Below are 71,437 nucleotides of genomic sequence, written 5' to 3' on the forward strand. Positions count from 1 at the left end.
AAAGATTTTCAGAATCTCCTTGATGAGTTTCATGAAAGTGGTCGTTGGCCTAATGGTTGTAACTCATCCTTCATTACTTTGATTCCTAAGAAGGATTGTCCTGCAAATTTATCTGATTATAGGCCAATCTCACTTGTTGGTTGTGCTTATAAAATTGTGTCTAAATTGCTTGCTAATCGTATTAAAAAGGTGCTGCCCTCAGTAATTAATGAAGCGCAAAGTGCCTTTTTGGAAGGTAGAGGGTTGTTGGACAGTGTTGTTGTGGCAAACGAATGGGTCCACGATGCAAAAAGCAGGAAGAAAGGCTCAATGGCTTTTAAGGTTGACTTTGAAAAGGCCTACGACTCAGTCAGTTGGGACTTTCTTTATTACATGATGCAGCGTATGAACTTTGACATTAAATGGATTTCTTGGATCAAAGGGAGCATAGAATCGGCCAGAGTATCAGTTCTGATTAATGGCAGCCCAAGTGGGAAATTCAGCATGGGGAAAGGTATCAGACAAGGTGCATTGCACCATTCTTGTTCTTGATTATTGCTGAGGGACTTAATGGTTTAATGAGACAGGTAGTCGATCTCCATAAATTTAGAGGGTATCGTTTTGGGCGTCAAGCAAATGAGGAGGTTTCCATTCTTCAATTTGCTGATGACACCTTATTTATAGGGGATGCTTCTAGGGAGAATGCGTTTACACTGAAATGTATACTTCACTGTTTTGAGTTGGCTTCGGGGTTGAAAGTCAACTTTTCTAAGAGTAGTATGATTGGTATTGTGGTTGAGGAGAGGGACTTACAGGTTCTATCTGCAATTTTGAATTGCAAATTGATGAAGCTACCCTTTCTTTATTTGGGATTGCAAGTTGGTGGCAACCCCCGAAGGATTGATTTCTGGAATTCCATTCTTACTAAAATCAGGAAGAGATTATCAAAGTGGAGGAGCAGATCTCTTTCCTTCGGTGGTCGCATTTGTCTGATTAATAGTACGCTTTCTTCCATTCCCCTCTTTTACCTCTCTTTTTATAAACTCCCAGTGGGTGTTGAAAATGAATGTAACCGGTTAATGAGAAATTTTTTGTGGGGTGGCTTTGAGGGAGAGCAGTCCAAAATAGCGTGGGTTAAGTGGGATACTGTATGTAGATCTAAAGATTTGGGTGGTTTAGGGATAAAACGCTGGGGGGATTTCAATAAAGCATTGCTTGCTAAATGGAGGTGGAGAGTGTGTTCCGGAGATCAAAGCTTATGGGTTCACATTGTCCGCTCTAAATATAACGTGCTTAATGGGATGCCCAGTGATGTTCCTTTGTCTTCTCCTTCTACTTGGTGGAAAGACCTTTTAAAGACTTGCTTTGAGCCCCCAGCTGGTAATTGGTTTGGTGAGTCTATTGCGAGGGAAATTGGTGATGGCTCTTCGATTCGATTCTGGCAGGATTCCTGGGTTGGTAATGGCCCTCTCGCAGTGCAGTTTGATAGGCTCTTCAGGCTTTCTACCCAACAGCTCTGTATGATATCAGATATGGGACTTTGGGAGGACAATAAGTGGGTTTGGAGCTTGTCTTGGCGCAGGGATCTGCGGGAATGGGAGCAAGCCTGGGTTTCTAAAATCTTAATTGCTGTCAACCAGGTCCCTTTGCGCCGTGATTCTGTGGATAAATGGATTTGGAAGGATGATGTTTGTGGTGGCTACTCGGTTAGATCAGCATATTCTCTAATCACCGGGACAACAAGTTTTGATCAGACTCCGGCATTTAAGCATCTATGGAAAATATCTGCCCCTTCAACAATGAAAGCTTTTATTTGGAAGTTGCTTTGGGGAAGGATTCAAACTAAACAAAACCTTATTCGGAGGGGGATCCAATTAAATGATTCTGATTCAGCATGCCCTTTTTGTGATGACTCACTGGAGGATGTAGAACACCTCATGTTTTGCTGCAGGAAAATTTCACCTATTTGGTACTCAGTTTTCCACTGGCTTGGATTCAATTCTGTTTTACCTTGTGATCCTCAATTGCATTTTCTGCAATTTGTCCATGGCAGTTGGAATATGAAGCAGTGTCGGGCTTGGTGGGCTATTTGGGGGGTCAGTGGTTTGGTCCGTGTGGTGTGTGAGAAATAGGTTGGTGTTCTCCAATGAGGTTCCTGATTGGAACAATTTGTTAGGTATTATCTAGTGGAAGGCTTGGCTCTGGCTGTCATCTATGGTAAAGGATTTCAGAAGTTCATTATTTGAATGGCTTATGGACCCATGTTCTTGTATTACCCAACTTTAGTGGGATTGGATTTGTGAATTGTCAATTGGTTGGTCTGCAATCTGTCTTCTGGATCCGTCATTGCCGTAGTGAGAAAGTGACTTGTTTGCTTTGAATTATTTAGGAGCCGGCTGTTTGCTTATTTTCTGCTTTGAATTGGAGGCTACTTGGAATGGACTTCTAATTTATTATTGGTTGGAGGCTATGCAATTGGCATGGCTGGTATTTGGTTTTGGGGTGGTTTTAGGTTGGGGTTTATTACTTTTTTTGTAAACTTCCTTGGATTTTCCTCTTGACTTTATAAAATGGGTTCTCTTTTTCCTTTCTTGGTTTTCCCAAGGGGGTTTTATCCAAGTAAGGTTTTAATGAGGCCCCTTTTATATTGTCTAATCTCAAGGAAGTGGGGGTGGGTAGTATTCGTCTTTGTAGGGCTGTTGTCTTGTATTTTTTCTTTTATCTAGCTTGTTGTTTTCTTTTCTGTTTTTCTTGTATTGGGTTGGAGTACCCCTTGTACTCCCATTCAATATAATCTCATTGCTTATCAAAAAAAAATAATAATGTCACTCATGAAAAGAATACATATATAGCTTCTATAATTGAAAAATATATATAATAATTGCATGTCAATCTTTCTTAGTGCAAATTTGAATACATATTGTTATTGAAAGTGCAAATTCCCTTCAACTAATGGAAATATGTCATCTTTATCTTCACCGATTCCTTTTCCCAAATTCAATTAATACTATCAGTTATAAATAAGGATCAGATTCATTTTTTATGAGTCATTAATCATTCATCCCATTATTTAAAATTAGTAAGACCTTCCATATTCTTCAATGCTTAATCTTCAAGTATAAATACACCTCATCTATTTGAGTTTTATGCAACTTTCATTCAACCCCCATCTTGGGTGCTACATGTATTTCTTTTGTTATTTGTTTTCATATCTTGCTTTGGTAAGGTCCTATTTGTCCTTTTATGGTTTCTTCTTTGTTCTCTCACCTACTTTGATATTTTTATGCTCTAAAACCACCATTGTTTCTATCCTTTTACCCCACCTTGCTTAACCCTTCTCGGTTTCTTACTCACCTTTTCCTTGCTCACGCTGGGGTGTTTAATTTGAGGCTCTAATATATATTGTATGTATAAACAAAATTATTCAAGGATTTATGTTTTTGCACATTTTTTCTTTTACTAATTTTTTTGGTTTTTTAATTTATCTTAGTTATTCTTCATCATTCCCTTTCATTTTATACTAAAGCTTGAAGAAACATGTATTTCACATGTACTACTGTGTAATGTGTATGCTTAACTATATACATAAATAGCATTTCATGATATGGGTGGAAAAAAAAAATTCTTTTACTTTATGATTTATATTGCAGAACTACTTTTTAAATATAACTCTTTCATTCAAACTGTAACATTACATCTTTTTTCTTAGTTTAACTTTTACTTTATCTCTGGTTATTGAAAGGTTTTTTGTTTGCACCTTTTTCACCTCTTTAACTTTGTGCTCCTAATATGTGTATGCATTGAAAAAATTATTTGATCGATTTTATATTAGTAAAATTGATTTGATGAAGCATAAATAGAGGAAAATAACCAGGACCAAAGTTGAATAAAGTTAAATTTAATAAAAAAAAAATTACACTTATAATTGATAAAATTATTTATTGATGATATAAAGTAAAAAATGTCATTATAACTTATTTATGATATGAAAAAATTATTACTTTTTTTAATTACAAGAGGAAGGCTAAAAGAACACAAAAAACTACACCGCGATGTCCAAATACAACGAAGCTATAATGAACAACAAGAGAACTCGCCAAATGCGATGCGAAGAGCCTTCTCTTGACGCAAACCGGGCAAAAATTATTACTTGATTTAAAATATTTCAAATTCAATTAATTGTTTTCTATATTACTCCCTCCGTTCCTATTTATCTGTCCACTTTGAGAAAAATAATTTGTTCCTATTTAACTGTCCATTTACCATTTCAAGAGAGCATTAAATGATGTTTTTACAACTAATACCCTTATCAGATCAATAAATGAAGAAAGATAAAATGCAATCTAAAGGGTAAAAAATGAAAAACCAATACTACTTTTATGAAAACCAACAAAATTAATTGCACTTCTTAATATGTGTGTTTCTTCTCTTCCCGGACAGTTAAATAGAAACGGAGGGAGTATTATATAAAAAATCTTAAATGAAATGTCTATTAATTATTTACATCAATTATTAAATTTGAGTAATATTAATTTTCTACATCAATAAAACTCTAATTCTATTCAATGAAATGTCACACCTCAATTATTATCTATTTTATTATATTTTATAATTAAATATTTATATATTTATTTTAACTATAATAATTGTATATGATTTTTTAAAATATTACTCTCTCCGTTCCTTATTATAAGGTCATTTTTTAGTGTTTTTCTTGTTCCTAAATATAAGTCAATTTACAATATCAATGGAACATTAATTATTTTTTTCCAAAACTATCCTCATATTTAATATGAAAGAGACCATGAGGTTTTGAAATAATAACTTGGAGAGAGAAATTTATAAGAAATTAAATAAGGGTAGTCTAGGAAAATGAATAAATTCTTTTACAAATTTATTGCTTGTAACTACTTTTCTTAATCTAAGAGAATTAGGTAAAATGGACTTATATATAGGAACAGAGGGAGTATAAACAAACCCGTGCAACGCACGAGTTTTATATCTAGTTTTAATGATTATGAGCATGGTCAATTGTAGTTTTTAATGACACGGGTTTTACTCGAGAATTAATACCAACAATTCATACCTGGAGAGTGGAGAGTGACTACAATAAAAAATTAAACTTTCATCATGTTCATGAGTAACCTAGACATTCATCACAAACCCCAAAATTCTACAATAATCCCAGAAATTAACCATCAACCCGGAAATGTTAGTGTCTATTTACAGATTATTTTGGTCTTGAAACAGGGAATACATAAGAAAATAGACTTAAAAAACTATTTCACTTGATCATAAAGAATTCCCATCTAATTAATGCATGAGCCAAATTCAAAATCAAAGAAGAAAGCATCATTCTAGAGAAGAAAACGAAAACAAAATCTGGGATTAAAAAAATGAGAGAGAATTATGTGATCATAAAATCCACATATGAACAATTACTCCCCAAATAGAAATGTTGCAGTGTCAATTTGATATACTATTACCCAAAAATTTAAATGAGATTCAATCAATTAAAAAAAGAGGGAAATGAACTTTAAACCCAGAAACTCATTACAAAAAATTTCCCCCCAAATTGAAGAGCGCTCTAAGTTATAGAATGTCAGAACAAAGGAAGAACACCACCAAGTCCCTGAAACCACGCAACCCACAAACATCGCCATTGAACCAGCCCTCGCACCAACGCACCAGAGTCAAACCACCACGCCGTGAGCCGCCATCAAGCCACTGTGCCAGGCAGTTGCTAACCCAGATCAGAGCACACCATACAGATCACAACTTTAACGATTTTGGGTATTGGGTTTTTTCAGATCTGTGTGATTCAGAAGGAGAGAACGAAGATCAAAGAGATAGATATATAGTGAACACCAATATTTCATGATAGTTTAGGGACTAAAAATGTATTTAACTCTTAATAAAGTGAATATAATAAAAATAAATAATATAAAATAATAATGAAATGAGTTGGAAATTATAAAGACATGTGTTACAATATTATTGGAACACATCATCATTGGGTTATTTAATCCAATTTTAACCAAGAGTCATTTAGACAACCCGTTTTTAAATAATCAAATGAAATTTTCTTCTTTATTTTATTTTATTGAATTTTTTTTCACTTTTTAATGCAAGTCTTCCGAAATTTACAGGGTGGGTATATAACAACAAGGGCTCAAAAACACTTATTTGAAAAATATGTACACGTGTCGTGACTGTATTGGTCATTATGTTATTTTGAATAATATTTTTATGAGGGAAATTCGATTAGTGATTAAGCTTCTCAGAGCAACTCCAATGCTAAAAGGCTCTTAAACACTATTTTGCACTATTCTGGTGGGCTCGTATTGCCACATCAGACTTAAGAGCCTGAAGCAAATTTTGCTCCAACCCATGGGCTCTTAAATTACTATTACAAGGGTTCCACCCGTGTCCCACCATACAACATTAATTTATAATATTTATTTTAACCTAATTTAGAATTAAAATTTAATATTAAATCAATACTATAATTAAATTTAATTATTTCCTTTTTTTTTCCTTTTAATTTCCTTAATACTATAATTAAATATTAATGTTTGGGCTGAAAGTTAAAAAAATTTGGGCTGAAAGTGAAAAAAAAAAACCATTTGGACTGAAAGTGAGATGACCGGGTAAACCGGTCAACTCAAGCCCAAACGGGAAAAACACCGGCTATAGCCGGTCAAAACCGGTCAGGGACCGGTCCACAACGGCTTGATGACCTGCTCAACATGTCACCCCATATATAAACCTCATTTCCCCTATCTTCCTCACATTTTAACTTAGCCGCTCCTCTCTCTTTCTCTCTGATTCTTCATCTTCTTCCTCCTCTCTTATTCTCTCTTCCCTCTCCTCCACCATTTTCGCCCCCAATCGATCCAAAACCCCCATTTTCGCCCATACTGCCACCTTCTTCGCCCCCCAACTGCCAACAAAGCTTCAAACTGGACCCAACCCTACCCCAACGCCCCCAAGCAACGATTTTTCACCAAATCGGAGTCAACAAGCACATGGATCAGACATGCAAGGATCTAAAGATGAATTTTTTTATGTAATTATCAATGTGCAGTGTAAAAGTTTGATTATTTATTGTAAAATTTTGAATGTTATTGTAAAGTTTGATTTTTTATGTAAAGTTTGAATTTTTATTAATAAAGTTTTGATATTGTTTCTGTTAATGGTGCTTCTTCCCATTCTGTTGTTGATTCATCATTCAGTTCCTTTCCTCTAAAATCAGTTGATGAACAAGTGAGAGAAAAAAATAATATTTTAAGCTAAGAGCTCAAAAAGCAGAGGCTCTTGTGCAAGAGCCTCTACACTGTAGCTAAGGGCCTCTTCCTGCCAACTTAGCACTCTCCAATGCAGGAAAAAAATAAGAGCTGGCTCTTAGTAACTCCAGCTGGGCTAAGAGCCCAGCGTTGGTGTTGCTCATGGCACTAGTGAGGTAGGGGCTTAACTGTAATTTCATGACGGTTCCCTTCATTACCCCTACGTGCATTGCTAAACCTTCACTCACCCACTCACTCACTCACTGTTCTTGTGCTGCAATCCTCGTTTTCTGCCCCAAAAGCATAACAAATTCTCTCACAACATTTTCTCTCTCACTTTCTCGCGAAACAAGCACTGCAATATGGGTTAGTCAAATTAAAAGTGTGTGCACCGTCACTGTAAAGTTTTACATAGTCATCAAATTAAATTCTGCCACATAAAAACTGTTTTTGTTTTAATTCAAATAAAAATTAAAGTTATTATTACACTTACATGATATGCTGTGATTGGTTATCGGTGTATACATATACATTAAATAGAGAAAAAAATAAAGACATGCTATGCTATGCGAGGCCATTCCACTGGATATATTAATATTATTTTAATTAATAATTTTTATTTAATTAATAATTATATAAGTGGAGAGTAAAAATGACATGTTACGCTCATTTAACACGTGATCATTCTATATAATATCGGTGATGCCATACTGCAAGTTGGCCGAACCAACACCCCCAACGAAGACTAAAGCCGAGAAATTTCTTAAAATCCCATTTAAATTTTACTTCGACGAAAAATAAAAAATCAAACTTCGGATATTATACTAGACCAAAACCGTACTTAAAGCTAATCATATTCAATTTGTATAAATGGTACTTAAATGTTACCTACAGAAATCAATCAAATTTTTATCTGCATAATCCCAAAGGTTAAAGCACCAGAAAGACGGAAGGAATTCAGGCCAATCAGTTTATGTAATGTGATCATGAAAATTGTCACTAAATGTATTGCTAACCGGATGAAGTATACTCTTGGTTCAGTGGTTGATGAGTGTCAAAGTGCTTTCATTCCGGGGAGACTTATTACTGATAACGCCTTAGTTGGTTTTGAGGCTTTCCACTATATGAAGAAAAAAAAGGAAAGGGAAAAAGGGATATATGGCTCTCAAATTAGATATGGCGAAAGCTTATGATCGGATTGAGTGGGATTTCTTACATCAGGTTTTGCTATCTATGGGGTTCCCTATTGGTTTTACACAACTTATTCTCAGGTGTGTGTCTTCTGTATCCTATGCACCTCTGATTAATGGTGAACCGGCTCCTTTCTTCTCTCCTCATAGAGGTCTCAGGCAAGGGGACCCTCTTTCCCCTTACCTATTTATCTTATGTGCAGAAGTTCTTTCCAGTTTGTTGGCTGATCATGTGAGGGGTAAAAATCTCCATGGGGTGACAGTAGCAAGGGGGGCTCCTATGATTAGTCACCTATTCTTTGTAGATGATAGTTTAATTTTTGGAAGAGCAGCTGCAGAGGAGGCAGATTGTATTTTAAAGGTCATCAAACTTTATGAGCAAGCTTCAGGTCAATTAGTTAACATGGACAAGTCTGAGATTTTATTTAGCCGAAATGTGATAAGCACCGTTAAGGTTTTGATCCAAGAAAGGATGGGAGTAAAGGCTGTGGAAATCCATGACAAGTACCTTGGCTTGCCTACAATTATTGGTAGATCTAAGAAATCAATCTTTGCAAGGGTACAAGAACGTGTTTGGCGGAAATTACAGGATTGGAAGGGGAAAACATTGTCTAAGGCAGGTAAAGAAGTTCTTCTCAAATTAGTAGCCCAATCAATTCCTACTTATGTCATGAGTTGTTTTAAAATTCCGGAGGAAGTTTGCCACAAGATTGAGGGTTCCATGTCCAGCTTTTGGTGGGGACAGCAGCGAGATGAACGTAAAATTCATTGGATCAGTTGGAAGCAATTATGTAAACCAATGCATAGAGGTGGGATGGGCTTCAGAGATCTGGTTGATTTCAATCATGCATTATTAGCCAAGCAAGCATGGAGGCTATTACTGACTGGGAATTCACTGCTGTATAGAGTATTGAAAGCAAGGTATTTCCCCCGAACTTCTATACTGAATGCTCAACTTGGTTTCCAACCAAGTTATTCTTGGAGGAGTATATGGGAGACACTTGGGACTGTGCAGGAAGGATTGAAATGGAGGGTAGGAGATGGTAAAGATATTAGGATATGGCATGATGCATGGCTCCCTGGATGTGGAGATGATGTAATTCATTCTCATCAGACCATTCTACCACAAGATGCTCGGGTTTCTTCACTTATTTTGCAGGAAAGCAGGAGATGGAATGGATCACTAATAGATCAGATATTCAATCATCCAGAAGCTCAAAAAATAAAACTTATACCTTTGAGTTGGGCAGAAGGAAGAGATAGAGCTTTCTGGAGATGGAGCAGGTTTGGAGATTTTACAGTAAGATCAACATATATCCAACTGCAAAATAAAAAGATGAGCAATGAAGCAAGTTCCTCAGTTGGGACACAATTCCCTTGGAAAGCAATCTGGTCAGCAAAGATTCCAAACAAATTTAAACAATTTGCTTATAAGGCTGCAACAAACACCTTGGCATGTAGAGCTAACTTGGCAAAGAGAGGAATGCAAGTCCAACAAGAGTGTTTACTATGCCAGCAACAAGTAGAGGAAAATTTAAATCATCTTTTTCGGCATTGTAATTGGGCACGAGCTGCATGGTTCGCTCATCCTCTAGGCTTGCATTCTGATTCTGTCTCACTTGGTTTTAGTGAATTGCTTGAGCAAGGATTTCGCCAGCAAGATGAAGATTGGGTTATGGCTGTTATACAAGTGCTTCATGTTATTTGGAGGGCAAGGAATAATGCTTATTTCAATCAGGTAGTGGCTGATCCAGGAATGATGATACAACTATCTATAAATAACCATTTGGAGTGGATAGAGGCTCAAGAACGATGTGAATCAAGGGTTGATGAGCAAGCAAGGAATATCAGATGGGAAGCACCACCACAAGGAGTCATTAAATTAAATGTAGATGCTGGTTGGTCAGGTCATAACTCCACTGGATTTGGACTGGTTGCTAGATCAGATAGGGGTGAACTTATGATGGCAGCAACGAAGGTGGAGCAATATCGCCTGGATTCCTTATTAGCTGAAGCCTATACTGTTCGTTGGTGTCTTCAAATGGCATCTGAAATGGATTTGGAAAATGTGATTGTGGAGTCTGATTCATTAGCTGTAATACATGCCTTACGTACTGGTTCATGTCCGCCAGATATAGAAGCAGTGATACAAGATTGTAAAGTATTATTTTCTTTGTTCCCTGTAATATGTTTCAGTCATGCTAGAAGACAGGCTAACAGTGTGGCCCATGAACTGGCAGCTCTAGCTAGTAATTTCCCTTTCCATGTTTGGTGGCATGAGCCTCCACCTGTTGTTGCTCATGCCTTGGTTGTAGATTCCACTTACATTGATTAATGAAATTGGCTAAGAGCATCTCTAATGGGGGTTGCTTAAATCCAGTTGGCAACTTAAGCAACGTTGCTTATTTTGGAGCACCACTGGAGCAACATGACGTGGCAGTTGTGTTGCTTAAATTTAAGCAACAGTTGCTTATTTAAGCAACGGTTGCTTATTTTCTATCTCCTTACTTTTTGACTAAAAATTCATATTTTCTCTTTCATTCATGTACTTGTATAGTGTCATTACCTTGAAATAATATAAATATAAGAGGTATAATGGGACACAACTAAAAGTAAACTAAGCAACCGTGGTTTGAGCGAATTCTGCTTGGGTTGCTTAAATCCTATGTGTCAGTCTGGACCCACTGAAATAGTTTTTAAGCAACCCAACTAGCAACTATGCATTGGAGATGCTCTAAGGCCGAACCTTTACTCAAAAAAAAAAATCGAAGTTAGTTTGTGTTATTTAATGATGGTTTTTATTGTTGTGAAGAAATGAATTAGTCTATGTGAATAACGTAAGGTTGGGGCCGGGTGCAATGTTCGTTTTTTCTTCTTCATATTACAGTAAGGATCAAATTTTTTTTTTTGAACGTAAGGATCAATTTAACAAGAAGCAAAAATGCTAAGACTTTGAAATTGTCTCAGTCATCATTGACAATTTGTCATGAAATTAATGTCATTCTTACTTTTTACACAAAAAAAAAGGTCATTCTAATTTTAAAGACAAGATAAAATTAATGTCATTCTAAAAAAAAATGATAGATCTATGATTCAGAAATGGTAATGACATTTATGAGTCATAACACAAAATAGAATTTTTTTTTTTGAACTCCACAAAATAGAAACTTGAGGAAGCAACTACTGACATGATTAAATAGATGTAATTTTTCAATAAGAAAAGGTTAAAATTCATATATTTTTACAATAATCTGTCTGTAAAAAATAATAAAGTATTTATTATTAAAATTTTTTCCTACTTTTTAATGCAAATCTTCCTAAATTCTTAGGCTTTCAAAAACTCTTGCTTGAAAAATATGTAGACGTGTCATGGTTTCAGTGGCTGTCTCACTCACCACTAACGCCAAAAGTACGGTAGGGACTTTTCGGTAATTCCACGAAGATTGCCTTGAGCAATTGCGAGCGCGAGTGAACGAGGAGAATCTTTTCCCCAACGTCCATTGCACAACCTTCCCTCACTCACTCACTCACTCTGCAATTCCCGTTTTGTTGCACACACACGCATAACAAATTTTCTCTCATTTTCTCGGGAAACAAACACTGCAATATGGGTTAGTCAAGTCCAGATTCAGCAAAGAAATGAAATTAAACACTCGTTCTGAACGTACGGTATTAATAGTGCTCCAAATCGATCTCAATTTGCTGTTTCCTTCTTCTTCAATCGTCGTAGTAAAAACCAACACTGTTCATTCATCGATCTTCTTCGCTGATTTTAGTTAATTTCCATCGTCACATTGTTGTTGCAGGGACGAGTTCGTTCACTTCAGCTCTCAAGCTTAGTTGCCGTTTTCACTGTTCTCCGTGAGAGGAAGATCGACGACCATTGAGCGAGTGAGTACCAAGGTTCACTTCTGTGATTTCAATCGATTTCGTTTCGACTTTCGATTTCATTTTGTTTCATTCCGTTTCCGATTGGTTTAAGTTTCTTCTCCTCCGATATGATGCATTTAATGCTTCTGGTGCTGCGTTTCTGAGAATCGCCGCCTGTGTTTCTTCGAGTACAAATTTGTCACGTTCAGTGTTTGTTGATGATTCTGATTTCATGCCTGCGTTTCTTGCGAAATCTTCTTTTTTCATATCTTTACTGTGTGAAGAACGTCAAGTTGATTGTTTAACTACGAGTTCTTAATCGCTTGTTCTCTTGAATCGAAGTTAGTTATTGATGATTTTATTTAGTCATTGTTGTGGAGAAATGAATTTGTCTGCGTTAATGACGTTGATGGCGCAATTGTGCAGATAGTGGTGTGGAAGAATGTCACTGTGATTTCATTGCAAATTGCTGCCTGCTGATGAAGATACTGTGGTCTCTTTCTCTCTCTCTCACACACACACACAATTTTTCACACACGCGCCTTCCTTTCTGTTTGTAAATACTCACTTCAAACACGTCCTCTTGATATGTTAATTAGTACTACTATTTCCTATTAAAGTATATGTTAATTATTGATTTTTTTTTTATGTGAATTGTTGTGCAGAGGAATTTCTGTGAGATTTGATTGCCGGTGCACACAAGATATGGTATTTTTCTACTCTATCTTTAGTTCTTTACCGATTTAATGCCTCTTTTGGGAAATAAGGATTAAACTATCCAATGACTAGATCTTTATAGTTTATTGATATTTTAAAATGAGTCTTTATATTTTAATTGATTGAAAACTAGTTAAGGATTTATTTGGAAAGTTCGAAAAATTTGAGAATCAAGTTAAATTTTTCAGTAGATTCATAAAGATCTATTCATACTTCAATTCAAACTATATTACTGAGAGATAAAGAAATAAAAGAAAGAGAATTAAGAGATATTAAATAGTGATATAATATAAAAGAAGGAGATAGAAAGAAAAGTGAGTAAAAAAATAAAACTACAATGAAGAGAATGAAAAATGTAAATGTATACTCTAGATTTACATCCTTTTATATTAGAGAACTTGGTAAGTTCATACCCACGTGGCTCCACCCCTACTCCAATTTGATTCATCAAACTTCAGCCCCTATAAAAATTATACTCTAAGTTAAAGGATTGAATTCCCTGTATGCACATGTTGAATGGTAACCTGGGTGCATCAATTTCTCTCTTTCATTAAGTTTCTTCTTTGCTAAAGAAAATTGAGCCAAACACTTTGCCTAAGTAACCTAAATACTGACACATATGGGATTCGAACCCAGTATCTCAAAAAGAGAGGAATGATGACTTTCTACCAAGTCACCACGAAGTTTGTGTGACAGTATACAAATTACAGTATATATAATATGAGTGAAACATTTTTTTTTTATCATGGGCATTATGTAAGAGTTTTCTAAGAATTTTGAAGGAGCCATGGCTCCCTTATGTCCTCTTCAAGTTCCGCCCTGGGTGTATATGAAGTTTGGACCCTTTACTTTTTAGGAACTCATCACATAGTTCACTAGAAATCCTAATATTAGGTAGGCTTCTAAAATTAAGGTTGATTTAGCATTGTTGACTTCAAGCATGTTGACCCCCATTTCCAATTCCTATTTTAAAATTCTTGTTGTTTGAAAGTGGTTCCTTCAATATCAATTCCTTCCTTTGACACATTTTCTTTGATCTTCATATAACCTCTCTCTCTCTCTCTCTCTCAAGGGGTGGCCCAAATTGAGTAGGTTGTTCTTCACCTTAGGGACATTAGACACATTGGAAACTCATGCACAAACACAACCGAGATAGAGAGGAGAGAATTGAGAGAAGTAAGTCAAGTAACATTAGGCATGACTCCTCTCTCTCAACGTCTCTGTATCGCCCTTCTCTCTCATTTGCGCCGCCGAGCCCAGCTTTCACGGCGGTGGAGCGCTCAATCCTCCGCAACGGTTCTTGCTTGGCACGTCCTGGGCTGCAGAAGACGACGTCATGGCCGGTCACTGCAGGATGCAGCGGTCTCCGGCGCGGCGCTGGGAGAACAGAGAGCAGCGGCGATCGAGGTTCTCCTCCGTTGGGGTTTCGCAATGGTAGATCGGAGGGGAAGGTCGCGACTAGAAGAGCGGCGGCGGCTCTGGTATGATGGTGCACGAGGGGAGAAAGACTAGGATTATGTTTAGTGGCGGCGGCGGTGCTTCCGACGGAACGATGGGGTCCCACGGTGGTGGTTTTTTGGTTTGGTGGTGAGGGTTGGTTCCGGTGTTGGTAGCTGCTGTACCGAGCTTGCACGTTCTCAATGGCGGCTGCGGTGGTGGTTTCCGGTGAGTGGGGTTTTCTTTCACCTCCCTCTCTGATTGATTGTGGTTTGGGTTCTGTGTGGTGCGTGATATTGGAGTTTTTATTCTTCCTTTCATCTTTTCCTTCTGGCGGTGGAGATTGAGGAATGGCTATGGTGAACGGGGAGGTTCAGATCGGTGGTGGTGCGGTTCTAAGATGGCTTGATGGTTTGTTGGTAGTGGCTTGCCAGGTTTAGGTACTGTTGGAGTGGCTTCATGAAGGGGAAAGTTGTGGTTGGGTGAAGGGCTTGGTTGTTGCCTAGTGGTTCAGTGGCAGGGGAAGTTGGTAGTCATGGGGGTTTTGATTTCTTTGATGGTGAGGAGAAGGAGTTTGAGGTAACGAACTGGGTATTTTCATGGTGATTTGAAGAGAGATGATTATTTGCTATGGTGTGTAGGAGGAAAGGGAATGAAGTATTGAAGAAAGGGGGGGGGGTTGTGGTATGATGCCATGGGTAGTGAATTGGTAGTTTTGGAGGTCAGGGGATGGAAGAAGTGATGGTATATGGTGGGAGGAGGAGTTGGTTTATGGTGTTGCTGCTCTTAGGAGATGAAACGAAGTTGAATGGAGGTTTTGTGTGTGTTCTTGATGGAGATGAAGGGCTAGGGCAATGTAGAAGAGTCCTCCTTTGGAAGAAGCAGTAATGGAGTTTAAGTGGTGTGATCAAAAGTGAAGTCATGTGTTCTGGTTGCGTGTTATCTTGCTTGAGAGGCAGAGGACAAAATTTATTTCCTTATTTTTGTATGCACTTGGTTCCCTTTTAATTTTCAGCAACTTGTCCCAATCAAAGATGAAGAAAGCATTGTGCAATCCCTTTCTTGTTTAAAAAAAAACATTAGGCATGACATGGCCTTTTCTAATTACAAACTAACATACCTGCTTAACTGCCTTAACTATCAACTACCCTTAACTAACAAACTAATTACTATTTGTTCAGAGAATCCTTTCATATAGTGATGTTTTGCCCCATCAGCGAGCTCTCATCAACGGAAACAACCTTCCATTCTGGATAATTCCGCCGTACAATAGAGCTTACTGGTAATAATTCTTTTTTATACCTTGCATACTATAATTTCCTTCTTTCTTCTCTCATGCTATTTTTGTTGTTATTGCAGTATTCTGCAGACACTATTGAAGATTGTAATTCTATACCCAGCTTTGGTGTGGCCCTTTCAATTCGCTTTTATGGATGAAAACTCCCCCATGTCCATCATCGACATCATGATCGAAGTCTGGATCATCATTGATTTCATTATAAATATCATTTTGGTTGCATATTTTGATGCAAGAACTAACCTTATGGTTACTGATCACATGAGCATCGCTAGAAGGTAAATATCTACCAAATCAACATTTTATTCTATCTAACTTTATTTTTCTAAGCTTATTGAATTAAACTTGCAGGTATGTATGCAACAATTGGTTTGGATTAATTTGCGATGCTTTAGCGTTCATGTACCGCTTCCACTTCTGGGGTCATCGAAGCATCTGGGGCTTCATCTTTAAGATGATTCGATTGTGGCGTCTTTTCCTGCTCCATTCATATTTCACAAGGTCCTATATTTATTTATTATTATGACTATGATTCTAGATTTATCCAATAATATAGTACTTATTGGCTGAATTTTCTTCAGACTGGAAAAGGATGTGAAGAACAATTACTTTTTGATTAGGATCTTCAAAATTATTTGTGTAAGTCCTTGAAACCTTATCTAATTTTATTTACTTCAAACGCCTCTTCTCAGTCAGATTGCACGGAGCATATCCATTAGTGATTACACACCCTTTCTCTTCCCACTCCCCTTTTAGTGTAATGTAGTCTTGACCCAGTACACAGTCTACAGGCTTAAACACATAATAATTGTAGTCTAAGCCCTTTGTTTTTCTTCCCATTTTAGACTCTAAAAACCAACAAATATTTTTTATAAGTAAATTAAATAATAATTGTGACTTTCTCCTTGCAGATTACCTTATTAGCTCTTCATTGTGGAGGCTGCATTAGCTATGCTATTGCTGATAGGCATCCAGATCCAAAAGAGACTTGGATTGGATCAAAACATGCTGACTTCAAGAAATCAACACTCTTGGTGAAGTATGTCACCTCACTGTATTGGTCTACAGTGACATTCAATACAACGGGTTTTGGGGATTTTTCAGCAAAAACCTTCTCAGAGATGGTTTTTATCATCGTGTATCTCCTCTTCGCAAGTGGACTTTCTCTTTACATTGGAGCTTGCATCATTGAACTAATAGTCCGCAACACAATTGCGACAATGAACTTCGTAAGTTTTTTCTTCTATTGCTTAATTTATCATTTGCTCGTCGTAAGCAAGTCTAAGATTTTTCAAATGTTAGAATAAAAACAATGGTTTTCACCAACTAATGAGGATGTATTTTCGTAAACTTATTCATTTATTTAAAGCACGTGTTAAATAATATATTTTCATATAATACATAATCTAACTGTTGACTTATCCATGATTGTAGAGAGACAAAGTTACTGAAGTCTCAGATTTTGCATTGAGAAATCACCTGCCTCAAGATCTTCAAGATCTCATGTGGTCACATCTCAGTGTGGAGTTTGAGTCTCAAAATAAGAAGCATCAACTTGTGATGAGTAGCCTGCCTAGAGGAATTCGGACGAAAATTGCAGTGCATTTGTATTTAGAAGTTGTGAAGAAATCCATCCTCTTCCAGAATGTCCCACAAGTCGAAGACTTTCTTTCGTCACTGGTACAGATAACATCCTTGTGTCTTTATATATCAGTTGATTATTAGAGGATCTAAAACTCTTTAATAACAGGTGCCAGAAATGGAACCAGAGTACTTTGACCGTGACGAAGAGGTTATATCAGTTAAGGAGTGTAATTCACACATCTATATACTTGTTTCTGGGGATGTGGTAAGTATGACGGCTAAAGCAACTTTATAATGAATTTTAAAGAATCCTCAATTAATAATTACGAAATTGAGTTTCTAATTTATAAATATTAACTGTTGCAGAAACTCACGTGGGATGTGGCTATTACTCAGGTATATCACAACATTGCAACATTGCATTTCATTTCTGTTAAACCTTTAATAAATTTTAAATAGTTCTTAATTATTAGAGAATTGCTTTTTTAATGATGAATATTAACGGCTGCAGGATCCCTTTGATAATGATGGAGCTGATGTTGTTGAGATTCTAATTCCTCGGCAGCTGGTATATCATAACATTTAAATATTGCATTTTATTTTTGTTTAGGAAAATGTTAGGTAGACACTGATAGGGTCAAGAGGATGCAAAAGCCTCTTATCCGTAAAGTCTATGTCAGACGCAATAAGGGGGATTAGCTGAGTGCTTAATAATTAGATTAGTGCTTAATAAACCTTGTGGTTAGAGAGACTATAAATAGGAACCCATGGTTCATAGTTAGTTAGTTTTTCATATTGTTGGGTTGTTGTAACTGAATCAGGTAGTTAGAGAGCTTCAACTGAATCCCAATTCAGTTGAGCTTCTCAGTTTCTGTTATCTTCTTCTTCCTCAGGATTCTTCTTCAATCAAGCTTTCATATTCAGAAATTGTTCCAGTTCTACATTTTCTACTGTGAATTCTGCTATCTTGTTAGTTTTTGATTTGCCAGTGCTATCAGACACCAAGAAGAGAGAACTAATGATGTGATAAGAAGTGAGAAAAAAAAGAAATTCAAGAGATATAGACTTTGTTAATTATCTATGAACAATTACATGGATATATAGTTTAATTTCTTAACTAGAGATAAAAGAGAAAAATGAGATGAATGTGGGGTGTTTCTACTGTTTCATCTATAAGTAGCATAACTGTTTTGTTTCAATTTAAACTATACTGTATGACCTGAATATAACTTCCAAACTTGACACCAACAATTTTGTTTTGTTTTGTTTTGGAAGCCGTCCACTGGTCAAGGATTTACGTTTGGAGAAGTTGGAGCTATGTTTAAGAGGGGGCTAATCATTGCTCGAACCTTGGAGATTTCTCACTTTATAAAACTGAGCAGGAAAGCACTCGTGAATGCCATAGAAGCGAATCCAAGGGCCGGACCACCGATCATGCAAAATCTCGTAGATGTAATAAGGATATCAGAAGTTTAGTTTATTTAAGTTCTATTGTTTATGACTTGTTTCTGATAATTTGTTTTAATTGACAGATGACAGACAGATATCGATGGTTGCCTGATCCATTTCCAGATCCGACAAGAACTCCTCATCATATACTGCATGGATTATGCACTGGAGGGTGTGATTGCCCTGCATGTACCAAGATTCGTGAAGCATTTCCTGTTGTGGATGCACCGAATCAATAGGGAAACATGTCATAGCTTAGTTTCATAGCACTATCCCCATTGTCCACCATGTCTTCCTCGTTCACGACATGTATTAGCTCAAGGAGTTCAAATGCTGGGTCTGGCACTCTGCAACCCTTTGGAGCATTCTGAGCTTCTAGACCCGTAAGAAAGTATGAAGGTACCTGATGAGAGAAACGAAGCATCTCTCCCCTTGAAATAATTCTAATTTCTCGTGGATCTAAGTGGTGTTGAAAGACTGTCTTCAACAATGTTATTTTGAGCACAGATTTTTCTCCTTCCTCAATAGATTTCTGTATGCAATTTCCACTCTCTTTCACCACAAACTTATCAACATTATTTGACTGAATTTTCCTGAGTTTCTTACTAATTTCTTTTATAGCTTTCTTTTCATGAGTTTCGTACTAATTTCGTTCAACCAGGCATCCCTATTATATGATGTGCATAAGTTAGATGCTCCTACTGCTCTACCCATTTGATTAACTGGTTCCTTGCTATTTTCCTTGCCATTGTTAATCACACTTCATCCTTCATGCCTCCCCTTCCCTTAGCTGGATTAAGGTAACATTTTCATGAAACATTCTGCTTCCTTCTTAAGGCCTCTTCCATTTTGGTAGCTGCTTGTGACTCCTCACGATCTCGCTTCACCTTTCATAAGCCTGCTGAACCACATTTGCAGCATCAGAAACACCAGCGGTTTTTGAATTATGTTAGCGTTCTAGGAAGTTTGTTTCCTCATCTTCTATCAGTCGATGTGTATATATATCCATGTAATTGTTCAGCACATAATTAACAAAGTCTGTATGATAGATGATCCAGGTCTAAAATCACTTGCAGGAGGTCGATCAGTTTCTGTAGCCAAAAATGCCTCATGACAGTTGGGACACAAGAGTTTAAGGTTAAGATAAACTCTGAGATACTGCATTTTGCATCAATAAGTAGTCCAAAATGTAGTTTTGACTTACTGGTAGAAGATGAGGTGTTTTCTTTAGCAGTATTCTTCTCGTCCTTGCATTTGAAGGTGTAGTCTTAGTACAATTTTTACTTCCAATCCATTAGCTCCTTTTTTAAAATTACTATAGGTGCACCAATCATATTGCAACATGTGTTTTTATATTATCGACCTCACTTAATTAATATCTTTTATTTTACATTTTCGTAATATTTAATTTATTAAATAATTCAATTGTAAAATAAAACTATAATTTTAATAGCATATAACTCCTTTCTAAAAAAACCCAAATCCCTAATTCTCATTTTCTTCCAAGCTCGTCTTACGATTCTCTCAAATGCAAAACCAGATGCATAGAGTGTCCCTCTGCATAGAGGACAAGTTGAGTTAGATAGTAACCGTGTGTTTATGCAGTCGATGTGAAATTTATGGTTGCAGATTGGAGCAATCCCAACTTGTCATGTTGCAAGAACTCACGGTGGCAAACTGCTCAATCAAATGGCTCTTTCAAGCCTATTATCTCTTTATAATAGAAGACTGGGTGGGCATCTATAAAAGCCTGATCCAGACCTGAATTATGAATATGGAAGAGGCTCAGCAACTATCTCTGGTATGCATCAGATTCAGAGAAGAAAGCCTGAAAGAAAATGGGATATCCCACTTTCTTCGATTAGGTGTCTCGTGGCAGGGGCTGTGCACAATCAAAGAGGGGCGGCAACTTATGCTATTATTTAAACCCTAACCCTAAAAGAAAATGGGGATTGGAGATTTTTTATAAAAAGGATTCTTATGCTATTATTTAAATTTATAGGTTCATTTTGCAATTGAATTATTTAATAAATTAATATTATGAAAAATGTAAAATAGAAGAGATTTATTAAGTGAGATGGATAATATAAAAACACATGTTGCAATATGATTGGTACACCTATGCAATGAATGATTTAACCCAATTTTCCTCATGAGTTATTTAGATAACCCTCTAATATCTATAATCTATCTACCAACCTATATATAATATATTTAGAATGAATGGATGACATTTGGTATAAACAAAATATTATTGGAATTTATCTTTAATTTAATTTCGAATTATGTAAAATAAAGGAGACAAAATAAAAATTTGTTCAAATAAGATAAAAAGGGATAAAATTTGTTCAAATAAAATTTCTTTTAGTTGAGGGGTAAAATTAGCATTATTATTATTATTATTATTATTATTATTATTTTCTTTTGATACATCGGAAAATATTATTATTATTATAACTAAACAAAACAATAAAAAATGATTGGGCTTGCTGGCCCAGAAACGAAAAATGGCAGCAGCAAAAAAACGAAAAAAAAGAAGTAAAAATCTTAATCAGTAAGGGAATAAAAGTCAAAAAAGAAAAGAAAGTGAGCCCCTTGCAGTGGCGGTGGTGAAGCAGGGTATGGGGAGATGATGTGCTAATTTTACATAGCAGAAGAACAGAGGATAAAATTTGCAGACCTAAAAAACTTTGACAATAACTTTATGGATCATCATGAATACTAATACTATACAACTTGCAATTTTCATGGCATTGAAACACTATAAATAGGAGTGAAATCACACGGTTGAAGAGGCAGAAATCATTTGTTCCATTTGGGAATTGGCAAAAGAGAGAACCCACTTCTCCCAAAAAATCATACTCTGTTCGGTGAATTCTACCATACCCTCATTGTATGGTACATGGCTGACGCGATTTGATGTGTACCAATAGGAAACCGACATCTGACAGTGTATTTGAATTTTTTATTCATTTTAAAACATATATGGTAAAAAGAAGAAACACCCATTTGTATCATACCCCAACTAAGTGTTGAGGTATCCTAACAAGCACCTTTCATCTTATCTTTGCTATATTGTGATTGGAATCTGTTAGACAAATGAAGAACAGAAAATCGTAATAAGCTTGAATGCGGCTCTCAATTCAAATATAAATCCAGAACAAACCATTCCTTTAAACTTTCATTGTCAAACACAATAGGACACCAATGATTATGTTAAAATTAAAAAGAACAACTCGTGCGGCACAAGCTACTTACTAGTTAATTTCATCAATCATAATATTCAAACACTTTGGGACACCAATGAACCTATCGAACAACTAAAGTCATGTTCGTACAGTCCATTGTACATGATTTTTACATTCTGCAATCAGCCCGTAAACAACATAACACGAGCGGTGATCCTTTGACGGCATATGTGACAATTGCTTAACCTTGATCCACAATCTCTGCAACTCTGCATTTCAAAAATGATTAGATATCGTCGAAGTAATGTCAATGGTTCAAATGACAAAAGAGACAATTAAGAGACTCACCATGTGACCACATCCAAAGGCTAAATCCTTTCCATTTGTCAAACAAATAGTACATACCTACATATATAATTTCATTAAATAAAACACAATAAATGCTAATCACACAATAATTTTGTTTGTTTCAATACATACCATTTGGTTTGCTGGGTCATCTTCTGGCAATGTATTTTTGTCCTATTTTTACAAAAAGAAAGTTAAAAACACACTAAATCCACACAGAAAATCATTTTTTTGAACAACAGAAGATTTTCTTGAATGGTAGAACAACACAGCTACAAAGACAACAAAGAAGGAGCAAAAAGATTAAGCCCCCAGCAAAGAAAAAGGAAACAAAACAGAAACAAACTGTAAAGAACCACAAATAGAAAATAAAAGGAACAAAAACAGGGCCAACCAGCCATATTAGAAGTAGAACAAACAGCATCAAGGCACAGCCACAGAAAATCATTTTTGTCATCGCTAAATTGTACCCAAAAAATATATTACTTAATTGTTCACTTAAGAGAGATACTAGCTAGGCTAGCAATATATGTTTTTTTTAACTCCACTACTCCCTCTTAAACGTACACATTCTTTATTAGACTAATCTACAATAAACAATTTGTTAAAGAAGTATATAATATATGAAGTCATGCTAGGTTCCAATTATTCATATATCTACTGTACATACCAGTTGGTTTGGGTTTGATGGCTCATCTTCCACAGGAGAAAAAAGTGGTTGTGGCAGTGGTGGTGGCCGTGGCACTACAGGAGGCTGAGAACAACGAACTGGAAGGCGTGGTTGTGGCAGTGGTGGTGGCCGTGGCACTACAGGAGGCTGAGAACAAGGAACTGCAAGGCGTGGCTGTGACGGTGGTGGAGGATGGCGAATTTGATCAACATCTGATAGCCTTCGGCCGCCTTCATAATCAGCCCATCCTCTTCGTCTTAGATCACGTTCTTCACAGGCTGCGAGAGCAAACGCAAGAAGCAACATACCGCCCGTAGACAATACGACCCAAAAGATCACTATTAATGGGTAAGGTATCTGCATTATAACAAACTTTCACAGTAGAAACGGAGAAGGAGGAATCCAGGAAAATAAGGAATAAGAAGAAATAGAAAGCCGTTTGAAGGTTTTTCAAATACAGTCACAAGGAAGATATTGCTAAACAAACAAACAAACTGGTCCCCCACACGTACTTATAGTTCTAGGTGAACACCAAGTCATGTACAACTAGGTACCAAGTCAATAAACCTAAAAACAATGAATAACATTAAAAAGATACAGATAAATTATAATCAGATATACATATAGCTTTTGAATTTGTTTTTCAAATAAAGAAAACAGAATGAATGTTTGAGGTAAAAAAAGAGATAAGTTTTTTTTTTGAAACTTACGTAAAAAAAAAAAGAGAAAGTTGTTTGAACAAAATCTATAATCTATCTCTATCTATTATCTCTCTATAATTTATCTTTCAATAATATATAATATTTTCTATAATCTCTCTATAATGTATCTTTCTATAATATATGATATTTCTATAATCTATATCTGTCTATCTTTAATCTGCAATCTATCTACCTATCTATCTATAATATCTATCTATCTATAATATATTTGGGATGAATGGATGACATTTGGCATAAACAAAACATTATTGAAATTTATCTTTCATTTAGAATTATGTAAAATAAAAAAGATAAAGTAAAATTTGTTCAAATAAGATAAAATTTTGAGAAAGAAAATAGTATTTTTTTGCAATCAAATATTTTATAAATTGTCTCCGAATGATAGCTAAGTGGTTCTATAAAAAAGCTTAAGTGGTAAGAACTAGGGAACATATGAGTTAGTAGAGGAAGGTAGAGATCAATCCTTGATGGCTATAATTTATATTTCCGATATATAAAAAAATATTTTATAAATTCAAATTTAAATTTAAATTAGGGTAAATTTTTAAAATGAGTATCATAAAACTCAAAAAATTAATGTTACTGTTTCTTACGTTGTGAACGCTTGATAGGAACAGTTTTGCGGTTTTGCCTCATATAATGGTCCTATACTCCTACAGTCCTACTAAATTCAAACATGAATGCCAACGTGGTTCAAACAAAAAATTTTACTCTTCCTTAAATTTTTCTTTTTCTCATCCTCCACGAACTTCATATTTACTAAGAGCAATGCTATATGGTACGAAGAAAGAGGTACGACAGATGCACGAGAGGCATTTTGTGGCGGTTTTGAACCGCCACAAAACTACAACTGTCAAAAAAAAATAAAAGCTATGGTTTCTGGCGGTTTTAAACCGCCAGAAAGTGCTTCGTGTGTGGTGCACGACGCCCAAGGTCGTGCCCCGCAGCATTTTCCATTTACTAAAGACTCGATGTCTCTTCTCTCACATGAGTAATTATTATTTTCTAGCTAAAATAAATTCACCCCTCAAGGAGACAATTGGGCAAGCTTGACAAAAGAAAAAGAAAATCAGCATCTTTTTTTCAATGTATAAGGCAGGCTAAAGCACTCGAAAAAGCAAACAAAAATTACACCCCTCAACCTAAAGAAGTAGAGGCACTGTCTAACAAAAACATAACAGACTAAAAATTAGGAAGGACATAGAAAACACGAAAAAGTACACTCAGATCTAGACCAAATTCTGCTAAAGCATCTTCCACATAATTGGCCTCACCAAAGAAATGACCCAGATAACATGAGTAAACCCCACGGTCAGATTGTGAATGCGAGTGACTAACGAAGCACACGAATGAAAAGTAACACAACCAAAGCTCAAAAACTACATGCAACACGTTGAGTCCAAGACAATGACTACCTTCTGAAAACTCATTTGTCTGAACACTTGTAATACGGTTAGAATTCCCTATAACTCGGGATGAAGTGCTGAACACGTCCCAAGCTTCTTTGAATATAAGCAAACACAAACGCTTTAAAGTGATCCCTAACAATACCACCACAAGCTACTAATTTTCTAAACGACGCAAAAACACCATCCAAAAACACCATCCGTATCCAACTTGACCCAACCCATCTATGGAGGAAACCACTTGATAATAGGGAAGTTTGGATTAGATTCACAAACAAGTTGCACACTCAATACTAGAAAATACGGGATTTAGCGGCATATGCATAGCGGCGGTTGCAACCGCCACTAAAATATAAACTTCGCATCGGTTGAATAACCGATGTTAGATTTCTAGCATTTTGTTTTATTATTGGCGGTGTTAAACAACAGCAAACTATGACCGTGCGAAAATGATTTTATTCCCTCCTTTGTTTCGCGCTCATTGTTATTAGAGGGTTTAGCACTCAAATATACACTTCACGTCCTTGCTTTTAATTAAGGGTTTGCTTAACCCCGAGACGCTTGTTGGCTAGCAAGCCCAATCCTTTTTTATAATTAAAGTATTTGCTTGTTGGCCAGCATTCCAGCAACCTTCAGTGAATAAAACAAGGGAAAAAAGTTCTCTTTATTGGATTGAGCTTGGTGGCCCAAAAATGAAAAAGAAAAGAAGCCTTGAGGACCCATTCTTAATATATTTCTACTAGTTTCACTAATACTGATTCTACCCGTTATTTCTTGAAACACCCTTTTTCTCTCGGAGCTCATACTGTAACTAATTTTTCTCTTATGAAACATCTTTCTGGCAAGATAATAAGCAACCGCGCATATGAGCTGAGCTCACTACTACAGAATTGGCTTTTTGCCACGCCTCAATTGCCACGATTGTAGGCGGAACCGTGGCAAAAAGGGGAGAATATTTTATTATATTTTCGGTGGACCGTGGCAATAGATATGTTTTGTTACCCTTCGTCTTTTCCTTCTCCCTTGTCCCTCCCAATCTCCAACTTTTTTCTGAGAAAAAACCCTAAACCCTCGATCTGTTCTCTCTGTGTTCCCTCTCCCTCCCACTCTCCATCGATTTGTTCTCTCTCCTTCCATCACCCGTTCGGCACCCTCGATCTATTCTCTCCCTCCCACTCTTCATCAATTAGCACTGACTCCCTCTCATTCGACGCGTCCCTCGCTCCCTTTCCTGCTCGGCGATACTCGCATTCAACAACTCCTCAAGGTACAATCTCTGCTTCTCAATCTCTCGCCATCCGCTTAAGCAACAACAAAGAGTGGTGCAGATTCTCTGGTATTCAAGCTTTGTGGGTTTTGCCGTTTTCACAGCGACTTCGTTTCTGGGTTTTCTTTCCATTCTCACACATGCGTTGGTTTTCTTCTCCTCTTTTTTTTGACCTTTTATCAAAATTGTTTCTTTTGCAGTGTGTTGTTTTCTTGGAATTTTCAGATGGAGAGTGGTAGGAACTCACCCTGTGCTGCTTGCAAGATCCTCCGTAGAAGTTCCACTCAGAATTGTGTTCTTGCTCCCTATTTCACTGAACACGAGCCCCACAAATTTGCAAATGTGGACACCAATGCTGGACTGGGCGGGACATAAAGAAGATTATGTCCCGCCCAAAATGAACAATAAACCATTGACGATAGCCAAGGCGGGAAAGGCAACATGACGAGCTTCATTGCCCTCCCTTAGGTGATGGACCCACAAGCCAGCTGGAAGATTCCTTTGGATTTGTCTTATGTGTACGGGGATTTGGGCCCTGATTGTCAGGCCCAAATATAGGAAAGATCCATATCATGACCACCCCCTCTATAAAAGGGGAGGTCATCCACTTGTACGAAACCAACTTTTTCAGCATTAATGAGAATATTCCTTTTATGGTAGTTTTGCTATTTTAGTGCTCTGCTAGGGTTTACTTTTTGTCTTTCTCTTACATAAGCTTGCCCTAGTACAGAACATTGGCGCCGTCTGTGGGGAAGACTCAGCTCTTCCGGTGACAGAAGGAGGAATCGCGAGCCATGGAGACTCGTTCATACGGCGTAGGTCGGCGCGATCATCGCCGGCGCGGTGGTGGTCGACACGGCGGTCGCGCCGGCGGACGAAACAACAACCGTCCCGTACTGGACGACCGAGAGCAGGAAGCTTCCTCGGAGGGGGTCCACTCAGTGGCGCCGTCGCCGGCGTCATTGGTGAATGCAGCTCCGGGAAGACCTTCAGATCTGATCGCTAAATCAGATCCAGGTGTTCGGCGGCGTTCAACGCCGCCTGACTACGTGAACTTGGAAGATCTTAAAACAACTGCTCCACGGAGAGCGCAAGAGGCAGTGACAGGTATCACGCCTGCGGCTTTGCAACAAATGTTAGATACCTTGCAGAAGGTGCAGTCCCAAAACGAGCAGTTGCAAGCCCAAGTTGAGTATCTTACTCAGCGGCAGAATTTTAAGCAAGAACAACGCCTGGAGGCGGAGGATGTAGTTGAATTCCAACCTTTTGTTCCAGCCATCACTAGGGTGGACATTCCAAAGCACCTGCAAACCATGGCATTAGACGCCTTTTCGGGCGAATCTGATCCTATGGAGCATCTTAGATACTTCAATACTAAAATGGTGATCGGCGGGGCGTCGGATGCGGTAAAATGTCGATTATTGCCTTCCACGTTCAAGGGCATGGCGATGCAGTGGTTCATTCGACAACCGCCCTTCTCCATTGATAATTTCACTGATCTGTCCACTAAGTTTCTGACTCAATTTTCCGCCAATAAAACCACAAAAGCAACAATGTTTGATCTTATCAGCATACATCAGCAACCAGGCGAGAAATTAAAAACTTACATGGCACGCTTCAGCAAGATGGCGGTGCAGTTGGAGGATGAAAATCCAGATGTCTGTTTGGCGTCATTCAAAAATGGCCTTCGGGCGGGAGATTTGAATAGAGACTTAACAAGGCGACCGGCGAAGGATATGATGGATCTTCGCGCTCGTGTTCAAGAGTTCATATTGATTGAGCAAGATGACCAGAAGAAACAAGAAAGAGAGGAAGGACGTAAGCAGTCTCAATCTGGCGGTGTTTCACAAGACAAATCTAAGGCGGGGAAGGAAACCAGGATAGCGCAAACCCCCCGCGTACCAAGACCGGGACCATACCACAACTCTAAACCTGGCTTTCAAAATACATGGCACAGAAATTCACAAGGTCCCGCTGCTGCCACAGCTGGTCAGCCTGGTGCTTCGCCAACGCCAATCCCACTTACAAAGTTGAATGCACCCTTAAGTACCATTTTAAGGGCGGTTGGACAGACCAACGTTGTGCAGTACCCACCACCCCCACGGCGGCCGCCAGCTAACGTGGACACCAATAGGTGGTGCGAGTACCACAGAGCGTTGGGGCATACGACAGATAATTGCTGGAATTTAAGGCGGGAAATTGATCGCTTGATTAAAGCTGGCCATTTGGCAAACTTTGTCAAAGACACAGCAGCGCCGGAGGTAGCTAAAATCACTCAAGGGGACAAAGGTAAAGGTAAAGAGATAGTTGAAGAGTTGGGCGATCCTGTTGGGGAATGCTCATCTATTGCAGGAGGATTTGGCGGGGGTGCAATTTCAAGTAAGGCCAGAAAACGCTACGTGGCGGCAGTACACTCAGTACAGGAGTCCAACGAAGGCGAGTGTTGGGTGAATCATTCCCCTATTATATTCACCCCTCAGGATTTTGCGCATGTAATTCCCCATGACAACGATCCAATTGTGGTAACAATTAGGGTTAACAATTATGTGACAAAGAAGGTATTCTTAGACCAGGGATCTTCGGCAGATATCATCTATGGAGACGCCTTTGATCGCCTGGGACTAAAGGAATCAGATTTGAAACCATACAGGGGAACTTTGGTGGGATTCACAGGAGACCGTGTCAGTGTGCGGGGATACGTCGAAATTCCGACTGCCTTTGGAGAAGGAGAGTTTGTCAAGAAGTTTCAAGTAAAGTACTTAGTATTGGCGTGTAGAGCCAATTACAACGTACTCTTGGGGCGAGACACCCTCAACAAGGTCTGCGCGGTCATCTCAACTGCTCATTTAACTGTTAAATATCCCGCCTGCAACGGGAAGGTCGGGATATTGCGTGTAGACCAAAATGCAGCAAGGGAATGCTATTTGAGGAGCGTAGCGCTCTATGGGCGGAAGGCCGCCAAGGAGAGCCACCGAATTACAGAAATCTTCCCACAAGAAGGATTTAGCTTGGACCCAAGAGATGATGCTGATGATTTTCGCCCACAGCCGCTGGAGGAAACCAAGCAGGTGCAAGTCAAGGACAAGTTTCTAAAGATTGGCAGTGGTTTGACAACAGAACAAGAGGACAGACTAATCACCCTTCTGGGTGATAATCTAGATCTCTTCGCATGGACCATCAATGATGTACCAGGGATTGATCCCAAGGTGATCACTCACAAACTAGCCATACGACCAGGGGCGACCCCGGTCATCCAACCAAGGCGAAGAATGAGTGAAGAAAAGAACAAGGCTGTACAAGTAGAGACTGAAAAATTGATCAAGGCCCGCTTCATCCGTGAGGTACAGTACCCAACGTGGCTCGCCAATGTTGTAATGGTCAAGAAGGCCAATGGGAAATGGCGAATGTGCACGGACTACACGAGCCTGAACAAAGTGTGTCCCAAAGATTCGTACCCACTTCCCAATGTTGACAAGCTTGTGGATGGAGCTTCAGGGAATGAACTTTTAAGTCTCATGGACGCTTATTCGGGCTATAATCAGATTATGATGCATCCCTCGGATGAGGAAAGTACAGCATTCATGACCAATCAGGCGAACTATTGTTACAAGACAATGCCTTTTGGTTTGAAGAATGCAGGAGCTACGTACCAACGGCTCATGGACAAAATTTTTTCAAAGCAAGTAGGCAGGAATATGGAGGTGTATGTGGATGACATGATTGTAAAATCCGCCAGGGCTAGTGATCATGGCGGCGACCTTAAAGAAGCGTTTGATCAGTTAAGAACATATCAAATGAAGTTAAACCCTGAGAAGTGTTCTTTTGGGATCCAGGGAGGAAAATTCTTGGGATTTATGTTAACATCAAGAGGAATAGAAGTAAACCCAGATAAGGGAAGGGCGATCTTGGAAATGAAAAGCCCAACAAGTGTAAAGGAGGTTCAGCGTTTGACAGGGCGAATGGCCGCCTTGTCACGTTTCTTGCCAATGGCGGGTGACAAAGCGGCCCCGTTCTTCACATGTTTAAAAAAGAATTCAAAGTTTCAGTGGACAGAGGAATGCGAACAAGCTTTTACCAAATTGAAAGAAACATTGGCCACATTACCGGTACTCTCCAAGCCAACACCAGGCGTTCCATTAGTGCTCTATTTGGCGGTTACTGACAAGGCAGTAAGTACGGTTTTGCTCCAGGAAGAAGGAAAAAAGCAGAAAGTTATATATTTCGTGAGCCATACTTTACAGGGGGCAGAATTGCGGTACCAAAAAATTGAAAAGGCGGCTTTGGCGATTCTGAAAACTGCAAGGCGCCTCAGACCTTACTTCCAAAGTTTCCAAGTCAAAATTAAAACTGATGTTCCCTTAAGGCAAGTACTTCAGAAGCCTGATTTATCAGGGCGATTGGTTAGCTGGTCAGTTGAGCTGTCAGAGTATGACCTACAATATGAGCCAAGGGGCCAAGTCACAGTCCAGAGTTTAATTGACTTCGTGGCGGAATTAACACCCACTGAAGGAGAGAAGACTCAAGGAGAATGGGTCCTGTCTGTGGATGGATCCTCTAATAACACTGGAAGTGGGGCGGGAATAACAATCGAAAGTCCAGATAAAATGATCATTGAACAGTCTCTCAAGTTCGAGTTCAAGGCGAGCAATAATCAATCTGAGTACGAGGCTCTGATTGCCGGCTTAAGGTTGGCCATTGAATTGGGAGTCCAGAAGTTGTTTATCAAAGGAGATTCGCAGTTAGTGGTTAAACAAGTGAAAGGTGAGTACCAGGTGAAGGATCCGCAACTGTCCAAATATTTGGAAGTGGTGCGCAGATTGATGATGGAGGTCAAAGAAATCAAAATAGAACATGTCCCGAGGGGACAAAATGAGAGGGCTGATGTATTGGCGAAGTTGGCAAGCACAGGGAAATTGGGCAACTACCAGACAGTCATTCAAGAAACCCTGCCTCGCCCGAGCATTGATTTGGTAGAAATAAAGTTGAAAGCTGTAAAGTCAGTCAGTGAGGGCGAGATATCTTGGATGGAATCGATTAAAACCTTCTTAGAGAGCCCACCAAAGGAGGATGATTTGAACACGAGAGCAAAACGAAGGGAGGCCAGTTTTTACACACTGGTGGGTGGAGAGTTGTATCGGCGAGGAATCATGTCTCCTATGCTCAAATGTGTCGATATCAAGGACGCCCTCGGAATAATGGCGGAAGTCCACGAAGGCGTGTGTTCTAGTCATATTGGCGGGCGATCCTTGGCAGTTAAGGTGATAAGAGCAGGATTCTATTGGCCAACGATGAAGAAGGATTGTTTGGAGTATGTTAAGAAATGTGAAAAATGTCAAGTCTTTTCTGACCTACACAAGGCTCCACCAGAAGAATTAACAACCATGATGTCGCCTTGGCCGTTCGCCATGTGGGGGACCGATATCTTAGGACCATTCCCTGTGGCGAAGGCACAAATGAAGTACATCATCGTGGCGGTTGATTACTTCACTAAGTGGATAGAGGCTGAGGCAGTAGCAACTATCACGGCCGCCAAGGTCAGGAGCTTCTTGTGGCGAAGGATTATTTGTAGATTTGGGGTTCCCAGGGCATTAGTAATGGATAACGGAACACAATTCACAAGTAGTGTTACCCGAGAATTTTGTACAGAAATGGGAATCGAGATGCGATTTGCCTCTGTAGAACATCCACAGACCAATGGGCAGGCTGAATCGGCTAACAAAGTTATCCTGAAGGGTTTAAAGAAGAAACTGGATGAAGCAAAAGGGCTTTGGGCGGAGGAACTACCAGGCGTTCTTTGGGCATACAACACCACGGAGCAGTCAAGCACAAAGGAAACCCCGTATCGTCTAACTTATGGAACTGACGCCATGCTCCCAGTGGAAATTGAAAACCAAAATTGGCGAGTGGCTCGGTTTAATGAAAATGACAACGGAGAAAACTTAATAGCAAATCTAATTATGCTGCCCGAGGAACAACGAGAGGCCCACATAAGAAATGAGGCGGGAAAAGTGAAGGTGGCAAGAAAATTCTCAACAAAAGTGGTGCCAAGAAAAATGAGGGTAGGAGACTTAGTGCTCCGAAAAAATACAATGCCCGATAAACACAACAAACTCTCACCCAACTGGGGCGGGCCTTACAGGATTATTGGCGATGTTGGAGGAGGAGCTTATAAGTTGGAACAACTAAGCGGTCAAAAGATTCCACGAACATGGAACGCCTCTCATCTAAAGCAGTATTTTAGTTAGTAGAAACAACAAATGTGAACGAAGTCGCACTCTTTTTCCCTTTCTTTGGAAAGGTTTTTAATGAGGCGACAATTGTAATGAAGGGACAATTGTTCCCATACGAAAGAAAATTAATGAAAAGATCATTTCAACAGAATCATATATGTTTTGAATTTTTATTACGAGTTCATGCAATGCAAATCGTATCAAGGTATGCAATACCGCGAGTAAACCTTTCGGAATAAGAAAGTATCGCCTTCAAAAGTTAAAAGCCTTGGCAATTCTAGTGGCCACTAGAAACCAAGCCTCGTCGAAAAATCGGCTAAGGTATATAACAACGAAAGTTGGGAACAACTAAAAACAACGAATGAACTTAAGATGATATCCATTTAAAGTAGAGAAAAGGGGGCGATGCCCATACATGATTTGGAACGAAAATAAAACGGGGCAATGCCCAAAGAAAAATTTCAACTTCATAAAATAAAAACAAATTCAAGCCAGGTTCTCGTTGTTGGCGTTGTTGCCCTGGCTTGTCCCAGCTTGAGGATCTTCCTTCCCTTGATCCTCATTCCTGTGCTGCTCATTCCCATCCTCGCCATCTTCTTCAGGCTCACTCTCATCATTGAATTGGGGAAGGAGATCGAGGCTAATGTCATCATCACCAACTACTTGACCATCCTTGATCTCCTTCAGCCACCCAATGCGGGAAAGATCAAAGCCCGGCTCAACTACACTGATCTGCTCTTTGGCCGCCAGAAAGCCTTGAGCATATTGGAGAGAAGCACGCCCTAGGATGGAAGCATTCAGGCGATCATGTTTCTTCTCCAACTTTTGATATTTGGCTTGAATGGCAGTGTGCTTGTCATTTATGGCTTCTTTAAGAGACTTTGTCTTTTGAAGAAGCAGGTCCGAAGCAGCCAAGTCTTCAGTTAACTTAGCACACTTCTCCTCAGCAGATTTCAGCTTGTTGTTGGCAGTCTCAGCATCAGTTTTAGCCTGCTCATAGGCTGTTTTGTAATCAGCTGCCTTCTTCTCAAAACGGTTCTTGGCTGAGATCAACTCTTTTACACACTGAGCCATTCCCGCCACAGTGCTGGCGGCAGAAAGCGCGTGATGGATCGCCATGGAAGCAATGTTGGGGGGACCCTGACCGGAAATGTCCTTGTGAATCCGGTTGTCAAAAGTACGGGTCATGAATTCCAGCCCATTGAAGTGAGGATCCGACAAGCTCAGCAAGGGGGGAGGAGCTTCGCCACCAATGGCTGAACTAGGGCCAGCCTGGCCAAATGGAGTTGATGGGCGGTTGATCAGCGTGCTTGAATCTTGTTGAGGGGGCGGGACATTGTCATGTCCCTTCTTTTTCTCAGCGGGACGACTTTTTGAATCAAGAGTTGATTGGTGGAGAGGCTTACCACCAGCAGCACCTGAAGTTTTTTGACGTTTAGGGTCCCTGACGTTGTCAGAACCCGAGGTACCTTCATTCTTCTTCTTCTGCTCAGTTTCGGCGGCCCTCTTTTTCGCCGCCGCAGCAGACTGGGCGAGGTACTCCTTCATCTTGAGTGGGTTCGCGTCAACCTTGCCTTTTCCCATCGTAGCTGTACGGAAAACATCAATTAGACGAGATACATGAACAAAAAGAAAAAGAAGTTACGTACAAAGATTATAAACTTACTAAAAAATTGATTTAAAGTGCCGGATTTCGACGCCTCAATCAAGTCGTGACCGGAAATTACTGGTAGTGTGCGGAGGTAATCGGCGACGCCTTGTTCAGATTCATCCAAGGCGTCGTATGAAACAGATATTTTTCGGCGAGGGTTCTTTGTCCAGTAAAAAGGGAAGAGGGGGTTATTGTCAGAATCTCGGAACAAGTTCTTTATTTCGGGCGACTCCACAACTTTAAAGTATTTCTTCTGCCATACTTTGTAATGGCTTTTAAGGGCGGTAAACCGACTCATGTTCTTACGGGCTAATAGTGGAACCCATTTCACAGAAGTAGGTTTAGTGGTGACTGATTTATAGAAAAGGAAGAACAAGGGATAGGTTGGAGTGAAACTCAAGTGTTCACAAAGAATTTCAAAGCAGCGGAGGAAACCCCAGGCGTTGGGCTGGAGTTGGCAAGGCGCCACATTCAGAAAAGAAAGAACGTGACATATAAACGGCGAGAAAGGAAGTTTAATGTTTAAATCTAAGAAGAAATAGCCATAAACAAAGAAAAAATCGGGCGATCCATCGTCTGGTTCTTTACGCAACAGAACACAGTCATCTTCGCCACATGGGAGGACATTCAACAGATGATCTTCATTATTCGAGGTGGCGGGATCTATCTTCGTGAACCCTTGAGCAGAAATTCGAAGCGAACTAATGCTCCCAACGCTGCTCCAGATAGAATGCAACAGACATTTATCTTCAACTAAATGCACGTCAGAGCGCCATTCAGGTGAAGACAAATCTCCATTAGAGGAGAGAATTGAGTCTACAGAGCCGGCGGGACCGGAATCATCATGGGTAGAAGGCGAGGAATGAATTTCAATTATAGAGGGGGCGACAACTTCCTCCTCCGTGGAGGGTGAAGAAAGTTCTAGGGAAGAAAGGCTAGCGTTTGGTAAAGACATGCGAGGCAGTTTCGTAAAAAGAAGATGAACAGAGTTAAAAGTAAAAAGAAGATGAACAGAGTTAAAAGAAGAAAGAAGATGAACAGAGTCAGAGAAAAAAGAAGTAAACGAAGAGTCTCAAGAAAGAGAAAAACTAACCAGAGGGAGAAACGTGAATTTGAGAAAGGAGAACGTCGGCGATAGGGGAGCACCGCGCAATGACGACGGCCGGAGGAAGAAAAGGTTCACCGGAGTTCAAAGAAGAGAATGAAAGCTGCGGTGAAAAGGGTTTTCAGAGCAAAAGTTTTAAAAAAGTGAAAAATGAAAAGTGAAAAGGGGATTTTATAGAGAGAAAGGAAGAGAGAGAATGAGTGGGGGAAGATCGTGGGATCGTGGGATTTGAAATTCGAAAAGTTAGGAAGCGAAAAGACATTACTCCTCGAGACGCGCAACTGAAGATTGCATTTATAACAAATGATGACGAAATCCCGGAAAATAAGGATACGTGCGTCAGTTGAAAAGACGTGGTTGACGGTTATGATTAATGGCGACATATCTTTGAAACGGCAACAAAGGTGGCGAAGTGTGAAAATGGCGATGTAACAACGAAGGTAAAATGGCGATGAACGAATAAACAATAGAGGCGAACTACTAGGTAACATGATGAAGACATTTCAACTCTTTACTCGAGTCTCATGTCTTGGGGGCATGTGGACTGGGCGGGACATAAAGAAGATTATGTCCCGCCCAAAATGAACAATAAACCATTGACGATAGCCAAGGCGGGAAAGGCAACATGACGAGCTTCATTGCCCTCCCTTAGGTGATGGACCCACAAGCCAGCTGGAAGATTCCTTTGGATTTGTCTTATGTGTACGGGGATTTGGGCCCTGATTGTCAGGCCCAAATATAGGAAAGATCCATATCATGACCACCCCCTCTATAAAAGGGGAGGTCATCCACTTGTACGAAACCAACTTTTTCAGCATTAATGAGAATATTCCTTTTATGGTAGTTTTGCTATTTTAGTGCTCTGCTAGGGTTTACTTTTTGTCTTTCTCTTACATAAGCTTGCCCTAGTACAGAACAAATGCCATCAAGATGCTTCTGGTCGGTTCACTCTCACTCTAACTCTCTCTTGTTTAAGAATAATTATTAGTGGAAAGTTTCAATTTTGGGGGTTTCTTGCTCCTAGTTTTGATTTTGGGGGTTCCTGTCATATTCCAATTATGGTTTTCTTGTATTAGAAGGATGTTAGTATGTATATATCAATCTCAACTTTTATGTATAGCCTTTTAAATTCCACTTTAGTTCCAACATGAGTGCTTCCAATTGCCTAACATTCTTAATGTCTTCATTAACAAGGTCTTTATGCAGAATTGTACATGATGAATTGGGTGTGATGATATTGATAGTGGTTGTGTTTATGGTTAATTTTGCAGGAGCTGAACTTGGGGAGGAAAAGGGTTAGTTGAGTTCATTGCTTTACACTTTGCAGCATGTCTAGTTACTTGTTTTTGAACAAGCATTTGTTTTTTAAACTTTATGGTTACTTGTGTTTCAGATAAAATCACTTCAGCATGAACTTTTGTGGAGGAAAGGGAAGGATTTGAGTGTCCAAATGAGGGAGCTGTTGTGAAATGTGATTTCTCATTACCTTGAATGGTGATTTTTCATTTGTTAATGGAGATAGTGCACAACTTCTGATTTTTTTTCAACCTCATTTTTATCTTTGCAGTGAAACTAGTTGGGAAGGTTGAGCTAATGGTTCCTCCTAACTCCACTGTAATTATGAGCTTGAGCTAGTGCCATTTGAGAAGGTAAGTTAGTTATTGGATATGTGAAACAATTTGTTGCTCATTTGCATTTCATTGGTGAATCCCTTCAACCATGATTTGCAGTTATGTTTAATGGAAGCTGAAAAGAACTACATGCTAGGATTGGATTTGTTACTTTCTTTGTACTAGATAGTTGAGAATTACAACTATCTGCATGTTAAAATTGTCAAATTCCTTTGATTTTCTTCTAGGATATGGAAAATGGAGGATGCTATAGATGGTGGTGCACCTTTGGATTATGCTTCAAAACAGGTTAGCTCTGAAACTGTGTTGACTTAGAGTTGGCTTCATATGAGGTTTGGTTATGAGTGTGCTCATCAGGTTTTTTATTTGAATTTTACCAGTTTGGTTGTGGGAATGCTATCAAATAGTTTTTTCTAGTTTAACTCTATTTTTAAATTGTAACACTGTTTTTTTTTTTGGATAGCAAAACGAATGAATAAATAAAATGGTAGCATTAAGGGATGCTACAAACCCATATATACAGAAAACATCTGAACAGAGAAAAGACGGGGGGCAAAATGCGGGAAGCTACAAGGGGCAGTAAAGGAGCACGCTGGACTTGAGAGAGCAGCAAAAATCAACAAAAGGAAAAAGAGAGGCCATCCCTGAGATCAAGAGCAAGATGCTGCGCCTTTCACCTACTTGATGAAACAGGGCAGATTTGAAATCTGTCTTCTGATGGACTGCAGTGCAGGACAGATTCAATGCTTCCAACTGTGATTTAAACCCAGGCACTCACTTGGGTTACATTCCCAGTCATAGGAAGAGTATAAGAACCCTTTCTTCTTGCATTGAAGCCATTTCCAAGATTAAATTGTAACACTGATGTTATACTTTCCCTGTACTATATGGGTAGTTCTCACAGAAAAATCAGGCAGTAGTGCAGTACTTTCCTTCTTGGCAATTGTCACTTTTTTATGTTGTGCTTTAATTTGCTTTGTATTATGATAACTTGTTTCCAATATCATAATTTTTTTTTTTGGTACATAATCCAATATCATAATTTGAATGTCTTTTTGTTTATAAGTTGTCTATGTGCAGTATTTAGTGGTTTTATTAAGTATGATGAATGACAATTGTTGTTAAAACCGCTGAGGGTGGCTTGTGGCAAACCTCTGGAACATATTTGCGGCGGTTTATAACCTCTACTAATAAGTAGAACTTTCACCAGCAATATGAAAAGCCACGGTTAAGCCCTGGACGTGGCCATAAAGTCCACATATTGCCACGGTTCCGTCTAAGACCGTGGCAATAGAGGCCACTTATTGCCACGGTTGCCCTTTTTCCAACTGTGACAACAGAAAGTAATTGCCACGGTTCGACGTTTAACCGTGGCAATTGAGCCACGGGCGCTATTGCCACGGTTAAACCGTGGCAAATGAGCGAGTTTAACCGTGGCGATAGGCCTTTTCTGTAGTAGTGGCTACAGCTTTTCGGTGCATATCAAACCATCTATTGACAATAAGGTTCCAATCTTCAGCATCCATCTAACACTAACACTGTAAAATATTTATAAGTCCATTTATGTCCATCTATGTAATAAAATAAATACCTTAATCAAATAAAGCTAAATAGCCAAGAAGATCAATAACAGATAATCAAACAATTTCCAACAACAATACAAGGTATCAAAAAATTAACTTGCTCAATAACAAGTGCTGCAACAAAAAATTTAATAATACGAGAAATAGAGTGAATTCAGAGTGTGTGATAAAAAAAGGAGTTAATTATTAAGAGAATATTAATATTAGGTTGTTATTAATTTGTTAGCACTTAGCATGAACTTAAAAATAATAACACTTGGTTACCAATCTGTTCGTTTGTTATAGTCATTTATAATGATGATAGATTTGTTTTATTTCAAACTTTTTGTTATCTAAATTTTATTTTAAAAAATTAATAAGCTCTTCATGTAATCGATAACACCCACGAGCAGATAAACTTTTTGTTTCGTTTGCTTCCTCTTTATACACAATAAGCTCTATATAACACTGTGATCAAATCAATGAAAAGCAAATACAATTTCTTCTTCCAATTATAAGAAAAGTCCTATTTTTTTTATTTTTTTCAATTTCCGTCTTCCATTAGTTAACTTCAGATAACAAAACACAAGAGATATCAAAATTACAGATGCACAAAAGAGGGAGATGAGTCTTTTGGGAAGGAAGAGAGAGAATGTATGTACCTGCACTTTGGAAGAACTGAAACAAGAGGAAGATGAGTTCTTTGAGAATGAAGAGAAACTGAAACAAGAGGAAGATGAGGGTTATCATTGAAGCATGTAAATACTGCAACAACAAGAAGAAGAGTTCCAGTTTTTTACCTTCAAAACCAGAAGAATTGGAGGATTTCACATAGGGAGAAGAAGGAGAAAACCTCTGAAGAAGAGAAGTGGAATACGTGTTGTGCGTTGGAGTCATCCTGCACTGCACCACTGTAACCAAAACCACCATGCTATGAAGTCATCCTCAAAAACCCCCAACTTTCCCTATCACCACAGTCAGAAAGGGAGAAGGGGAAACAAGGCACTCCAGCCAGCGCCGCCGTTATCGAGACTCCTCCTCCGCCGGAACCGCCGTCGTCTTTCTTCTTCCTCATCACTGTTTCTCTCTGCTCCGTTCTTTCTCTCTGTTTCACCCACACTCTAGAGACTAGAATGATCCATTAAGTTATGTTTTAATCCCTATCTCTTAATTAGTATTATTTTACTTTCTTTCCTTTTCTGGGCTTAATATAGTTTATTTTGTTTGACACCAAGTGTTCAAAAGGTTAATAATAAAAACACAAGGTCCAGCCCATTCGCCCAGTATGCTTTCATCTGGTTTTGATTTTTTCTTCTTATAATCATGATAGTAACTAGTTGTTGAGCTGAAATTTCTAACTCTGAACATATCGACACTGGTGTTAGGAGGATGATTCCTCGATAGGAAGGACCATGATGAAGCTCGAGGCGCATTAGGCAACGCTCCCCCAAAGTCAAGGAAGTCGAGGAAAATTCGACAAACCGACAAACTCGACGAAGGAGGCAGTTACCAAGTAGTGGGCAATTATCAGCACGTGTGCATACCCACGATGCCACCAATGGCGGTGGTTACCCACGACTCAAGGCTACCCACGTCGCAAACAAACCAATTAAAGTCACGTGCGCAAAGCCACCGGCTAAACGTGGGGTAAGGCGCCAAAATTCAAACCCACGAAGCCATCACGCATTGAAGAAAAACCGCCAAGAACGTGGAGGAAGAAACAACACTATAAATAGAAGAAGCAGCAGCAGGGAAAAAAGGTTCCCAACTCAAACTCTGAAAATTCACCAAAAAGCTCTAAATGTCCGCATCAATGAGACTTAAGGAGCAAGACGTGATGATGGAGGAGTATGTTGCAGAACCAACACTTTAGTTTTTTGTATTAAGCTTGTTAACTTCCAGTTCCTTTATGCACTTTCCTGTCGAAATCCACATTTCTTCTAGCTTTTGTGTTATTTTGATGTATGTGACTTCTTTGTAATTGACCCGTGCTTAATGAAATCCAGTTCCATTTGAACCGATTCGTTGTTGTCGAAAAACACTCACGCACACACAACACTTTGGCAAGACGTTTTCTCAAAAGGGCCCTGAATCTAAACTTCCTTTAGTCGAACTAAGAGGATATTTGTTTACCAAAAATCAGCGTAAACAATTGGCACGCCCAGTGGGACCGTTTTTGTGAAAACTAAGTTTTACAGAAGCGTTTTGTGTGTTTGGTTTATTGCATGCTATTTGGTATTTGTTACTTGCCTTGATTGTGATTTATATGCACCTGAGAAGTGGTAAGACTATAAGTATGGCAAGCAATCGAGGAAGAACTTCCCCCCAAGGGTCTAACGTGGGCAATCAGGGTAGCCCCGGGGGAAGTAGCGGTAATAATAATGAAGAAGTGTCTACTGGGATAGGACCTGGCACCACTATGCCAACCCAGAACGTGGCAATCTCTGCAGTTGCAGAAATGCCTGTATCTACATCAGTGCAGGCACAAATTGTTTCAACTATTACGAGAGGAGACATGCCTTATGGTATGCCTATGTCTGTAATGCAAGGCATACAGGGCACATATTCGACATTCCCCGAGAATGTTCCTCCATTTAGCATACCCCCCTTTGGGGCAAATGGAACAATGTTGAACTTAGGGAGTCAAGTCAGCCCTCCTGGCCCTATCCCTGGGTCCAGTTCACAGATTTATTTGTCTACAGGTATGAACACTGGTTCACTTCAAGCCATTAGGCAGCAAGTAGATGATAGTAACCATGAAATGGTTAACATGCTATCTCGACAGATAGGTGAACTAATTAACCCTGTGCTCCAAAATAGTAATGCCAATAATCAGCATTTGGCACGTCAGATGGATCGATTGGCTACAGCCCTAGGGGCACCAGTCGAAATTCAGCCAGCACCGGGGGTTAACCAAATCCCATTGCCTAACCATATCCCCGCCCCTGTGCGCTATCAGGCGCCACAACACCAGGATATGGGGGCAAACCCTTTGTTTAGGGGAAACGAGGCAGTACAGCCACCATTGCAAAATGTGTATATGGTAAACAGGGAAGAGCACGCTGATGGCGTACTAGAAAGAATTCGACACCAGAATGCTGGGGGGCAACAAAATGTTGCTGCTGTAGTGGAACAATTGTTGAACCAGCATGGCTTCAACGTAGGTTTCGCGAATAGGCCCCATTTTGTGTCGGCCTTTACAGAAGAAGTTCTCGAATCAGAACTTCCTCGAGGCTGGAAGGTCCCTAAATTCACTAAGTTTTCTGGGGATTCAGGAGAGTCCACTGTAGAACATATAGCCAGGTACCAAATCGAGGCAGGGGATTTAGCCATCAATGAAAATTTAAAAATGAAGTACTTTCCGAGTTCTTTAACCAAGAACGCGTTCACCTGGTTCACCACCCTCGCCCCGAGGTCAGTCCATACGTGGGCCCAATTGGAAAGAATTTTTCATGAACAGTGTAACACCCCGATTTCGGTGGCGTCACTTTAGTAACCAAAAGAAAAACTTAATGCGGAAAAACGTAAATATTTTTTTTCGATAATAACTAAGACAAGACTGAAATAGATAAAACCCAAATGCGAAAAATAACATAACTAATATACATTATATATAAGAGTCCCCGCTGTAAGTAGCAACCTCGTCACGAGTAACCTCCAGTGACGGAAAGAAGAAGCATGTAACGCCCGTAGGCAAAAAGTACAGACCAAAGTAGAGGTGAAGTGTCCGCAACACAAACCTCAAAAACGAGAATAAGTTAGCCCAATCGGCCTGAAACAAGACCTCCTAAGTCCAACCAACTCTCTGTGATTCCCGTAAGAAACCACACAAAAAGCTATAGGTGGGAAACTACCCTGTCCCCAAAGAAATAAATGATGTTCAGAGCTAAGACTCTACTCCTACACTAATCCCATCTCGAGGAGCTCACACTAACACTCAATCCTACATGCTAGCATGATCGTCGTCCGAATTCAAAATCCAGAACGACCTAGTCTATGTACACCATCCGTCCTCCTCTCGCTACCGCGATGCGCTCCGGTTCGAGCATCTCAACCCTAGTTTCCCCCGAAGGGTGAACCGTCGTGAACCAGCCCGCCAAAGACATCTGACAAAAGGGCGTTTGTCCGCCAAAGCACACACAGAAGACGCGAGGGTCAACTCCAAAGAATTATGTAAATAATAGCATCGATAGATACAAATAATAGAATAGCCACTTAGGCTTATAGCTAGGGATAACATCCTAGGGTTGCATATTCCATAATGAATGTAACGACAGTAATAACAAATAGCATGCATCAAATAGAATTATCAATTATCAATCACACTCAGCAACTAAGTCAGTATGCATGTTGCATGAAATGATATGACGGTTAACCCAGTTAACCAAATGCATTCCGGAAACGGATGGACATCAAACGGATCAGCCCTAACACCAGCCACGGTGGGACCATTTCGGCCCGCGTGCCTCTTACTCCAACAACAGCGGTAGTCAGATCAGCAGTAAACCCGTAGGTCTGCCATTTCGGTCTGCTACAAGAGTCGTCTACAAACGCTCTTACACGACATTCCGGGTCTTATGACCATTTTGGAAACCGACGAGGTCCAGAGTACGTCCTGTGTTAATACCTCATTAATGTTGCATGAATGCAGGATGATTAGTCAAACAACGTCTCCGAATCTCACTCGACACGTCGCCACGTGTTCTAGCTAAATTAATGTCTTTAAAAGCTTACCCTAAGGTAACAGTCGATTCTGCGACAAAAGACACTTCTTCACAACAACACATAACTCATGATGATCTCCAAATCATCCGACTCATCTCAATCCGATGGTCAAAACTGCTCAACGAGCAAGAGTATCAACATACTCGGAAACTATCAATTTCCCGGACTTATCCCCAGGATAGCCCAACAACACAGCTGCTCCAACAGCACAAGAGTATCCCGCATTCACAAGGTCTCACGCCTCAGTGAAGCTTCATGCTGTTCACGAGGTCTCACGCCTCAGTGAAGATCCATGCTTTCCACAAGGTCTCACGCCTCAGTGGAGTATTACGCATTCACAAGGTCTCACGCCTCAGTGAAGCTTCTCGGCTCATCCCTTGGATGGCTAAACAAACTGCTCCCAGAGCACAAGAGTATCAACATACTCACAACTTCTTAACATTCTCAACACTTGGGATCCGACGACACTTCTCGCTTTCCACAACTAAGATTTGCATCCAAAGCTTCCTTTCGAGTTTATAAACATTGTTGAAGATTTAGAGGTTGTTTAATGTCTTATGAATTTTCTTTACAAAATAATATCCTTTTAGTCTTATCGCAATTCTTATAAGTTCCCGGGATCTACTAATCCCCAAATGACTCCAGAGAATGTCTCGATCCATCAAAACCATAACAAGGCCCGAACTCCGTTCGTCCCGTCAAACTTTCTCAAAACTCTCAAAATAAAATCGGCATGACCTGCCCGCTATTCTCACCACTCAGAATCTCAGATTTCATTGCAAAAGCATAATTAACTCAGCACAATCAACCAACATGTCATATATCAACGTATTATGCAATAACCACGTAGCACTTAGCATATAAGGCATGCATCACACATCCTAAATTACCCACTTAGCACTTAGCATGAAGTTCAATCTCAAAAGCATTCAGTAGATGAATCATCTACATTGTCAGCCGAAGCCTCAGAAAACGTTTTTCCAATCAAACACAAACAAGTGCATAAACAGTAAACAATGTCGAAAGCATCGACCCTAAGCATTAACTATAGATTCAGTGAGTAGCCCTCACCTGAAGATTCTCCAGGATGGTCTTCTAGCTCTTCCTCACAAGCAAAGCCTTGCTCCTCTAGGAATTCCTCAAAATCACCTTTAGAGCAAAACCACAGAAATACTATCAGAATCTATCGGAAACTAAGCTATCAATGCTCACTAAGGTTACCCAAAGTAATACATACTCCGAGGTACGATAATCTAGCGCGAAAGGACAAGTTTTCGAAAAAGGAATTTTCCTCCTCCTCCCCTATAGGGCTCGACCACTTTTGGTAATTGTAGGGTTCGATTTTTCTTCGATCAAACTTGGTTCCTATGCTTTCATTAGCCGTAACTAAGGGTATTCTAAACTCGGAAAAATTATCGGATCAAAAACTGTCGCAGGGGTATTTTGGTCATGATTTTTAACTTAGAATTTCAAAACTGAAATCCCAAAAAGAAAATTTGACAGGAACGTCACCAACGACGTTTATGACAACTAATCCTACTAGCACTAAGCTAAGGCGATAGTTTTCAGCCCAAAGGTTGAAGCTTTACTCCAAAAATGGGTATTTAAGGCATAAATTGATTCCGGCGGAATTTCGGCGACATAACGGAAAAACTAATCCGGCAGAAGTGATCTTGGGCATGTAAGGAAGATGTTTAGAATCAAAAATGAAATATTCAAGATAGTTTTGCAAAAACCTCAAAACTATCAGCTCAGAAAAGTCTACAGAAAAGCTATGGAAAAAGCGATCAGAGGTAAGGATTAGCGACTATACCTCGAAACCTTGAAGTAGCAACTGATTAATCGACGATCAAGCAAGGATTGAACAAAAGCTCTTCTTCCTTCCTCTTCAATGGAGCTCGCGGATTTGGGAGAGAAATGGAGGAGTTTTTGTAATTTTTCTCACCTTTCTTGCTATATATAGAGGTTGGCAAAACGCGGTAAAATGAAAGTTTCGCGAATCTGATTTTTCCGGCTTCATTCTCCATGAATTCTAAGATATGTTTTGGCGAAAGAATTCCAAAACTAAAATGAGGTCTCCTTGTATTTTTGGCAACTAATGCATAGTCGGTGTAAAACTATTTTACCCGATAAGTTGCTTTTTGCATCGGATGTCGGAATAGAAAACTTCCTTCTGAAGAAAGATTGAAATCATCAAGAGAAATGGGTGTACGCGTGTAGAATCTTTATTTGAAGCTCTGAATAGAAAAAGAAGTTTATTCATTAAAAAGAAGTTTATTTGAACCCTAATCGTGAATAAGAAGTTTATTCACTTAGCATAAGCTCAAAAAAACTTGGGTCTTACAAACAGTTCTTTAGGGGAGAGTGCAAGGTGAGTCTGAAAGATCTGGCTAGTGTCAAAAGAAAGCCAGCAGAGTCCATTGATGATTATCTAAATAGGTTTAGAATGCTTAAATCTCGATGTTTCACTCATGTCCCTGAACACGAGTTAGTGGTTTTAGCCGCTGGTGGTCTAGAGTATTCCATTAGAAAGAAAATCGATACTCAGTATATTCGAGATATGTCCCTACTCGCAGACAGAGTGAGACACATCGAATTACTAAAAGCTGAAAAGTCCGAAGAAAGGGCCAAGACTACTAAGTGGCCAAAGAAGGAAAAAGTAGCGTACATAGACACTGACCCGGTGTGTCAAAGTCCACGTGTTTATCGAGAAGTCCCTACAGACGTCGACATAAATGATGTCAATCTGGCTGAACTCCAGCCAGGCGATCCTTATGTTTGTAAGGCATTAAAACCATATGAAAACAAACTTGGGGAAGAAAGCCCGAAGAACACAATTCCTGCACTAAAAACTTATACTTTTGATGTAACCAAATGTGATGCAATTTATGATATACTTGTGTCTGATGGTTTGCTTGTGGTCCCTAAAGACCAAAAGCTTCCTTCTCCTGAACAAAGGAAAGGGAAGAAATACTGCAAGTATCACAACTTTTTTGGTCATTGGACCTCACAGTGTGTTCGTTTCAGGGACCTTGTGCAGGGGGCATTGGATTCAGGAAGACTCAAGTATGATGAAAAAGCCAAAGGCCAAATGAAGATCGACTCTAACCCATTGCAGATAGCTGAGGCCAACTATGTAGAGCCTTTCTACATTGGAATGGTCGACATTTCCGAAAAGCTAGGTCTGGGCTTGACACTTGGAGAGGCAAAGGAAGAAAACATTGCTGTCAAAGAGCCAGAGGTCGAGAAAGAGGTGAGCTTAGAGGAGGTTTACCCCAAGGCTGGAGAAACTCTTGTCGAGTTTCTATCCCGGAGCAAAGATGGCGAGAAAGAAGTCATGCTGTGCCCTCGATGCAGCGCCGTGTTCGACAAATCTGCAGCCAAGGCCTACCAAGATTCGGAAATGAAAAGACATTATCAAGACAAAGTGCCTGTGTCTAGGAGGTTGAAATATCCCCATGAGGAGTGGGTTGAAAGAGGCCAGGAACTCGATGGCCACAGAGGCCAGAAGTCGAGGAATAAAGACAAGACTTACGTCCCTGATGCTGGGTTGCCAAAAAACCAATGGTTCAGGCCAGCACCTCCAAGGCCAAAACAACACCAGAAGTGGCAGAAAATCGACCTGGGCCAGGGATCCTCTTACATCAACAATTCCCGTGTGTCGCGAAGCTACTCCTATGGTTCTGGGAACTACTATGCTCCTGAACAAATGACCAGAACTCAGTTCAGACGTTTCCTGAGGAAAAGGAAAGCTGAAATAGAAAGAGGTGGCAAGTTCCGTTCACTATGGGACATAAAGCCAGAAGACAACCCTCGTAATGAACCTAGTGTGGCGTCGATTATCAACCAGCTAGACCACGCCATTAAACAAGGAACAATTGTGCCACCAAACCCGGCCAAAGAAAAAGGGAAAGAGACTGTTGAAGATGAGGATGAAGACATGCTCGAAGATTTCGACGACAGTGATGGAGAAGACCTCAACATCATTTGCATAGTTTCTATCTTACCTGCTGAATTCGACAGAATCTCAGAGGTTACAGAAAGCGAAGAAGATTACTATGTCGAGGAAGAACCAGATGACAATCCTTTATGTTATTATGTGATGCAGAGAGGGTCTGTCGAGGATGAGAGAGCTATTTTCCAGAGGCCAACTGAGCAAATGAAGAGCCATTTGAAACCTTTATTTGTTTGGGCTAAAGTCGAAGAGAAAGGAGTTAACAAAGTCCTTGTCGACGGAGGAGCCGCAATCAACCTGATGCCTGGGTTTATGCTCAAAAAGTTGGGTAAAACTGAAGCAGACCTAATCCCACATGAAATGGTACTTTCTGATTATGAAGGAAAGACAGGTTCTTCCCTGGGGGCAATCATGTTGAATATAACTGTAGGAACGGTGGCCCGCTCCACATTGTTCATTGTGGTTCCTTCAAAGGCCAATTACAATTTGCTGCTGGGAAGAGAATGGATTCATGGCGTGGGAGCAGTGCCCTCGACTTTGCACCAACGTATATCCATTTGGAAATCTGATGGGGTCGTCGAAAACGTACAAGCAGATCAAAGCTACTACTTAGCAGAGACAGGCTACGTTGGTAAAAAGAATTTCGAAAAGAGCCTAGCCACCATAGCTCCTTTGGACACAGTGGCTAATCAATATTTCAATCCCTACTCAGAGTACTCAATGACATTGGATCTCATCCGGGGTCTAAACCTCAATGAAGCTGGCAAACCTGATGCCATGAGTGGATGGCACAGGGATGAAGAAAAAGATGCCACTACTGAGTGGCAAACCAGTGGTAAAGATGATTAATTCGAGCATGGCTCGAATTTCGGCTTACGCAGCCGAAAACAAAATAAGAACGGCCTTGGAGGCCGAAAGAATGGCCAAAGAAATGGCTATTGACGAAGCTAATGTCTCAATCCTGCCTGTCGAGTTGACACCTCAGGATGAGATAACAACGAATAAGGATAACACGCGTTTGGAAGAAGACGAGCAGAGTGTCGAGGAATTCGAAGATCTCCGTAATTTGAGGCTGGATTGCATCTATGATGATAGCCCATTGGGTTTCGAGAAGCAAGCGATCGACATTTCCAAGAAAATGGAAGCTCAGGACCCTTTGGAAGAAGTGGACTTGGGTGATGGCTCAGAAAAAGGCCAACATATATCAGTGCTCTTATTGACCCAGAGTTAAAGCATAGGATGGTGAAATTACTCAAAGAATTCAAAGACTGTTTCGCTTGGGATTATGATGAGATGCCAGGACTTAGTCGAGAACTGGTGGAATTGCAGTTACCCATCAAAGAAGACAAGAAACCAGTCAAGCAATTACCTAGGAGGTTCCATCCAGACGTGTTAGTAAAAATCAAGGAAGAAATCGAAAGACTCCTCAAGTGCAAATTTATCAGAACAGCTCGATATGTGGATTGGTTAGCCAACGTGGTCCCAGTGATCAAGAAGAATGGAAAGATAAGGGTTTGTATCGACTTTCGTGATCTCAATGCCGCCACTCCAAAGGATGAGTATCACATGCCTATTGCTGAGATGATGGTGGATTCCGCTGCTGGTCACGAATACTTAAGCTTGTCGGATGGTTATTCAGGCTACAACCAAATCTTCATAGCAGAAGATGTGTCGAAGACAGCTTTTCGATGTCCTGGTGCCTTGGGGACATATGAGTGGGTGGTCATGCCATTTGGGTTGAAAAACGTTGGCGCGACCTACCAAAGGGTAATGAACACCATTTTTCATGATTTTATCGAAACTTTCATGCAGGTTTACATTGATGATATTGTGGTGAAATCCCCATCAAGGGATGACCATTTATCCCATCTAAGGAAGTCCTTTGAGAGGATGAGGAAATATGGCTTAAAGATGAACCCCCTTAAATGTGCCTTTGGTGTTATTGCAGGTGATTTTTTGGGTTTTGTGGTGCATAAAAAGGGCATCGAGATCAACAAAAACAAGGCTAAAGCCATTCTCGACACAAGTCCACCAACCAGCAAGAAACAACTGCAATCGTTACTGGGAAAGATCAACTTCCTGAGGAGATTCATTGCCAACCTCAGCGAGAAGACTAAATCATTTTCCTCACTTCTTCGACTTAAAAAAGAAGATGTGTTCCGCTGGGAAGCAGAACATCAAAAAGCATTTGAGGAGCTCAAAGAGTACTTGTCCAACCCACCTGTGATGGCACCACCCATAGGAGGGAGGCCAATGAAGTTGTATATCTCTGCCACAGATGAAACCATTGGAAGTATGTTAGCCCAAGAAGACGAGGATGGCAAAGAAAGAGCCATATTTTATTTAAGTAGGGTGTTAAATGACGCAGAAACTCGATACACTATGATCGAGAAATTGTGTTTATGCTTGTACTTCTCTTGTATAAAGCTGAAATATTATATAAAGCCAATCGATGTAATGGTTTTCTCGCATTATGATATAATAAAGCACATGTTATCCAAACCCATCTTGCACAGTCGAGTTGGTAAATGGGCTTTGGCCCTAACCGAATATTCACTAACTTATGCCCCATTAAAGGCAGTTAAGGGGCAGGCAATTGCTGACTTCTTGGCAGACCATACTTTGCCTAAAGAAATTGTAACTTATGTGGGCATCCAACCTTGGAAGCTATTTTTCGACGGTTCCAGCCATAAACATGGCACCAGAATCGGGATGTTCATAGTATCCCCAGGGGGCACCCCCACGAAATTCAAGTTTAGGATTAAGAGTAACTGCTCGAACAACGAGGCTGAGTATGAGGCATTAATATCAGGCCTCGAAATCCTGATAGCCCTTGGGGCAAAGAATGTTGTCGTAAAAGGAGATTCTGAGTTGGTAATAAAGAAACTTACCAAGGAATACAAATGCGTTAGTGAAAATCTAGCCAGATACTACACAAAAGCGAATAATTTGTTGGCCAAATTCGACGAAGCCGGAATAGGCCATATCCCCATGATAAATAATCAAGAGGCCAATGAATTGGCACAAATCGCGTCAGGATACATGGTCGATAAATTTAGGCTAAAAGAGCTTATCGAGGTCAAAGAAAGACTAAACCCCTCCGACCTCGACATCCTGGTCATTAACAATATGACACCTAATGATTGGAGAAAGCCAATTGTCGATTACTTGCAAAATCCTGTGGGCACTACAGACAGGAAGACAAAGTACAGGGCAATGAGCTATGTCGTCATGGGAAACGAGCTATTCAAGAAGAATGTCGACGGAACACTACTGAAGTGTTTAAGCAAAGACGACGCGTTCATAGCGATCTCGGCTGTTCACGATGGTTTATGTGGTGCCCACCAGGCAGGAATCAAGATGAAGTGGATCCTATTTCGACAAGGGATGTATTGGCCTACCATCATGAAAGACTGCATGGAGTATGCCAAGGGGTGCCAAGATTTCCAGAAACATGCAAGGATACAACATGTGCTAGCAAGTGAATTGCACTCAATCATTAAACTGTGGCCATTCAGGGGATGGGCTTTAGACCTAATTGGCGAGATTAACCCATGTTCTTCTAGGCAACATAAGTACATAATAGTGGCCATAGATTACTTTACCAAGTGGGTAGAAGCAATTCCTCTACAAAATGTTACCCAGGACACGGTGATCGATTTCATTCAGAATCACATAGTGTATCGTTTCGGGTTACCTGAGTCACTCACTACAGACCAAGGCACAGTCTTTGTAGGTCAAAAAGTGGCATCATTCGCAGAGTCTTGGGGTATAAAACTCCTAACCTCGACTCCTTATTATGCTCAAGCGAATGGCCAAGTAGAAGCGGCCAACAAAACATTAATCTCCTTGATTAAAAAACATGTTGGTCGAAAACCTAAAAGCTGGCATCAAACGTTGAGCCAAGTGCTTTGGGCTTACAGGAATTCACCTAAGGAAGCTACCGGAGCAACACCATTTCGACTAGCATACGGCCAAGAAGCAGTGTTACCAGCAGAAGTATATTTACAGTCATGTAGAATCCAAAGGCAAGAAGAAATTCCAAGTGAAGACTATTGGAATATGATGCTTGATGAGTTAGTCGATCTCGACGAAGAGAGACTATTGGCATTGGATACCTTAACCAGGCAAAAAGATCGCATTGCTAGAGCTTATAATAAAAAGGTTAGAGTTAAATCTTTTATGCCCGGTGATTACGTATGGAAGGTTGTCTTACCAGTCGATAAAAGAGATAAACGTTACGGAAAGTGGGCTCCAAACTAGGAAGGCCCTTTCACAGTCGTGAAAGTACTTTTAAACAACGCTTATTCGATTAAGGAATTGGGAGGTCGAAATCGACAGATGACAATAAATGGCAAATACTTAAAAGCGTATAAGCCAACGTTGCATGAAATAAACATCGGATAAAGAGGTAAAAGAAAAATAAATTGCCAAAAATCGAATGTTTTATTAATTAAAATGAAGCATTACAAATATGGAAAAAAAAGCTCTAAAAGGGAAGATTGGCCCTATAACTATTGTATCTGGCCCTAAGAGGCTCCATGTGCCTTAAGACATCTTCTTGTTGGGTTTCCAGTAGCGATTTCTCCTGTCGAAGATCCAGCTCCTCACGAGCGGTGGTGGAAAGCCTGTCCACTAAGGCGTTCAGAGCTCCCACACTCCCCTCAGGGTTCACTTGATTCAGAGCAGCCCTCAACGCTTCGAATTCCTCCATCTTCTCATCTATTTGGTGTTCAGCAAAGAACACTCGAGCCGTGAGTTTCCGGTGTTCTTCATACAGGGGCACCGCTTCATGCAGAAGGCCCAGAAACTCCAGGAGAGGGGTTTTTACAGAGGCAATAATATTCCTCTGCAGAAGCTGGTTGATGAGCCCAGTAAGCTCTTCAGCCAAAGAAAGGAAGGAATGTAACTCCCAAAATAGGTCTTGGTCAAAGGCCAAGCTCCGGATCTGATTAAGAATACGACGGCTAGCCATGGCTAAGGGAGGTTGTCAAAAACAGGAAGGGAATTCTGGAAAAGAAGTAAGGAAGAGTTTGAAGAAGTTACTGAAAAGAAGTAACCAAAAACGCTCTATTCATCTTATGGTTACACGCCACGTAAATCACCACTACCATCGTAAATGGCTTTGGCTTTTAATGGACAAAGACTTTCATTGAATCAAGAAAACGTGGTGTAGGATGGCAATAAATTGGCTTATTTCCCAGAAACCAAGCAACGACTACATAAAGGGCGCGATGGAGTTTGAACGGCGCAACAATAGTGAATAACCGTCAGAATAAATGCATAGTGGAAACTGAAAAGATTTGGCAAATTAAATGTCAAATTATACGGCCTACGTGCCAGAAACACTGTTGAAAATTACATGCACATTGGCATCGAAAGCCATGGTTAGAATAGTGCCATCATTACACACTGATAAGAGAAAGTCTTAAAGTAGAAATTTAAAAGAATTCAAGCGATCAGCAAAGGTAGCAATCTTGGCATCGAGATCCTTCTTCATGGCCTGTTCAACCTCCAAATCCTTGATAACATCTTTTGTCGAGATGATCAGAGCTTTGGATTCCTTAGTAAGCGCATCCAATTGAGCTTTCACAGCAGGGCCTTCCTCGACCAAATCAGCTCGCTTCTTCTCCAACTTAGTAATCTCTCGATGCAGCTCCTCAAGTTTAGTGTCGACATCAGAGATTTCATCTGCAACTAAAACCTTCCTAGCAGTAAATTTCTTGAAGTCTTCTTTCATCGCTGCAACTTGAGCTTTACCAGAAGAGACTTTTGCTTCCTTAAGACTAACAGCTTGGCCAACGTCCTTGACTTGATGAAAAGTGGCTAAAGCATCCACTAAGAAAGATTGAAGGTTGGCCATAGCAGCAGCCTGATGAGAGTCGAGCTTTTGACCAAGCAGGAAGACAAGCAATTCCTTAGCAGCATGACTCACTTGGGGGTCAACTCGAATCCGGTCGAGGAATCCGCTGTCGAAAACGATAGCCTTCAGCCGACCCATGCTCTCCTCAATTTGCTGAAGGTCGGCCACCCCACTAGATTGAGCAGTCTCAGCAGTGACATCAGCTTGATGGGGTGGAGAATCCCATTCCAAGGTGCCATCGAGAAAGCCATCCAAAGCTGCCAATGGGTCTTCCTCAAATAAAGTATCAAGCTTTTCACTGGACACATGAGATGAAGAGCCACCCTTGGCTTGAGGCGAAAGTTGCACAGTGGCAGTCGACTTTGGAGGAGGCATGGGGTTATCATCCTTGCTAGGAAGAGCTTCTGCTTCACGAATGGGAGATGTTGCACCTTGAGTCTCCTACAAGAAAAAATCAGGAAAGCTTCTTTAATACCTTCTTGGATAAAATAAGATGCACAGTTAAGGGACCGACAGAACGTCGAAAAGTATAAAGGTACCTGGCAAGTAGACCCCTTGGAAGGGCTTGAGTTGGTCGAGCTCTTGGAACGGTGAGGAGATTTATGACCAGATTTGCTCCTAACCTTCCTTCTCCCCTCAGATGTCGAGGTCTTTCTAGCCGAGGATGCGGCCTTGGGAGGCTTCTCGACACCCTCAGCTTTGGATTTTGCAGGGTTGGGAACTGGAGAATTTTCATGGGATGGAGGATTAGAAATGGAATGCTCATGGACGTCAGCCTGAGGAAAAGAACAAGACATAATCAGACTAGGAAATCACAGATCAAAATGTCACAAGGCATTCTCGAAAATGGAAAACATACCTGAATAACGGCATCACCGCCACCTTCTTTGCCATCGCCTTCAGGCTGAGCATCAGACACCAGTGTAGAAGCCTTGCTAGCTGTGGAAGTACCAGCCCCTTTGGCTTTCTTTTGGCCAACCGAAGCAGCAGGTTTAACCTTCCTTTTTCGGCCCTGTCGAAGAAAACTTTAGTCGAAACCCCAAAGAGGCCAAAAAGAAAAGGAAAAGCTAAAAGGAAAATACCTTAAGTTTGTCAGCAAGGCTGACATTATCGTCCTCATCATCATCATCATCCTCAATCACAACTGGCTTGTCCTTAGAAGAATGAGCCACCAGAGAAATAACTTGAGGAGCCGGTTGGGTAATGACTTCAGCTGCAAACAGAAAGTGAAATTAAGAGGTAAAATAGGAAAACCTAGGCCAAGTCGAAATATTACCTTGACCAATACGCATGTTCAGCGATATTTGGTTGAAGATTTCGACGGGCACATGATACGGAAAGTTCCATAAGTGGTACTTGGTCGAAGTCACTCGCTTTCGAGGAGGAAGAGCTTGATTGGCCAACACATTTATATTTACATGGTCAACCCATTTGGGCAAGACCGGTGGAAAGGCCAATGCAAACCTACTCGTAGGCAAAGACGGGAACTTAAAGCCAGTTTTTCGAATAACAAAAGATAGACCTTCCTCACCAGGAGGAATAACTAACTTGGATTTTTTGGCTTTAAATTCCCATTTTTGCCTTAATACTTGAGCTGCTTTCGCAACCGTATCTCGAAGGCGAAGAGTTGGATAATATACCACACCAAAGAACTCTTGAAAGGATCGAATTTCTGCCAGGTGCATACCTTTGGTCTTCTTGAGATCCTGCTTCTGCAAAAGAAAAGCATCTGTCATGCATTGAAGACAATCTACGAGGGGCTTCGAAATCTGGGCCCAATACTCAGACCACCAGGCTTTGAAAGCGTTAGTAGCATAGTACAAAGGAGCGTAGGTGAAGGGGCTCAGGTTGAGAAGTTTCTTGTTATAGAAATGAACAGTCGTGTCAAAAGCAGAAGCCCTCTTAATAGCCCCGGGGTACAAGACAAGACTCTTGTCGAACAAAGTGTTGGGCAGAGCTTGGCTAAGCCCAAACTGTCGAGAAACCAATTGAGGGTTGTAGCCACATAAAGTGTAATCACTGCTAGCAAAGCCTACAGTTAAGACCCTAGGAGAAAGGATGGTCCTCCAGAGTGTAATGTGATGTTCTTTGGGCAATGCAGAATCAGAAGCATTAGGGTAAGAATTCCTCAGCCAGAAAGGGCCACGAATAGCCTTGCTATAAGGAGAGAAACTGGAGCGATAATGCTTCAGCTCAAGAAACATGGTAAAGTACTTTCTGAAATCAGCTTCAAAACTCGACGCATCATAAGCAGGGGTCAGGGTCTCGAGCCTATGGGCATCAATCCTGGTGTTAGAAACAGCTGGGGGATTATCTTGTACCGGCAGGAGAGATTCGAAGACCGCATTCAACCAAAGTTGAAATAGCCAAAGAGGTCCAGCCGCATTCAGAGAAATAGTCTTGGTATTCCGGATATCCTCGACAGCTTCATTCAGCATTTGATAAAGGTTGCCAAGAACAAGCCTAGCCATAGCGAGTTGTCGACCCTCGTGGAGTAAATTGGCTAAAGGTAAAAGCTTGGCAGGTATACGCAAAGACTTGGTGCAAAAAACATAAGCAGACAGCCAATACAACAAGAACGCGACATGTTCAGCATCCGACACCTCACCACTCTCGACATAATGGTCCTTAATAAATCGACTAAATGAAATATTGTCAGTGGGAACCGAAATGGGGTTAGCAGTTGCAGGCGCAGAGTGATAATCGTCACCAATGGGCCATAATCCAGTGATGGCAGCAACATCCAAGAGGGTGGGAGTAATCATGCCAAAGGGAACATGAAGGCAATTAGTAGACCTCTCCCAAAAATAAAGCGCACTCAATAGCATAGCAGGGTTATACGAAATTTGCGATCTCGACAGCTGAATCAAGTCGAGAATCCCGACATCCTTCCAGTGTTGCCTCTTGTCTTCCTCAACCCTATCTAACCATTTCAGGTAGGCTTTGTCGTTAGCAGAAGGGTTAGGAGGAGCTGAACAAAAAGCTCGTTTTGGGTCGGTAAGAAATGGCATACGGTAAGAAGGTTGGAATGCCAAAATAAGCTCCTCTCCCCTAACACTAGGGTGAAATGACTCATGTTCTTCAGGAAGACTATTGGGCCTATCATGCTTCACTACTTTCAAAGGACCCAAAATGGCGCGTAAAGTACAATTAACAGAGAAAGGAATGAGTACCTGGGATTTCCAGATAGCCCTCTTCTCCGCTTCATTGGGAGGTTCCGGGATTGCCACGCGCTTGGATTCATCCAACTTAAGCTCAGTGGCCAACGGAATGGTTTGCTCAGGATCGGAAGCCATTGAAGGAAACGATAGGTATTCCGGAGAAAACGGAAGAAGATGAAGTGAGAACTTTGGGGGAAGAAGCTGAAGGTTTGGGGAAAAAAGTAAAGTTTGAACAAGAACTGTCAAGAGGGTATTTATAAGCAGAGAGGCAAACGGAACTCAGGCCGCATTGTGCAGTAATTTATAAAATTTGGGGTCCAAGTGATTATTTTATTAGCTAACTCATGTCATTTCTCAGCTTTTTGACATAGATGAAATCATGGCCCTAAAAAGGCTATAACTGTCAGCTAGTGGAAAGACATCAGACGTTATGGCTACTGATTGGACCTGAGGATCGAACGGTCAAGAGCACAAAGTATTTGAATCGTTGAGATTGAACGGGTGCGATCAAAAATGCTTGGTGTCTTCAAGCTAAAGCATGAAGGTATGAAAAACGGTAGAAAGGGGGGTTTGAATAACGTTTTCAGTATAAAACTTCCACCTTAAAGATTTTGACAAATCTTTCGAGAACTTAAGTGCTAAAGATAAGAGATAGAAAAGCACACAAGGATTTTATCCTGGTTCACTTGATAAATCACTCAAGCTACTCCAGTCCACCTGTTAAGGTGATTTCTTCCTTCTTAGAATGAAGGCAATCCACTAATCAGGTAAGAGTTACAACTGCACTTGAAACCTACAAGTGACTAACAATTACACTGACTTAGCTCACACTAAGATTCACTCTCTTAGTCTTCTCTAGGATCCGATCAACCTTGATCTCCTAAAGGAACTAAACAAACTGTTTATCAAAGAATTGTTTACAAGAGATTTGCTTCTAAAAAGCTAATAGTAAACTCAATGAATTTCAGATGAAAGAAAAACTTAGAAGAATTTAAGATTGTCTTGCGCGTATGTGAATGCTTCTAGCCGTTTCTTTCAGTCTTCAGCCTCTTTATATACTCCAAGGATTAGGGTTGAGCGTTGCATGGGAAATGCTACCGTTGGAGGGCAGTTCTGGAAAATCCAGCTTCTGCTGTGTCTGAGACTGTTAGGTAGGTCGTCAGGATAGTACATATGCTTTTGTACTTGGATAGCGACGCGACCTTTAAACCTAGGAGACTTCTGATCAGGGGAATGCTTCATATTGGAACTTGTGAAGCCGGTTGATCAGAGTCAGAGGGAAAGCCCAGATCCTCTGACCATTGTTTCTTCTGATTCTGAACTCAGAGGGAAGAACATGGTCTTCAGAGTATCTTGCTTCTGGACATCAGAACTTCACTAATCAGCTTCTGGATCTTCAGAGTCTTCTACACCATCAGAACATCTGAGCCTTCAGTGTTTCTTGGTTATCAGACTTTCTGGATCTTCAGAACTTCTAGTGACTGAGTCCACATCAGAGTTAGTATAACTTCAGAACTTCTGAAGCTTTTCCACTGTTCATACTGAACATGGTGAATGCGAAAGCGTTGCTTGGGTTGCTCTTTATACACAGTGCTTCTGATTTGTGTGAGATTGAGTTGAGGTCAGAGCCTGCAAATAGCACACTCAGAAAAACACGTTAGAGTACCACAATTGTTCATATCAAAAGGTTAACTTGTAATCATCAAAACATAGAGTTGTACTACTAGATCAAAACTTTGATCTTACAATCTCCCCCTTTTTGATGATGACAAAACTAAGATTTTTGATGAACAATTCTTAAACATTAAACTGAATTCACTCAGAGTTTAGAGATATAGAATAATACTTATCCTGATGTGAATAGTTTATCTTGCATCTCTGAATTCAAGTCACTGCTTGATTCTGAGCTTAGCTCCCCCTGAATCTAATACTTGATGAAAACGTTAGTAAAGTCTAGATTCTGAGCTAAATGATATAAGAGTTCAGAGAGAAAAACTTATGACATAGATGAAAATCGAGTAATCAGAGCGCATAAGTAATCAGAGTCACGGACAGGGTATCAGAGTCTTGGGTATCAGAGTCAACTTAGAATCACTTCAGAAGAAGTGAAATGTATTCCTTGTATTTGCCCAGTGACACATCTATGGTCATGAAGGTGGAACTCTTAAATTCTCCAAAAGAAAAAATAAATCACACTAACACATCTTACACATCAAAAACTGGGTTTACTCCCCCTTTTTGTCATAAGCAAAAAGCTTGGGGTGTGAAAAACTTAGCTTGAAGTACAAGGTACTCCCCCTTAGAGAAGGTCTAAGTTTAAAGGAAAAGAAAATGATGCAAGAATCAGAGTTAGGCGAAATAAATAGAAGAGTTAATGCAAGAGAAGAACGTTTACCACCGGTCAAGTGAGTAAAGAGAAGGGTCAGTTACCAAGAACTTAACCTCGAGAAACCGTAGGAGCATTAACTTTCAGAGAGAAAGTGAAGCCTATATAAAGTGTTGGAGAGAAAGGTAAGCTTCACACCTCGAACAAGTTTCAGTAAGAAAATGGCATCATACATCGTAGCACTAGAAGAGCTGAGGAAGAAGGCCTTTGAGGAGGACTTGTTCCTTAACATCAGGCATCCAGAGGGTACAACGACCATCGCGGAGCTGACACGGACACTGCTGGAAGAGGACCTGCGTCCAGAGGTGAAGAGAGACCTGAGGGAATTTCTTGCCTTCGTGGAGGAGGTGCAAGAACTCAGCCGGCTTGAACTCAAGCTGCTGGAAGAAAAAGAGAGTTTGGAAGAGAAGCTCAAGACCGCAGAAGAGATTCTGGAGAGGAATGAGCTAAAGGACAGGCTCAACAACATCCAGCATGCACTGGAGCGTCTGGAGAAGGATAGGTCAGAGCAGCGCCAGGAGTGCAGAAGAATGAGGAGGGATCCTCCATTCTAGACTTTTAGGGAAAGAATGTATGATGTAAACATAAAGAATGTATGATGTAAGCATAAAGATATGATGAATAAAAGGATGTTTGCAAACATATGTGACACAAATATATATAGATATGCATAGATAATCACAAACGAACAAAGTAGAATAAGTAAATAAAAAGAAACAGAGTTTAACAAAAATAAAACAATGTTAAAGAAAAAGAAAAATGAAGAGATCCTAAAACTAAGGTTTATCAGTTCGTCGCAGAAGTTCCATCATCATGTGCTTCATCTCAATCAGCATGGATTCATGAATGTCAAGACGCTGTTCCATGATGTCGAGTCTGGATGAGCTTGACTGAGCAGAACCGGAAGGAACATTCTGAGCAGCTTGAGAATCTGGAATGGAAGCAGAAGCAGCAGAGTAAACACTACTGGTGCAAGTGCTTGGCATCTAAGAGCTTCAGCCTCAGCCTCAAGTCGTTCTGCCTCTAATCGGGCTTGTTCAGCTTGAGCTGCTGCTTGACGTGCAGCTTCTTCTGCTTGAGCTTTCTTTCTCTTGGCTTCTTCAATAGCTTCAAGAAGCTTATGTCTCTGTTCTTGTTCATGAAGAGCCACCCTTCGAGCAAACCTTTGCTTTGCAGGCTCAATGCTCTGACTTCCCTCTGCATGCAGGAGCTGCATCATAATTGGAACTTGAGCCACTAGCCAAGTGCCCAGATTGTTCCACTCATCAGCCACACGTTCAGCATTCTCACTGAGGTCAGTCTGACCGTGCACATTGCGTAGCATCAAAGAAGCTTGATGATAGAAAGTATTGATGCATTCAGAGAGAGATGTGGGTCGGAGGTGAGTGTAAGGGATTATGGAGAGGTTGGTTTCAGGAGAGGCTGGGTGATTGCTGCTGTGAGCTTCAGAGGCACCTTGTGGAGAGCCAATGTTAAACGTTTGAGCATTGGGTTCAGAGGTTCCAAGGTGAGGTTCTGAAGTTTCAACCAGAGGATGGGGTGATCTAACCGAGGATTGGTTAGACACTGATTGTTCGGGTTCAGGTTCTGGTTGAATAGGCTCTTGTTGGTCTGGGGCAGGGTGAGCTTGTTGAGCCAAAGGGTCTGCCTCTTGTAAAGGATTGGCCAAGATAGGTTCATCTGGGTCAACTAGACGTTCAGGTCTAGGGCCAGGATATCTCCTAGGGCTTGGACAAGTGAGGTAATACTCTTCTAAGGTAGACACCTTTTCTTTGCTGACCTCCATGAATTTTCTGATGGATTCAGAGTTATTGGAGGGAGAAGAATCAGCAACATTGGTTGGGAAGGATACAGGTGTAAAGGCTGTGGAAGAGTCTGTATCCGTGGGTTTGAGAGCCAGACGTTCTGATGCTCTTGGGACAGAGTGATCAGAGGTTCTGGGCTCAGGTTCTGTGTGGGTAGGCTCTGGTTGTGCATGAATGATGGGTTCAGAAGATAATGGGTTGTACTGAATGGTAATGGGAGAGGTAGGTTCTTCTGACCTAGAGGGTTAGTTCTGAAGCAAATTCCAGAGAGGTGCTTCAGTAGGGGAAGGTTGAAAGAATGAAGATCTTGGAGACTGTGGTGGAGAGGTGGTTTGAGCAGCTGGTTGGGATTCAGGAATAGGAGTGAGGGGATTTGAGGAGTGTTTGAGCATGGCAGATATAGGGAGTGCATCAAATAAATTCAAATCATCATCAGAAGCAAGTGCAGACTTACTTGAATGTGCTGATGATCTAGTAACTCTGGCAGGAGGTTCAGTCCTTCTGACCACTTCAGCAGCTGGTTCCACCCGAGTAGGCTTCACCACGATTCTGACCTGCTTCTTCTTCTTCTTAGGAGGACCATCCTCATTATCACTATCATCACCATCATCAGGCTTTCTCTTCTTCTTTTTGACCAGAGGGACATCTGATTCCTCAGAAGATTCTTCTAGGATCATCTTCCTCTGAGCTTTCTTCTTGGGAGGAGAAGGAAACTCTGGAGCTGGCGGCAGTCTGCTGAAGAATTCATCAAGATCAATTTCGAATCCTTGAGCCCTTAGGTCTTCAACATAGCACCTAATGGCGTCAGGATTGTCTGCCTGAGTCCACAGAGGGTAGTCATTCAGAGGATCCTTCTACTTCTGATTTCAGAAGATGTGTCTTCACGAGCAGGGGCGATTTTCTTCTGGACCAAGCCCATCTTCTTCAGAGAATTTGCAGTGAAGACATCACTGACAATGGTGGTCAGATCCTCTACACACCCAGCATGGACCAGATCTTGCACCAGGTTGCTTTCAATGAAAAAGTCTGAGAGCAGTCTCCCAAAGGGGATGTACTTGATGGCTGACTTGATGGAGGCAGTGGTGCGAGACTTCCGGATACATTCCTTCAAGTAGGAGAACAGGAAGTAGGGAAGGCAGATCTTCTTCTGGTCTTGGATGAAGAACAACATCACCTTCTGGTTGAAGTTGATGTAGTCTGGAGAACTGCCCTTTGGTCTCTGGTTTATGCAGTGGAGCAGGATCTTGTGCCAGATTCTGAGCTTAGGATGAAGGTCCATCACCTTGTAATTCGTCTTGCCCGGTTTGTAATTGGTGTACAGGGCCTCGTTGATTGTATTCTTGGTGCTGGGTTTCAGCTTCGATTCCGTGAGTTGGAAACGATACCCAAAAGCAGTGTCTGCACCCAGCAAATTCACGAAAGACTTCTCCGTGATGATGATCTTTCTTCCAAGCACGTGAGATACCACCTGAGTATCATCACAGTCGGCGTGCTTCCAGAATTCCTTTACCAGTCTATCATACACCGGTCCTCGAAGTCTGTTGAAGTAATTTCCCCAACCTTGAACTTGGACTTCAGGACGAAGATCATACCCATTTGTAGCCAGGTTGTCGAGGTCGAATCTCCATTCTGCCAGGACTTGGAGTTCCTCAGGAGCAAATACGCAGTGAACGACACAGCCCCGTTCTGCAATTGGAACAATCTGCTCTTGAGCTTGACCTTGATCTTGTGTCGGATTCTCAGGGCCCCTTTGACCCGTTGCTAGACCGACTACCATGTGAGGGAACTGAGGTGCATCTGCAGTAGATCTTCTGGTTTGACTCACCATTTTTGAAGCGGTTGAAGGTTTGAGGTAGAAGATGAAGGTTGAAAGATGAAGAGAGATCGAGAGAGAAATCGAGGATAAGCGGTTTTTGAAAAGCAGAGAGAGCGAGAGTGAAAACCGGAGTGAAAGAGATCGTGTGTGTATAGTGGGTTTTGACAAATAACCGTTGTTGATTCAAAAAGCAATTTAAGATCAACGGTTGAAAATTAAAGATAGGTAGTAACAGTAAATACACAAATCACACTCAGGAGAGAAGCACATCTACACGCAATCATAACAGACTGTCACACGGGCACAAGGAACTATGCATCAGAAATACTGACACACGTGTTGTTGTCTCAGCTTCAGAGTCAGTACCAGTGGGTACACACACTCTGATTGAGTTACCTTCTGGACTAGACATCTTCTGATCAAGAAGTATCATAGTCAGAGGTTCTGATCCATCATCACTCTGGACAAAAGTCTATGTTTAGATTTTTCAGAATAAAATTAAATCTATCCTCTGCTAAGGGCTTTGTAAAGATATCTGCCCATTGATGGTCAGTATCAACAAACTTCAGAAGAAGTACGCCCTTCTGTACATAATCTCTAATAAAGTGATACTTTACCTCAATGTGCTTTGCCCTTGAATGCAGGATAGGATTCTTACTCAATGAGATTGCAGCAGTGTTATCACAATAGATTGGGATATTGCTCTCAAGGATCTGATAATCCTCCAGCTGATGTTTCATCCAGAGCATCTGAGTGCTGCATATTGCTGCTGAGATATATTCTGCCTCTGCAGTTGATAGTGCAATGGTTGATTGCCTCTTGCTTGCCCATGAGACTAGATTGCTTCCCAGAAATTGACAATTTCCGGAAGTACTTTTCCTCTCTGTTCTGTCTCCAGCATAATCAGCATCACAGTAACCTGAAAGCTTATACTCTGATGTTTTCTTATACATCAAGCCAAGGTTAATGGTGCCTTTCAGATACCTTAGGATCCTCTTAACAGCAGTTAAGTGGGTTTCCCTTGGATCTGATTGGAAACGAGCACATAAATGAACACTAAATAGTATGTCTGGCCTAGATGCAGTTAAGTATAGAAGTGAACCTATCATGCCACGATAGAGCTTCTGACATACTTTACCACTTTTATCTTCTTTCTCCAGAATGCATGTAGGATGCATTGGAGTCTTGGCCACTGTAGATTCCAGCATATTGAACTTCTTCAGAAGTTCTTTAGTGTACTTGCTCTGATGGATATATGTTCCTTCTGGTGTTTGATCAACTTGTATTCCCAGAAAGTACTTTAATTCTCCCATCATACTCATCTCAAATTCAGCCTGCATCATCTCAGAAAATTCTTTGCATAGAGATTGATTAGCAGAACCAAATATAATATCATCAACATAAATTTGCACAATTAAGATATCATCTTTATAAGTCTTGCAAAAAAGAGTTGTATCTACTTTACCCCTTACAAACTCATTCTCCAGAAGGAATGAGCTAAGTCTCTCATACCATGCTCTGGGAGCTTGCTTCAGACCGTAGAGTGATTTCTTCAATTTGAACACATGGTCTGGTTTCTTCTCATCTTCAAAACCTGGGGGTTGATGAACATAGACTTCCTCTGAGATATAACCATTTAGGAAGGCACTCTTTACGTCCATCTGATGTAGAACTATGTTGTGATTTACTGAGAAAGAGATCAACAGTCTGATTGCCTCCAGTCTTGCTACTGGAGCAAATGTTTCAGTGTAGTCTATTCCTTCCTGCTGGCTGTAGCCTTGAGCAACTAGCCTTGCCTTGTTTCTGACTACATCTCCTTTCTCATTCAGCTTGTTTCTGAATACCCATTTCGTTCCAATAACATGGACACTCTCAGGCTTCTTCACTGAGCTCCAAACATCGTTCTTGGAAAATTGATTCAATTCTTCTTCCATGGCCAGAATCCAATCCTTGTCCTGAAGAGCTTCATCTATGGACTTGGGTTCAATTAAGGACACCACTCCTTTCAGACTGAGCAAGGTCTCTTCAGAGGGTCTGAAGGCAGATCTGGTTCTGACTGGTTCGTCTTTGTTGCCCAGAATCAATTCCTTAGGGTGAGCTGCAGTGATTCTACTCTTCTTCAGAGTTTGTGAGTTAGAGGGACCAGCTTCTTCCTCTGGTTCATCTTCCTCTGGCTCAACTTCCTCTGGAGCTTTGCCTTTGTCAGAAACATTAATGCTTAAATCTGCAAACTTTTCAACTAGCTTTGACTGGTCAGAGTCAAGCTTATCGTCAAATCTAACATGAATAGATTCTTCAATAGTCTTAGCATCAGTATTATAAAATCTAAAACCTTTAGATCTCTCAGAGTAACCGAGCAATAGACACTTAGAAGACTTAGCATCAAATTTATGCAATCTATCCTTAGTATTGAGAACATAACAAACACAGCCAAAAGGATGAAAATAAGAAATGTTGGGTTTTATGTTCTTCCACAATTCATAAGGAGTCTTATTCAGAATTGGTCTCACAGAGATTCTGTTCTGAATGTAACATGTTGTATTTACTGCCTCTGCCCAAAAGTGCTTAGCCATGCCAGTTTCTTGGAGCATGGTTCTAGCCATCTCCTGAAGAGTTCTGTTCTTCCTCTCAACAACACCGTTTTGTTGAGGAGTTCTGGGACAAGAGAAATCATGTGCAATTCCATAGGAATCAAACAGACTCTCAAACTTGTCATTCTCAAACTCTCCACCATGGTCGCTTCTGACACGCACAATCCTACAAGCCTTCTCGTTTTGCACTTGAGCAATGAAGGTAGAGAACACAGCATGAGACTCATCCTTGCGGGTTAGAAACTTTACCCATGTCCAGCGGCTATAGTCATCAACGATAACCATCCCATATCTCTTGCCACCTATAGACTCAGTTTTCACTGGTCCAAAAAGGTCGATATGCAGAAGTTCTAACGGCCTTGAGGTTGAGACAACATTCTTTGCCTTGAAAGGGACTTTTGTGAATTTGCCTTTCTGACATGCTTCACAAAGAGCGTCTGAAGCGAACTTCAGATTGGGTAAGCCCCTGACAAGGTTTAGCTTGCTCAGCTGAGAAATCTTTCTCATATTGGCATGCCCTAACCGTCTATGCCATACCCACTGCTCTTCATTAACAGACAGAAGGCACTTCACATTCTGAGCCTCCAACTCAGATAATCTGATCTTATAAATGTTGTTCTTCCTCTTGCTGTTAAACAGAACAGAGCCATCGATTTGACTTACAGCCCGGCAGGACTTTTGATTGAATATAACATCATAACCCTTGTCAGCTAATTGACTTATAGACAATAAGTTATGTGTTAAGCCGTCTACCAATAACACATTATCAATGCATGGACTACTATCTACACAAATAGTACCAGTACCAACAATTTTACCCTTTTCATTTCCTCCAAAGCCAACTTCGCCTCCAGGCTTAAGTTTCAGCTCTCGGAACATACGCCTTTCTCCCGTCATGTGACGCGAGCATCCACTGTCCAGATACCATGATTGGTGTTTCAGTGGAGCTATCAAGGATATCTGCAACATAGATAATCTTGTCCTTAGGTACCCACTTTCTGGGTCCTCTCTTGTTAGTTACCCCAGAGGTTCTGATCACCTTGGGTGTCTCAACATGATATTTTAAAGGAATATTTGCATGATATTTAGTCATAGAGAAAGATCCCTTTTTAAGAGGGTTTTTAGCAACTTTAGCAGGTACAGGATCAGGCAATATGGTACCAGAGGGAACAAAGCATTCATACAAGGATTTAGCTTTAGACACAGAGGACTCATTTCTAATTGGTTTAGAATAGCCAATGCCATGCATTCCATTTCTGCTTACGCCATAGATCATTGAAGCCATTAAGCTTCTATCCACGCTTTTAGCTAGGAATCTTTGAAAAGACTTTTCATACTTAGATTCATTTCTACAATCAGAGGCATCACAGGCAACAATTTCTTCTAACTTAGCAATTTGTTTCTTAAGCACAGAGTTAGAGTTCACTAAAGCATGGTTATCATTTTTCAAATCAGAAATGATTTTCTCATGTTCAGAAGGAGTTTTAGAGACAGCAGGTAAGTTCTTTTTCAGCTTCTTATGCTTAGACAATAAGGAGTTATACTTATCCATAATATCAGACAATGCATGTTTCAGTTCAGAGGTAGAGAAAGAAGCGAATACCTCATTTTCATCGTCTGAGTTAGGATCTCCTTCTGATTCTGAGTCAGAGTCAACAACTCTCTTTGACTCTGCTTCCTTGTCTTTGACAATCGCCATGAGTCCTTGGACTTCACCATCAGAGTCAACATCCTCTGACTCTGATTCATCAAATGTCACCATCAGACTCTTCTTCGTCTTGAAGTGCTTCTTTGGCTTCTTGTCCTTCTTCAACTTTGGACAATCACTTTTGTAGTGCCCAGATTCTTTGCACTCAAAACATGTGACTTCCTTGATTGAAGACTTCTTCTGGCATGAGGACTCATACTTTCCTTTTGCCTTTCCAGAGCCTTTGAACTTGCTCTGCCTGTGCTTCCAGATGCGGTTGAGTCTCTTGGAGATCAGAGTCAGCTCATCTTCATCAGAATCTTCTGATGCTTCTTCAGATTCCTCTTCTTCAGCTTGAAGAGCTTTTGACTTCTCAACCTTAGCCTTTTCAGATTTAGATTTCAAGGCTATGGACTTTTTCCTCAGATCTTGCATCTCTGAGCGTTTCAGCTCATGGCATTTCAAAATGCTGATGAGTTCTTCTAAACTCATATTCTCAACGTCTCTCGTGAGCTCTATTGAAGTCACTAAAGGCATCCAACTTTCAGGAAGACACCTGATGACCCTTACGACATGATCTTTTGTTGTGTAGCTCTTGTTGAGAGGTCGTATGCCAGCTACAAGCAGCTGAAATCTGGAGAACATTTCTTCAATGGACTCATTTGGCTCCATGATGAAGGATTCATATTTTTGGATCAAAGACAATGCCTTTGATTCTTTGACTTTCTTGTTTCCTTCATGAGACATCTTCAGAGATTCGAAAATGCCTTTCGCAAACTCACGATCTGTAATCTTCTGGTACTCTTCATAGGAAATAGCACTTAGAAGAATTGCTCTTGCTTTGTGATGTTGTGAGTACAGCTTCTTTTGATCTGCAGTCATCTCTGACCTTGGGATCTTCTTGCCATCTGCATCAACTGGACGCTCGTAGCCATCCACAATAATATCCCAGAGATCTGCATCGAAACCCAGAAAGAAACTTTCCAGTCTATCTTTCCAATATTCGAACCTTTGACCGTCGAACATAGGAGGCTTTGCATTGTAACCATCTCTTTGAGTTTCACTGGTGGTGGCAGCCATTGTTTTTCACACCGGCCCGGATCACTGAACACTGTTAGGTGTGGTAATCAGAACTTGCGCTCTGATACCAATTGAAGGTATGAAAAACGGTAGAAAGGGGGGGTTTGAATAACGTTTTCAGTATAAAACTTCCACCTTAAAGATTTTGACAAATCTTTCGAGAACTTAAGTGCTAAAGATAAGAGATAGAAAAGCACACAAGGATTTTATCCTGGTTCACTTGATAAATCACTCAAGCTACTCCAGTCCACCTGTTAAGGTGATTTCTTCCTTCTTAGAATGAAGGCAATCCACTAATCAGGTAAGAGTTACAACTGCACTTGAAACCTACAAGTGACTAACAATTACACTGACTTAGCTCACACTAAGATTCACTCTCTTAGTCTTCTCTAGGATCCGATCAACCTTGATCTCCTAAAGGAACTAAACAAACTGTTTATCAAAGAATTGTTTACAAGAGATTTGCTTCTAAAAAGCTAATAGTAAACTCAATGAATTTCAGATGAAAGAAAAACTTAGAAGAATTTAAGATTGTCTTGCGCGTATGTGAATGCTTCTAGCCGTTTCTTTCAGTCTTCAGCCTCTTTATATACTCCAAGGATTAGGGTTGAGCGTTGCATGGGAAATGCTACCGTTGGAGGGCAGTTCTGGAAAATCCAGCTTCTGCTGTGTCTGAGACTGTTAGGTAGGTCGTCAGGATAGTACATATGCTTTTGTACTTGGATAGCGACGCGACCTTTAAACCTAGGAGACTTCTGATCAGGGGAATGCTTCATATTGGAACTTGTGAAGCCGGTTGATCAGAGTCAGAGGGAAAGCCCAGATCCTCTGACCATTGTTTCTTCTGATTCTGAACTCAGAGGGAAGAACATGGTCTTCAGAGTATCTTGCTTCTGGACATCAGAACTTCACTAATCAGCTTCTGGATCTTCAGAGTCTTCTACACCATCAGAACATCTGAGCCTTCAGTGTTTCTTGGTTATCAGACTTTCTGGATCTTCAGAACTTCTAGTGACTGAGTCCACATCAGAGTTAGTATAACTTCAAAACTTCTGAAGCTTTTCCACTGTTCATACTGAACATGGTGAATGCGAAAGCGTTGCTTGGGTTGCTCTTTATACATAGTGCTTCTGATTTGTGTGAGATTGAGTTGAGGTCAGAGCCTGCAAATAGCACACTCAGAAAAACACGTTAGAGTACCACAATTGTTCATATCAAAAGGTTAACTTGTAATCATCAAAACATAGAGTTGTACTACTAGATCAAAACTTTGATCTTACAAAGCAGTCGACAACCAACATTTTTGGGGGGCAACTGTTGAGCCGAAATTTCTAACGCTGAACATATCGACACCGGTGTTAGGAGGATGATTCCTCGACAGGAAGGACCATGATGAAGCTCGAGGCGCATTAGGCAACGCTCCCCCAAAGTCAAGGAAGTCGAGGAAAATTCGACAAACCGACAAACTCGACGAAGGAGGCAGTTACCAAGTAGTGGGCAATTATCAGCACGTGTGCCTACCCACGATGCCACCAATGGCGGTGGTTACCCACGACTCAAGGCTACCCACGTCGCAAACAAACCAATTAAAGTCACGTGCGCAAAGCCACCGGCTAAACGTGGGGTAAGGCGCCAAAATTCAAACCCACGAAGCCATCACGCATTGAAGAAAAACCGCCAAGAACGTGGAGGAAGAAACAACACTATAAATAGAAGAAGCAGCAGCAGGGAAAAAAGGTTCCCAACTCAAACTCTGAAAATTCACCAAAAAGCTCTAAATGTCCGCATCAATGAGACTCAAGGAGCAAGACGTGATGATGGAGGAGTATGTTGCAGAACCAACACTTTAGTTTTTTGTATTAAGCTTGTTAACTTCCAGTTCCTTTATGCACTTTCCTGTCGAAATCCACATTTCTTCTAGCTTTTGTGTTATTTTGATGTATGTGACTTCTTTGTAATTGACCCGTGCTTAATGAAATCCAGTTCCATTTGAACCGATTCGTTGTTGTCGAAAAACACTCACGCACACACAACACTTTGGCAAGACGTTTTCTCAAAAGGGCCCTGAATCTAAACTTCCTTTAGTCGAACTAAGAGGATATTGGTTTACCAAAAATCAGCGTAAACACTAGTTCATTCCTAGTTACTTAATTTAGACATGGTAAAATGCAAAGATGATATGTGTGTGGTGTAAATGCTTTAACTAATACAAGGTATGAACATTAAGAGTTTAAGTAATTGTAATGGAGTGGCATTTCTATCATTTACCTCACATAAATCATTGACTACCCATGACAGTTGCTAGCATGAATTCTAATACTAAAAATAAAAAATATTTCAAAAATGCATTGGTTGTAATGGAATAGCATTTTTATCCTTTACCTTAGCTACCCATCTGGTAGCATAAATTCTAAAATAATAACTCTTCAAATAAATTAAGATGGTAATGAAATAATATTTCTATCCTTTACTCACTACCCATTTGGTAGCATGGACAACTTTTAGATACAGAATTAAAAGTCCTGTCAAAATCTCCAAATTGCTAAGAACTAAAAATTAAGAATCTAAGAATGGAGATGCTCTTAGAAAGTTAACAATAATTTTATTCTCTTCATGTCAAAGTATAAGTTATTTTAACATTTGTATTATATTCTAAAATATATGTTGTATATGTTGTTTTGCTAACCCAAAACATCTTTTCTTGCTTTTTTCATTCTATATCCTCATTTAATATCATATTTTTATATACTATGTTCAATTTTCACTTGTCACAATTTAACCAGACACTGATACAGTTTGAAGAAAGTTGGGGCACCTGCCCCCACAAGATTGTCAAATTTAATACCAACAATATACCAAGGCACTAGATATTAAATTGTATCCTGCCTCCACGGTGCGAGAAATGTCCCACCAACCATATTGGTCTATAACTTGCTGAATGCTGAATCTATATATTCTCTAGCTTCTGATCCAATCTTTTTGTTTTATGTCTTAGCGCACAATATCCGTTAAATTACTATTAAGAATGGTATTTGCACTCTTTTTCCTAACTAGGTTTTTATCCCAATAAATTTTTTCTTGCAAGGTTTTTATAAGGCACACTTTTAAGACTTTATCAAGTCAATTTGTGAGGGAGTTTTTGAGTGTTGTTTGTTCTGTTGTCTGGTAGCACTGTCTTGTACTTTGTCATGAGAACCTTTATCTCATGTTTTGAATCTTTTCAATAATACTTTCTTTTTCAAAAAAAAAGGGTGGCGGAGGGATGATTTTTATTTAAGAGTGACCAAAATTAAAGTGTTGTGACTTTTAAAAAAAATTAATTTTTCACATGCATAATTTGTGTAACAAATTTGATAACATTTTTACAAGAAGAATAAATATTTAGGCAGATTAAATACAAAAGATATGAATCAACATATGAAGGGATATTCCATTGTTGGCGATTGTTTCCCGTTGGGGTTGAGTATCCCTGACGAAGTCCTTTTCCCGGAGGCATTTGGATCAGTTCTGCAAGGTGGCTCGAGCTTTGTTGTTGGAGGGAGTGACACTCATCTGAAGAAGAGTTCCAGTTTTTTACCTTCAAAACCAGAAGAATTGGAGGATTTCACATAGGGAGAAGAAGGAGAAAACCAAGAAGAGAAGTGGAATACGTGTTGTGCAGTGGCGGATCCAGGACCCCGGGGTCATGGGATTCAAAATTTTCAAATGAGCACATCGATAAAAATTAAAAATAATAACAAACCATAATTAGAATTCTTAATATATCTCATGAATTAGGG

At 40.3% G+C, this 71,437-nt stretch overlaps 2 protein-coding genes and 1 long non-coding RNA gene across 8 annotated transcripts; 2 read left to right on the forward strand and 1 right to left on the reverse strand.

Moving 5' to 3' along the window:
• The first annotated feature begins 13,815 nt into the window (after positions 1 to 13,815).
• Positions 13,816 to 19,441, forward strand: LOC130745154 (potassium channel KAT1-like). Of its 3 annotated transcripts, none has more exons than XM_057597296.1 (12): positions 13,816 to 13,936; positions 15,661 to 15,761; positions 15,839 to 16,054; positions 16,128 to 16,277; positions 16,358 to 16,415; positions 16,688 to 17,005; positions 17,211 to 17,456; positions 17,527 to 17,625; positions 17,727 to 17,756; positions 17,872 to 17,928; positions 18,636 to 18,812; positions 18,893 to 19,441. In XM_057597296.1, exons 3-12 carry the CDS (start codon positions 15,909 to 15,911, stop codon positions 19,046 to 19,048), a joined length of 1,437 nt encoding a protein of 478 aa, XP_057453279.1. In that variant the 5' UTR covers positions 13,816 to 13,936; positions 15,661 to 15,761; positions 15,839 to 15,908; the 3' UTR covers positions 19,049 to 19,441. The 3 variants fall into 3 exon arrangements, with proteins under 3 accessions (XP_057453279.1, XP_057453277.1, XP_057453276.1); XM_057597294.1 differs by lacking the exon at positions 13,816 to 13,936 and adding an exon at positions 14,574 to 14,707; XM_057597293.1 differs by lacking the exon at positions 13,816 to 13,936 and adding an exon at positions 14,841 to 15,464.
• Positions 19,442 to 21,961: 2,520 nt separating this feature from the next.
• Positions 21,962 to 39,703, reverse strand: LOC130745155 (E3 ubiquitin-protein ligase RGLG3-like). Of its 2 annotated transcripts, XM_057597298.1 has the most exons (6): positions 39,390 to 39,703; positions 39,252 to 39,309; positions 23,016 to 23,372; positions 22,478 to 22,519; positions 22,346 to 22,402; positions 21,962 to 22,266 (listed from the first exon to the last, which is right to left on the reverse strand). In XM_057597298.1, the coding sequence occupies exons 3-6, from the start codon at positions 23,319 to 23,321 to the stop codon at positions 22,180 to 22,182; spliced, it is 492 nt and encodes a 163-aa protein (XP_057453281.1). In that variant the 5' UTR covers positions 23,322 to 23,372; positions 39,252 to 39,309; positions 39,390 to 39,703; the 3' UTR covers positions 21,962 to 22,179. The 2 variants fall into 2 exon arrangements, with proteins under 2 accessions (XP_057453281.1, XP_057453280.1); XM_057597297.1 differs by lacking the exons at positions 39,252 to 39,309; positions 39,390 to 39,703 and having other exon boundaries at positions 23,016 to 23,689.
• On the forward strand, positions 36,312 to 38,640 carry LOC130745156 (uncharacterized). Of its 3 annotated transcripts, none has more exons than XR_009021571.1 (6): positions 36,312 to 36,335; positions 36,591 to 36,691; positions 36,790 to 36,867; positions 36,964 to 37,045; positions 37,255 to 37,315; positions 37,491 to 38,640. It is a non-coding gene; the product is annotated as an uncharacterized LOC130745156 (long non-coding RNA). The 3 variants fall into 3 exon arrangements; XR_009021572.1 differs by having other exon boundaries at positions 36,316 to 36,335; positions 36,603 to 36,691; XR_009021570.1 differs by lacking the exon at positions 36,312 to 36,335 and having other exon boundaries at positions 36,342 to 36,691; positions 37,491 to 38,639.
• Positions 39,704 to 71,437: the final 31,734 nt, after the last annotated feature.

The sequence above is a fragment of the Lotus japonicus genome, chromosome 3 (genome assembly GCF_012489685.1).
Source record: "Lotus japonicus ecotype B-129 chromosome 3, LjGifu_v1.2".
NCBI classification, from domain to species: Eukaryota; Viridiplantae; Streptophyta; class Magnoliopsida; order Fabales; family Fabaceae; genus Lotus; species Lotus japonicus.

What these genes read in the sequence shown, in the direction of transcription:
- LOC130745155 (XM_057597297.1), bottom strand. Translation starts at nt 23,378, where the DNA reads ATGCAGATACCTTACCCATTAATAGTGATCTTTTGGGTCGTATTGTCT. An exon ending in ATGACCCAGCAAACCAAATG is followed by an intron (nt 22,403 to 22,477) that starts GTATGTATTGAA and finishes TTATATATGTAG; the next exon opens with GTATGTACTATTTGTTTGAC. An exon ending in CCTTTGGATGTGGTCACATG is followed by an intron (nt 22,267 to 22,345) that starts GTGAGTCTCTTA and finishes TTTGAAATGCAG; the next exon opens with AGTTGCAGAGATTGTGGATC.
- LOC130745154 (XM_057597296.1), top strand. Translation starts at nt 15,909, where the DNA reads ATGGATGAAAACTCCCCCATGTCCATCATCGACATCATGATCGAAGTC. An exon ending in GGGATGTGGCTATTACTCAG is followed by an intron (nt 17,757 to 17,871) that starts GTATATCACAAC and finishes TAACGGCTGCAG; the next exon opens with GATCCCTTTGATAATGATGG. An exon ending in TCATGCAAAATCTCGTAGAT is followed by an intron (nt 18,813 to 18,892) that starts GTAATAAGGATA and finishes TTTAATTGACAG; the next exon opens with ATGACAGACAGATATCGATG.